Genomic DNA, 72,089 nt, shown 5'->3' on the forward strand with positions numbered 1-72,089 from the left:
GCAAAAAGTAGAAGCATGTTTTGTTTTTGTTTTTTTTTGTACCCCACTTTTCCAGATGTATGCCAAGCACCAAACATACTGCTTGGCACAAACAAGAACCAATGCATGAAAATCATAATAGACTATGTGGGCTTGGAAGGGGTCAGAGGAGCCACGGAAGGAAGAACGGTAATTTTAATTTTTTTTTTTTAATTTCTGGGTGATACACCAATTTTTGCATTTATAAACCATATTTAGTATATTCCTAAACCTCACCATAAGGAGCCATGGTGGTGCACGGGTTAATTAAGCACTTGGCTGCTAACCAAAGGGTTGGTGGTTCAAGCCCACCAGCCACTCCACAGGAGAAAGATATGACAACCTGCTTCCCTAAAGATTACAGCCTTGAGAACCCTATGGGGCAGTTCTACCCTGTGCTGTAGGGTTGCTATCATTTGAATTGGACTCAGTGGCAAAGGGTTTGGTTTTGGTTTTTTGACCCTCTCCATGACACTGTACTATAGAGATCAGTTTCCCCTCTTTAGAGATGAATGAATTAAGTCTTGGGATCTTAAGTAATTTGTCCAAGTGTCTTTTTGTTTTATATCTCAGTATTCTTAATCTAAATTACTTAAGAAAATATAATAGAATGCTGAGAAAATGACTATTCTGCCACATCTAAACCAGCAGTGTCAAGTAAGATAGACTAAGCTTAAAGCCAGGTTTCTAGAAAGTGCTTTAAAACTATGGAAGTTATTTTTCCAAATGATTTTTCATTTACCTGCATCCTGTTGTTTGTTCTTAAAGTATTTATTTTTTTAGAAAAAAAAAATACACTTTTAAAAAAAGTCAATGATGAAGAAAGCAAGACCTTCAATGGTCTTTGATCACATGGTTTGGCCTTGGTGGGGAATAACCAGTTGTAAATTGTAGGAACTTTCTTGTAAGTAGGATCAGCCTCATATCCCTGACTTTTATTAGCTTTGGGGCCTTGACAAAGTTACTTACAATACTGTCGAGTCCTAGTTTTTCACTTTGCAAAATGGGTATTACAAATACTGACAGTGAGAGGGTGTGTAGTTTAGCAGAAAATGTGTAAATATCATTATTCTCACCAAATGATCAATGCATGGTTTTTGCCCTTGTGATTGTGTTCTTGGGACCCTCTTTTCCACACAAAAAAGAAACATCTCTTTTTATCTCCATCCACACACTAACCACGTTGAACAAGAGAAGTTACAGTCTGTCAAATAATTGTTTCATACCCAGATTTCTAAGCAGTTCTACTTGTTCAACCACCTAAAAACAAGTGTGTAGGCTCTGTATGCCATCAATAATTTACATTTCATAGGGCAGCTAGTTGTTGAGCTAAGCTGACTGGCTGGCACATGACGTTTTGTAAAATAAATGAAATATGTATGAGGAGCTTGGAGTAAGGCTTTTCCTTCCTGGTCTTTCAACTGCAGTAGTATCCATTACAAAGGGATTGTGAGTCATATTTGACTCACTTTATTTTCTGTCAAGCAAAGTAACTTAAGCAAAGTGAATGATGGAGAATTCTTCCCATGAGGAGCTTATTAATGTAAAAAGTCAGAAATCAAACAGATCAAAACTTAATTTAAAGGGACTCCAAGAAATTTGGGCAGATTTTGGCAAATTCCTTAGGTAAGGGCAGATGGCAATTAGCCCTAGTAATGCAGTAGTTATATGGTTGACTGCTGACTGAAAGGTTGGAGATTTAAACCCACCAGCTGCTCCACTGGAGAAAGATGTGGCAGTCTGCTTCTGTAAGGATTTACTGCCTTGGAAACTCTATGGGGCAGTTCTACTCTGTCCTATAGGGTGGTTATGAGTCGGAATCAACTTGATGGCAAAGAGTTTTTTTTTTGGGGGGGGGGAGTCTATGATATTAGGATTTCAAACAGGAATATCTATTGGCCATACATTACATTCCCAACACTAATAGGCATTGTGCAAATGTGCTATTTTGTTTTGTGTCCATAACAATAGTATGAAACAAATATTCTTATGTCTGTATTAATCAAAACTCTTTGAGGTGACAGTGTCTGAAATAACCTAGAGTTGCTTGGGAAAAAGATAAATTAATTTTATGGCTTACATAACTTCAGGAAAGGCAGCATAAAGCTCAGTTTCAAGGCCTCAGGAAGGAGCCTGAGACTCAAACACCACTAGTGTTCCTGCTGGTATGCTATGACCACCAACTACGACTATATGAAAGACAAACAAGGAAATTTATTTGAAAAAATCAGACACTCCTGGAATAAACGTAGGTTAGAGGCCCAAGCTTGGAATATGACAAAAGCAGAGGAAACTTCAGAAGGACAAAGAGCAGTAAACATCACTGTTTTTATAGCAGGAATGTTTCTCTTGGAAGCCACTTGTTCACCCTGAGGATGCAGCCCCCATTGGGAGTCAATGGTCCCCATTAACATTGCCTCAGCACATACATGTTTACAATCATTCTTTGTTTTCCACACCTGGTCCAGACTGTGGGAGAGGGCATTCATATGGACCCTCCTAGAGTTTGGCCACTGGCCCCTAACCAGAGTGAATTCTGGCCTTATGCAGGAACAGCTACAAATAAAAAATAGGGACTCCTCATACGAGCAAAGGTTGCTGGAAGCTAGACATTCCCTTCAAACAAGAAACACCCACCACAGCCTTTGACCTGCAAATTTTCCTTTCTCTATTGTCAATACCATCTCCTAAATTTCTTTCACTTCTCAGAGTGGTATATTGCCTATGAATCCCAAGCTTATGAAATTCCCAACAAATAAGAAAGGTTTAATTCTCTTTTATACATCTTTATAAACTATGGGAACCCCTTTGCTTGTCAATTTTTTAGGATCTCATGCCCATCTCTGATCTCTGAGGTCATGAAAGTTCTCAGTGGACATTTCCCATTGAGAACATTGTTAAATTGTGGGGTGGAGGGTATAGCCATGTACGTCAAAGATATGAGCATTAGACAGCCACCCAGATTTTCATTATATCAAACACAATATTGAAATTAGTAGAAATTTAATATGTATAGTTACAAGAATGCCAGGTATTGGAATAGGGATTAATATTTAGGTGTGTGTGACTATTTTTCAGCTGAACCACTCTGACCCCCAGCTTCTTCATGAATGGGAAGTATTGTAACATTAGCTACATAACTCTCCATAACCCAAAGCATTTGATGAAACAATGGACAATTTACTTTTGAATGTGAAATGGCAGTGAAATTTTATTTGTATCTTCAGAAATCAACCACTCTGAGAAGTATGGAAAATATCTGATTGAAAATTCTAGTCAAATTATTTTGAATAGAATTAACCTGATTTAGTAAAATATCTCTGGAAAAAAAATTAAGAATCCTCTTGATTTTTAAAATAATGATATATGAAATAGTCTTGCCATGACCTTTAATTATTTGGAGGTTAATTATCAATGACAAAATGTCAGCCCAATGATTCAAGAATACTGTCTCATTAATGATGATTTAGGCAGGATTTTTTTTTTTGTATGAAATTGTACAATAGTGTATTTGCATTAAATCATGTTTCCAAAACCTGGCTAATCAGCCGAATATTCTTGGGGAAAATGTAACATATTTTTGTTAATATAAATGCATAGGTTTCACATAATAACTGTAGAATTGCAGTCTCTCGGGTTATTTGTAATGGAGAAATCTGTATTTTTTAAAGTTCCAGACTTGATTCTGATGATTAAATGAGATTGGATACTACAGAACTATATAACATCTTTAACAGAAAAGTGACCACCTTTAAAATTAAGAATTTGCTTAAATTTTAAATGGTTGAATTACAAGGTTTGAAGGTTATTTGTAAAGAGAATTTTCTATGGCTCCATGAATGTGCAAAATAAAGTGATATTTAAACATTTGTACTGTTATTCAATATCTCCAGACATTTACTTTTTTGGTGATGACCCTTTCAGACTATGAGTGAACTTTTACATGGAAAGTCAGAAAAGATGGTATATTCAGGAGATAGTATACAACTACTGTCTTATTCTTGATGGTGATACTACCATGGGTTAATTTGATTTATTTTTATTTATAGAGCAAATATACTGTTCTGCTCTATAAAAATGAGGGGACAAATACAACTTAAAATTTTTGACTTGGATGAGTTAATAAATCAGCATGTGAGATACAGTTTAAAAAAAAAAAAACTGAAGACAGAGGTAATGGCGAACATCATGCAGTAGATTTTCTGCCCGTCTGAAATAATAAGTCAGCCCTGCCTTTTAGGCAGAATTAAACACATCAGCAAATAAGTAAAATAGAAAACAAAAGACATGAAGACATAATGTTAAAAGGAACAGGTCAGAATTGCCACTATAGTGTGGCAAATGACTCTGGAAGCCAGATATAAGATGTTTCAGAGTTGAGGAAGTTGGTGTTTTAGTTCTTGCCTGAAAGAAGTAAGAATTAGGGTTTGACAAATGAAAGATGAGAAAGTGCAGTAGGATATCTAATTCCACCAGCTGCCTTTTATCTCTGTTGCTCCACCTCCAGACTTAGAAGAACCAAGTTCAAGTGCTTTCTCTTTATACAAAGACGAAGATGGGGATTAGCCTGCAAATCCTGCCTTTCCAGCAAAGTTCTGACCCTTGCCTGTAACTTAACAGGATTGTGCTGAGTCAGACTATGGAGCTTCTCCACACATATTGAATGTTCTACACTCCTCAGGACTTGGCTCAAGTTTATACCATTATTCATAATTAGGAGAATGACAGACTGTCATAAATTAACTGGCCACACAACTTAAAGGTCACTCTTTTTCACTATAGACAACAAGAAGGGTGCTCTGTCAAAGCTTGGTGCTTCACAATGCAGTCAAAATGGCTGCTGTTCGTTCCCTAAGGTTTAATTACCTCTTGGCTTGACCTGAACTGATCCTCACACTGGCTAATCAGCACTTCTCCACAGTTCATTTTCTATACTTATACTCTTCCCATCCCTCTCTCCTTTTCCACATAGCCTGATTTTCCTTCAGCCAGGCTTTCCGTAGTGGTTAAGTGCTACGGCTGCTAACCAAAGGGTTGGCAGTTCAAATCCTCCAGGCACTCCTTAGAAACTCTATGGGGCAGTTCTACTCTGTTCTATAGGGTCGCTATGAATCAGAATCGACTCAACGGCACTGGCTGGCTTTCCTTGCCATGGCTATTGGTGCGGTACATCTTTCTAATGGCAGTCTTTTAACTTTTCCTTTCTTTCTTCTTGTGGGTGGTGTTCTATTGACTATATATACCAACCTGTGCTTGAATTGCTGGAATCAGCTCCTTTCCTGGCAGAGGACTCTCCCCTCAGAACCTAATTCTCATCTAGGGTTCCTTCCCAAATTGTGTCCTCTACTGCTGGAGCTGGAACTGTCTGCTTGTCTATTAGACATTTCCCATTCTCCATTTTCCACCAGGGCATACACAAAACTACATTCTAAACTTTCCTTGCGATGACTTTTGACTTGCAGCTGAGTTCTGGCCAAAAGGATAGGGGCAAAAATTGCTAATAAACAACAGTAACAGCAATGACCCACTGTCTTATCCTACTCTGACGGCCTGATGCAGAGGACCTGTTGTTGTTGTTGTTGTTGTTGTTATTCGGTGCCATCAATTCACCTCTGACTCATAGTGACCCTATGTACAACAGGATGAAACACTGCCTGGTACTGTACCAACCTCACAATTGCTGCTATGTTTGATCCCATCCTTGCAGCCCCTGTGTCAATCCATCTTGTCAAAGGTCTTCTTATTTTTTGCTGATCTTCTACTTTACCAAGCATGACGCCCTTCTCCAAGGACTGGTCCCTCCTGATAATATGTTCAAAGTACTTGAGACTAAATCTGGCCATACTCACTTTCAAGGAGCACTCTGGCTATATTTCTTCCAAGACATACTTGTTCTTTCTTCTGGCAGTCCATGGTATATTCAATATTCTCCTCCAACAACATAATTCAAATGCATCATTTCTTCTTCGGTCTTCCTTATTCATTGTCCAGCTTTTGCTTGCATATGAAGTGATTGAAAATACCATGGCTTGGGTCAGGTCCACCTTAGTCTTCAAAGTGACACCTTTGCTTTTCAACACTTTAAAGAGGTCTTTTGCAACAGATTTGCCCAATGCAATACATCCTTCGATTTCTTGACTGCTGCTTCCATGATTATTGATTGTGGATGCAAGTAAAATGAAATCCTTGACAACTTCAATCTTTTCTCTGTTTTTCATGATGTTCCTTTTTGGTCCAGTTGTGAGGATTTTTGTTTTCTTTATGTTGAAGTGCAATTCATATTGAAGGCTGTGGTCCTTGATTTTCATCAGTAAGTGCATCAAGTCCTCTCCATTTTCAGCAAGCAAGGTTGTATAATCTGCATATCACAGGCTGTTAATGAACAGTGCTCCAATCTTGACACCGCATTCTTCTTCATGTAGTCCACCTTCTAGGATTATTTGCTTGGCATACAGATTGAATAAGAATGGTGAAAGGATACAACCCTGACATTCATCTTTCCTGATTTTAAACCATTTAGAAACCCCTTATTCTGTCAGAATGGCTGCTTTTTGGTCTATGTACAGATTCCTCATGAGCACAATTAACTATTCTGGAATTCTCATTCTTTTGCAATGTTATTCATAATTTGTTATGATCCACACAGTTGAATGCCTTTGCATAGGAGAGTACCTATTGGAAGGCCCTAAATCTGGTTTGAACCACCCAGTGGCTTTGCAGGAGAAAGACCTGATATCTGCTTCATAAAGATTACAGCCAAGAAAACCATAAGGAGCAATTCTACTCTGTCACATGGGGTCACTATGAGTCAGAATCAACTTGATGTCACACAACAATGATACTCTGAATAAGTGGACAATATTTCCAGAGAGCAGACACGGCACTTGCTTATTCATTTGTTACCTCATTAGATTTGCTTCTGTAAGAGAAGTATACACCATGACGTACACTATGACTGCTGTGGAACCTGGGTGTCCAAGCAATTTGAGATCAACTACTAATCTGAAGGTTGGTGGTTCAAGCCACCCAGTAGCTCTGCCAGAAGAAAGTCTTGACAATCTGCTTACATTAAGATTACAGCCAAGAACATTTAAAAAAAAAAAATACACTATGTTATGCCAATTGACCTAGATGCTGTCCAAAAGCAGGATATGAAGTCAGGAAGGGACAGAACCTGGTCAAATGGACACAGTGAACCTGAAGTGGAAAGGGGGAGTGTTCTGTCACATTGTGGGGATTGCAACCAATGTCACAAAACAATATGTGTATAAATTTTTGAATGAGAAATTAACTTGAGCACTAAACTTTCACCAACACACACACACACACAAGATTACAGCCAAGAAAACCATAAGGAACAATTCCACTCTGTAACACATGGGGTCAACCTGAGTCTGGAGCTGGCTAACCACAACAATGACGTGTCTGGGGGGAGGGAAATGTGTACCTTGAATACCACGAGGAAAGGGAGCACCATGACTGCTGTGAGAGAAATGTGTATCATACCATTGCAGTGTTTGTACCAAATACTGTCTTTCTACAGTGAAGAAAGTTGGGACCTTCCTGAAAGTTATACTATTTCTCAGTTTCAGATCTTTGTTCACACTTTTTGTATGTTTTAACCTAGTTCTTTTCCGTACATTTTTTGATTGCTTAGTATGCCAGACACTGTTCCAGGTACAGAGGGTACAGAGAAGAAGACAGGTACACATGTTGTTGGCATATCATTTATATTTCTGTGTGTATGTGTGTGTGAGTGTTAAAGTGGAAAGGTGCAATGATAAAAATATGTAATTATCTCCATGCAAACTACATAAAATAAAATATGTTAAGGAGAAAGTATAGCATGTAGGCCTATTACTGAGTGAGTATTGGGGAAAGAGGAGTCCTTCATACTGTGTAATCATAGAGAGTATTATTCTGAGGAGATGAAGTCTGAGCTGAGACATGACATGTTAGAAAGAGCCAAACATTTGAAGAAGTGAGGTAAAAATTTGCCAAGCAGAGGACAAGAAAGACAGAAAAAGACCAATGTGAGTGGCTAGATCACAGCAAATGCAGCATGGTATAAGGTGAGATTTTCAGCGTGTACAGGAACCAGATAAAGTAGGGACATGGAAGTAAAGTGGCTAAATTTGCACTATATGTAGAAAGAAAGTCACTGAGAAAGTATAAATATGTATGTGGGAAGGGTTAACAGGTCTTATCTGATTCACCTTATTGTCACCACTAATTACAGAGATTCGCCCTCACCTATGACCACTTCGTAGGTTAGGTGTTCTTGCATATGATGCTGCCCCCATAAAAATGTGCACTTGACTCTGGGATAAATGAATTCTTTCTCTTTGAATCTCCAGCACGGCTTAGTGCCTGAATACTAAGTGATGCTCACTAAAGAAGGGACTCACCTCCCTGTCTTTTCAGGAATGAGGAAAAGCTTCTCCAACCAGGGAAAGGGAGAGGGAAACCTGAAGCTAGATAGCAGTAAGCTTATAGAAACTTTTCTGGTGCAAAGATAATCATCAGACCGTTCTTCCATTTAAGTGAAGACATCTTGTTTATCGTTTTGACAGATTTCTCACTCTAGCAGGAGCGGAAAGAAACAGGGCAATGACTTTTACCTTCCTGTCCTAAGATGAGGGAGGATTTGCCAGTACACTTTGCACTCTTTGTTCAGTTCAAGCCCTGTGTAACAGCAGGCAAGTTGACTCCTTGCTCTGGAAAATATCTCCATGATTCTCTGCAAGGCTGCCACGAAGAGCCTAGTATGTTCAAGATTTCCAGGAAATGAAATTTTGAGAGAATAATTTATTCTCAGTAAAAACCCAAAAATTCCAGGAAATGAAATTTTGAGAGTATCATTTATTCTCAGTAGTGGATAAGAAAATAGGAGTTATCCAATCCAGTTCCTTATCCCAGTCTTGAATCTTTTTAATGACAGCCACAAATGAGTGAATTTACACTTCCATAGTCAGGAATTTCACTACCTCTGAGGCAAGTCAATGCTGTTTTTAATGGGTATTCTTGGCAACTGGTAGTAACCCTATATGGGCTTCCTAAGCTACAGAGTAAGGACATTTTATTAGCATTAAGTAATTTAAAATCTGACAATAACTTCTTTATAAAGACCCTGTTTTTTTTCCCTTCCCCTGAATTACATCCTTGAGTCTTATTTCTGCCTTCTCTGGACAAAAATTTGAAGTCCAATCTCCAGCTCTTCCACACATATCCTTTTTTACCTCTTTGCATAGAATCTTAGTGAATGACTCATAGACACATTTCAGCATGGGTCACCACAAGCAGGACATTGTTATCTAGATGTGCTTGTAAGTCTCAATATAACTTCACAAGTTCTGGAAATGATGGTACCATTAAAGGAAAGGAAATCTTGCTGGGCTTTTTGGAAGATGAATAAAATGCAGGATTAAGGTCATGGTTATGCAGTTATTGTGGTGATAATAATAGAAACAGCAAAAGCCTTGGAGCCCGATACACCTGGTTCAAGTTCTGGAAACACATCTCACCAACTATGAGGTTCAGATCAAGGAACTTATTCTTACAAAGCCTTGTGGACAAAATAAAATAAAGAATTGCTTACATGGTCATTGTCATGAACAGTAGATACTAACATTATTTCAAACTTATAACATTCACATACAAAGCATTATATCACACCATCATCATCATCATCATCATTATTGCTGTCATCACCATTACCATTATATTTTCTGGTAATATATTTCTTACCTAAGAGCTAACTAAGAGTACAAGACCTTTTGAAATAGAAGAGACTGACCAGGAAGTAATAGGAGGGGCACTGAAAGGAAGCTTATATATCATAGGGTATAAACAAAAGAATGGAAAGCACACATTACCTCCTTTGTGATTTGCCAAAACCCACAATAACCCCCACATGGACCTTTATATATAAAAGGCTATATATATATATATATATATATACATATATATATATATACACACACACACACATATATGCATGTATGTATGGAGCCCTGGGAGCATCAGCTGCTAACCAAAAGGCCAGCAGTTCGAATCCACCAGCTGCTCCCTGGAAACCCTATCAGGCAGTTTTTCTCTATCCTATACAGTCACTATGAGTTGGAATCAGCACCACAGCAATGGGTTTGGTTTTATATATATATGTAGTGAAAACTGTGAGAGCTGGAGCTCAACCTGACTGCCTTGTTTTTCTGGGGGGTCGCAAGTTTTCTGCCTTTAACAGGGTGCAACCTTACCACTTTTCTATCACTCTCCATGGGTAGAAAATATTCAAGTTTTCCTTCTCTGACAGATTTCCATTTTATGCAGCTTCCAGGCTTCACTAATTTTACTGTAATATACTTCATTTTTGTTGTTGAATATATACACAGTAGAACACACACCAGTTCAACAATTTCTGTATGTACAATTCACTGATATTAATTACACTTTTTGATTTGTGCAACTATTCTCACCCTCTTTTTCCAAGTTCTTCCTCCCCCATTAACATAAACTCACTGCTCCCTAAGTTTCCTACCCAATCTTTTGATTTGCTGTTGTCTATTTGATCCCATGTAGATAGATCTTAAAAGAACGCAATGCTAAAGGCAGACATTCTTTACTAATTAAGGTAAACTATTGTTTGGTTTTGTGAAGACCTTAGGAGTTATTTTTTAATTTAAGGCTTAAGATTTTCTCAGGGCAATAGTTTCTAGGGTTTATTCAGCCTCTATAAAAATAGCTTCAGAAATTCTGGATTCCATGAGAATTTGAAATTATGTTCTTCAATTTTCTCCCTTTTTATCAGGATTCTTCTATAAAATCTTTGTTCAAAATGTTCAATAACGGTAGCTGAACACCATTCAGTTCTTCTGGTCTCATGGCAAAGGAGGCAGTTGTTTATGCAGGCATTCAGCCACGTGTTTCATTTCCTCCTCCTATTCCTGACTCTCCTCCTTCCTCTGTTCCTCCACGCAAAGAGACACCAATTGTTGTACTTTTGATGGTCACTTGCAAAATTTTAGGACCCCAGGCACTATGCTACGAAGGAAAAGGTGGAACAGAGGCACTATACAGGTTATTAGGCCAATTAACAGGCATGTCCCAATAAATCATGACCCTAAACCTCCAAACCAAGGAACCAAATTCCATGAAGTGTGTGGCTGTACCTAAGCATCCTCAGCAGCTACTTTCTCTCTCTCTCTTTTTTTTGTCATTGTTGTAAACATATTCAACACACAACTTTTGCCAATTCAACTTTTACTGGTGTACAACTTACTGACAGCAATTATATCAATCAGTGTAGCCCTACACTTAATCAATGTAATTTTTCCATCACCATAAAGCAAAACTCCGTGCTCCAAAAGCAATAACACCCGTACCTCTCCAGCATGAATCTTTTATCGTTAAAAAGCACTATCCCAACTTTTAATCTGTTATCTTCACACCTAATATGTAATATGAGACAAAACTGAAATATTAGTTTTCCTTGATAACTCTGAGATAGTACAGGGATAGTATTTTCTTTCTTTTAAATATGAGTAAGCTGAGGCTTTAGAATCAGAAGATTAAAACTAAAGTCACTCATTTTATCTTGAAAAGTAGCTGGAATTCACTTTGAGTATCCAGAGAACTTATTCTCACACTTGGGCCAAAGCTCTTGCCTCTACATTGAAAAATTTGGGTTATTTGATACTCCATTAAATCTCAAGGGTCTTTGAATATGTCAGTTTCTCATACTCCAAAACAGACAGGAGCTCATAAGGGAGGCTGTCTATGTGCTACTGACACATTAAACATGTCCTAAGTTTCATTACACTTTTTTCTTTGTAACAGGGAAACAGCATGGGCTTCACAGTTAAGCAGCCCTAACCTGAGGGGGAAAAAAATGAATTACAGCTCTAATGTTTATACTGTACAATCTAAACTTTTTGAAGTATTTTAATTAGTTTGAGAATGTCGCATTATAACAATAGCCTGTCATTCTACTCTGGTTGCAAATGTATAGCAAGGAAAGTGAAAGGCTGAGCTACCTGCATCCCAGAGGTGCTTTTTTTTTTTTTTTTTTTTTTATGGTGGTGGTAACAATCTGTAAGACTCACCTAGGAGACAGAGGGCAGAGGTTGGCTTAATAGCATCATAAGAAATGGTTAAAGGGCCTAGTCCTCTAAAAGGAGAGATTGTCTCTATAGCTATGTGAACACAGAGGTTTATGTCTGTATGCAACTATTCCAAAATAGTCTATGGATTTCTTTTAAAGAGTAAGAAGAATTTGGTCTGACTCTCTGCCAACAAATGACCATTTCATGAACTGGAAGGCACTGAGAGGCAACTGCCTGGGAGGCAGAAAGGCTACACTTACTGGTAAGTCCCTTAAAGGACTTTCCAATAATCTGAAAGGAAACGCACATCACTTCTCTTCTTCCCAGAAATTTATAGCCTAGCAATGTGATTATGATTTTGTCATTTGAATGGTAATGTCGTGACATGCTTTGGGGCAATCAGTGTAGGCTAGTGCTGAGGTTATCAGAGAATCATAACAAAGCACATTGCATCTTATAGTTCTTGCGCATGGCTCAAAATCTTCTTGGCTACTTTCTTAGTTTGACTGATTCAAAGTGACCAACAGCAGCCCATTTCAGCACACTAATGCCTAGGATATCCATCTTTATGGGTTCCATTTCATTTTTGATGATTTCTAATTTTCCTAGATTCATAGTTCACACATTCCACATTCCAATTATTAACGGATGTTTGCAGCTATTTCTTCTCATTCTGAGTCATGCCACACCAGCAAATGAAGGTCTCGAAAGTTTGACTCCATCCATGTCATTAAGGTAAGCTCTACCGTGAGGAGGCAGCTCTTCCCCAGTCGTATATTGAATGCCTTCCAACCTGAGGAGCTCATCTTCTGGTACTATATCAGAAAATGTTCTGCAGCTATTCATAAGCTTTTCATTGGCTAATTCTTTTCAGAAGTAGACTGCCAGGTCCTGTTCCTAGTCTGTCTTAGTCTGGAAGCTCACCTGAAACCTGTACACCATGGGTGACCCTGCTGGTATTTGAATACCAGTGGCATAACTTCCAGCATCATAGCAACACACAAGCCTCCACAATGTGGCAAACTGACACATGCATGGGGATCATTTTGAATCAGACAATCATATGGTCTACTACACCGGAAACGACTTGAAGAGGGTTGGCGTTGCATTCATTGTCAAAAAGAAAATTTCAAGCTCTATCCTGAAGAACAATTGCTGTCTGTGATAGAATAATATCCATATGCTTATAAGGAAGATCGGTTAATACCACTACTATTCAAATTTACTCCCCAACCACTAAGGCTAAAGATGAAGAAGTTGAAGATTTTTACCAACTTCTGCTGTCTGAGATTGATTGAACATGCAATCAGGATGCAATGATAATTACAGGTGATTGGAATGTGAAAGTTGGAAACAAAGAAGAAGAATCGATAGTTGGAAAATATGGCCTTGGTGATAGAAATGATGCCAGAGAATGCGTGATTGAATTTTGCAAGACCAACAACTTCTTCATTGAAAATACCTTTTTTCACCAACATAAGTGGTGACTATACACATGGACCACACCAGAGGGAAGACAGAGGAATCAAACTGACTACATCTGAGGAAAGAGACAATGGAAAAGCTCATTATCATTAGTCAGAACAAGGTCAGATGTCGACTGTGGATCAAACCATCAATTATCCATATGGAAGTTCACGTTGAAACTGAAGAAAATTAGAACAAGTCAACAAGAGCCAAAGTACAACCTTGAGTATATCCCACCTGAATTTAGAGACCCTTTCAATAATAGATTTGATGCATCAAACACTAATGACTGAAAACCAGATGAGTTGTGGAAGGACATCATACAAGAAGAAAGCAAGAAGTCATTAAAAACACAGGAAAAAAAGACCAAAATGGATGTCAGAAGAAATTCTGAAACTTGCTATTAAACATCAAGTAGCTAAAGCAAAAGGAAAAAATGATGAAGTAAAAGCTGAACAGAAGATTTCAAAGGGCGGCTGGAGAAGAAAAAGTATGATGATGACACGTGCAAAGATGTGGAGATAGAAAACCAAAAGGGAAGAACACGCTCAGCATTTCCCAAGCTGAAAGAACTGAGGAAAAAATTCAAGCCTTGAGTTGCAATACTGAAGGATTCTATGGGGAGAATATTAAATGATGCAGGAAGAATCAAAAGAAGATGGAAGGAATACAGGTCTCTATACCAGAAAGAATTGGTCGACGTTCAACCATTTCGGGAGGCATCACGATCAGGAACCGATGGGACTGAAAGAAGAAGTCCAAGCTGCACTGAAGGCATTGGCCAAAAACAAGGCTTCAGGAATGGACGGAATACCAATTGAGCTGTTTCAACAAACGGATGTAGCGCTGGAAGTGCTTGCTTGTCTATGCCAAGAAATTTGGAAGACAACTACCTGACCAACCGAATGGAAGAGATCCATATTTATGCCTATTCTCAAGACAGGTGATCCAACCAAATGCAAAAATTATTGAACAATATCATTAATATCACATGCAAGCAAAATTTTGCTGAAGATCATTCAAAAACAGCTGCAGCAGTATATTGACAGGGAATTGCAAGAAATTCAAGCTGGATTTAGAAGAGAATGTGGAACCAGGGATAACATTGTTGATGTCAGATGGATCCTGGCTGAAAGCAGAGACTATCGGAAAGATGCTTACCTGTGTTTTATTGACTATGCTAAGGCATTCGACTGTATGGATCATAACCAATTATGAATAATATTGTCGAGAAAGAAAATTCTGGAACACTTAATTATGAACGTAAGGAATATGTACATGGATCAAAAGGCAGTCATTTGAACAGGACAAGGGAGTACTGCATGGTCTAAATTCAGGAAAGTTGTGTGTCAGGGCTGTATCCTTTCACCATACCTATTCAATCTGTATCTGAATAAATAATCCAAGAAGTTGGACTATATGAAGAAGAATGCAGCATCAGGATTGAAGGAAGGCTCATTAACAACCTGCAATACACAAATGACACAACCTTGCTTGCTGAAAATGAAGAGGACTTGAAGCACTTACTAATGAAGATCAAAGACCACAGCCTTCAGTCTGGATTACACCTCAACCTAAGAAAGCAAAAATCCTCACAACTGAACCAGTAAGCAACATCATGATAAATGGAGAAAAGATTGAAGTTGTCCAGGATTTCATCTTACTTGGATCCACAATCAGCATTTATGTAAGCAGCAGTCAAGAAATCAGAGGATAAATTACACTGGACAAATTGGCTGCAAGAGATCTCTTTAAAGTGTTAGAAAGCAAAAATATCACCTTGAGGACTAAGGTGTGCCTGACCCAAGCTACGGTTTTTCAATCCCATCATATACATGTGAACGCTGGACAATGAATAAGGAGACAGAAGAAGAATTGACACCTTTAAATTGTGGCATTGTCAAAGAATATTGAATATACCATGGACTGGCAAAAGAACGAACAAATCTGTCTTGGAAGAAATACAACCAGAATGCTCCTTGGAAGCAAGGATGGCAAGACTAGATCTCACATTCTTTGGACGTGTTAACAGGAGGGATCAGGCTCTAGAGAAGGACGTCATGCTTGGTAAAGTAGAGGGGCAACGAAAAAGAGGAAGACCCTCAACGAGATGTATTGACACAGTGGCTGCAACAATAGGCTCAAGCATAGCAACGATTGTGAGGATGGAACAAGACCGGCAGAGTTTTGTCCTGTTGTGCATACGGTCACTATGAGTTGCAACAGACTTAATGGCGCCTAAAAACAACAACGATTCTCTTAATTATCTAGTGCTGCTGTAACAGAAACACCACAAGCGGGATGGGTTTAACAAACAGAAGTTTACTCTCTCACAGCCTAGGAGGCTAGAAGTCTGAATTCAGGACACCAACTCCTGGGGAAGACTTTCTGTCTCTGTGGGCTTTGGGTGAAGGTCCTTGTGATCAATCTTCCCCTGGGTCTAGGAGTTTCTCAGCATAGGGACCCCAGGTCTAAAGGATGTGCACCATTCCTGGCTCTTCTTGCTTGGTAGTAATGAGGTCCCTCTCCTTTCTGCTCTCTTCTATATCTCAAAAGAGATTGACTCAAGATACAACCCAATCCTATAGATTGTGTCCTGCCTCGTTAAGATAAAAGCCATGGTGCTGTAGTGTTTAAAAGATCAGCTGCTAACAAATGGAGGACAACCACACAATACTGGGAATCTTGGCCTAGCCAAAAAAAAAAAAAAAAATAGCCAAGATGACATATATTTTGGGTGGACACAGTTCAATCCATAACAGCCACCCAGTCCCTTATGTACCAGCAGATTTCAAATAAGTAGGCTTCAACTAGCTTTCTGCTGAAGCAACATAAACAGCACTTTTTCTTGCCCATGTTGTAAACATTTTTCTTTAATGCCCTAGGGCTTCTCTGACGCATCAAGATAAGACTGCCATAGAAAATACTGGCAATCACTCATCTGCAACCAAGAAGTGTAATCCCATAGAACCACCCTTGACCGATGAGAGCAAGATCTGATGGATAAATATGTCCCTCTTATGTGTGAGGGAACAAATTTTGACACATATTTCATAAAGCTCTTCAGAGGTTACCAGTGCCATTTGTCACTAGTTGCTTTTACTGGATGCCAACTTGGAAATGTATCCTTGTACTGATTTTCACTCCTTCTCTGTGTCACCCCCTGCCTTGTACTCCTTACCAAAGAAAAGACCTTCATATAAGCCTTTTTATCAGTCCCAGATGAAGATAATCACCTTAAAGTCTTGCTACTCAACGTGGTTTGTGATACCATCACCATTAGCACCACTTGGGTCTGCTGAGCTTTGGAAACCATTGCAGAATCTCAATCTCCCTCTTAGCAAGATCTTAGGTGCCGATTGAAGCTTGAGAAAGAGTCCCTGTGTGGTACAAATGGTTAAGCGCTGAACTTGTACCTGATAGGTTGATGGTTTGAAGCCACCCAGAGGCTCCTTGGAAGACAGGTCTGACAATCTTCTCGTCAGTTCCTTGAAAACTCTATGGAGCAGTTCTACTCAGCACACATGGGGTCACCATGAGTTGAAATTGACTGGATGACAACTAATAACAAGAAAGTTTGAGAAGCATGGCCTTAAAATTCAAATTTCATAACAACTTGTATCACAAGACAACGAAAATGTATAAGAAGCCAGACAAATTTTTAAAATGAGATCAGTGGACTGATCATACAATAGAGAATGCTGGAGAACTTAAATTGGAAAGCATATGTGTTGTCTGACAGGTAAAACTACCACATGAGCATTGAAAATTGTTGCCATACAGTAACACTGTACCTACTTCTTGAAAATTTTTCTAGAGATAGAGGAAATAAAGGCAGTAAGAGAATTTTTATAATTTTTAAAACATATGTGGGACCAACAAATACTTCTACAGACTAGATGTGGGTTATAGGCCCCCATTTTGCCACCTCCTCTCCAAATCTGTTGTGCTTATGAGACTCCAATTAGTAAAATGGATGCCAGAAATAGGCAACCCAGTGCTTTTACACCAGGTATCCTGCTTGATCCCAAACTTCTGCTATTCTAAGCTTACCCACCCCTCTTACCTCCATATGCTATCAATTATCATTCCATTCCCATGTACTTCTCAAATTTCTTTGTAAGTCCTTAGAGATGCTAGTTGGTCTTTCAGTCTGATCTTATTCTGTCCTCTTTACTCCATAAAGGACCCAAATGTCTCTTTCCCTTTCAACTAGCTTGGAGGAACACATTGCAGAACTCACCGGAACTACCAATGGCAATGACTCCTTCAGATCTTCTAAGGTTCCTTGAAATTCAGGAATAATTTGGACCTCAGAGGGATTTTTGGGTGGTGGTTGTTGTTGCTAACGATCACAAACTATGCAAGTTTTCCATTTTTTTAATTGATCAAATTCAGTATATTCATTTTTTCTCAATATGTACTTTGTGATTATATTGAGAATCTTCTGAAACATGGTACCCACATGGAAAAACAACAATTAAAATGCTCCTCAGTGGGAGGAAAAAAAGAAGCCTTTATTTTGACTTCTTATGGCTTTCTCATCAACTACTATATTTTATTCTTATGAGAAATTTACAACATTCCCTTGGATAGAAAAATTACATGCACCATACTGAGATCACTTTCCTCTTCCCTTTTGATTATGAATTTTGTTACCAGAATGTAAGCAAAATCTACACTGATCCCTGTGATCTGAAGATGGATAATAGGAATCAGGAAATCAATAGTTAGTAAAACAATTTAGGAAAAAAAATAAATTTGTTTTCCTCTCTTGAATAAAATTAGTTTAGTTCAAGGCCTACTGTACAGAGAAGGCCTTAGAAGGCCTTAGGGAAATGAGGTTGTGCATTTTTCATTGTCTTCAAACCTATTTTCTGCTTGAATGGAGTCAGCATTAAATTTAAAGCAAGAAAATCGCTCTTTGATGGAAGTTTCAGTATAAAAAGCATTGTAGAAAGGTCCGCTCTCCTCTGGGTGTTGATTTTTAAGTCACTCAAGTGTACATATTCCTGACCACATAAACATCAGCAACTGGATTTAACACAGCTTGATCACATAACCTATACTACCTGGAGAGGAGAGGCTTCTAAAATAACAAATATTGCTGTTTATAGGTTATCTGGTAGAAAAGCCTCAGCTTTTAGATCTGTAAGACTTGATATTAAATCCTTGTTCTTACACTTATTAGCTATGTAAACATAGGCAGTATACCGGACCTTATTGAATATTACTTTCTCCATCTGACCAAATTTATCTGACTTCAAAACATATGCTTTTTCTATTACAACAGCATTTTCCTAATCTGTTTATTGCCATACAATTATTACTGCTAAAATTTTGAAAATGCACTATTTCCTTTAGTTTGCAGTGCTGTATGCTATGTACTTAGAGTCCACAGCATGTCTGTTCTCACCCTGTAATACTTTATTTGTCCATTACATACAAATATCTATCAAATTTCTCGTGTTACAAGTCTACTTAATCCAATTAACCTGTGACCTCCCTAAGAAGTATGTCTGCTTTTCATGCCTCCATATCTTCAAAGCAAAGAATCTATCCTAGTCACCAGAATTTAGTAGGCGTTTTCAGTAATTATTGAGGAAGACACTCAAAGGATAGATTGACACAGTGGCTGCAATAATGAGCTTATACATAACAATGATTGTGAGGATGAGGCAGGATGGGGACTGACTGGACAGCACCTAACAACAACTCCTTCTTAGTCGTTTAAATACCATATATGTTCAATAAATTTAATGAGTTTGAAAGGAGGGTTATCTCCAGATTAATTCCAATTTCACAGTTTTTTCTACTTGAAAGAAGGCTTTGGAGTTCTCTTCTTATAAGAAAGTTGCAGTGTGATGAATCACTTTTGTGTGGCCTTTCTAGCCATGGTGTTGTAACTCCCACCCGAGTGATTGTGCAGGACTGTGTGATAGGGTAATTGAGACCCACCAAGGGAATTGGTTAGTTTTTACCTTAAAATAAAGCCAGTTTCAGAGCAGAGAGAGGATCCCACCGCCACCAAGGAAGAACAGGCATGAGCAGAGAGCACATGTTTTGGACCCGGGATTCCTGAGCTGACAAACTCCTAGACCAGGAGACAGAGAAAGAGAAGCAACAGCAGCAAAACAATGGCAGGAGGTGGTGTGGCGGACTTTCTCGCCCACAGATTGAAAAAGATGAGTGCCTAGGGTGCCTCTGGGAACTTATTGGCAGGGGCTAAAAGAGCTTTGTAACCCTTGCCTGAGTGGTCCAGAGGCTGGGTGCCAGAGAGTCATGCCTGCAAGTACAGCCAGAAGGAGGCTGTCCTGATGGAAGAACTGTATTCTGAGTGGTCCTGAACCTGGACTGTAACTTGTTACTTCCCTAATAACCCCTATAATCGTGAGTATTGTCTGTGAGTTCTGCTTGGTATTGCAATTCATTATTGAACCCAGCAGAGAAGTAGAGAGTTCCATGGGAGGGACGGTTGGTGTCAGAACTGGTAAAGATGGTAGAGAGAGGAGGTATGTCTGACCTTCCTTCACCTCATGGGAATCAGCCTTGGGCTGTTGATCTTGATTCTATTTCCCCCTTGTGAAGTTAGAGGAAGTCAAATACCACCTTCACACCATATTTACAAAAGGCTAGAGAAATATTTCAAAAAGTCCAACAGTGCTTCATGTTAGCAAGAGAGCTGTAAACAAACTGGCTGTCACTAAACAGTGTCCCAAGTTGATGGATCAAGTTTTTTCCCTCCTTTTAACTATTCATTTTTTAGAATAGTATGGAGCCCTGGTGGCACAGTGGTTAAGTGCTTAGCTGCTAACGGAAAGGTCAGTGGTTCAAATCCACCAGCCACTCCACGGGAGAAAGATGTGGCATTCTGTTTTCATAAAGATTTACAGCCTTGGAAACCCTACTCTCCTCTGTCCTACAGGGTTGCGATGAGTAGGAGTTGAATCAATGGCAACAGGTTTAGGTTTTGTTTTGGTATGTGTTGCTGGAGGGAGAGAAAGGTCACATGTGGCTGGGGACATATGTCACTTTCCGTGTCATTAAGAGGAAAGTCTACCTTGTCTTGTTTACTTCTCCTACTTATTATCTACTTTCTGCTAAAGCAAACTTGTTTCAAGTATGCATTTCAGGGAGCAGTGTCTCAGAAAAGAAGGAGGAAGCATGGATGGTGCCCATGCCATAGGCACCTGAAATGTTTTTCATGGACAAGCATTGAGCATTTCATGCTGCTTTTTGAATGAAGATCAGCTGATTAGGTGACATGGTGCAACAAAGAAGTTCAAGTAAATGCGATTCTCCTCTTTGCTTAATGCAATATTCTGATTAACAAAGCTCCACAGCAGAAAATGCATGCATAGAATGCTAAATTTTAAATAAGAGAGGCAAACTTGAGCAGGAGAGAGAATAACATTATTGAGATTTATTCATTTATTCAACCAATATTTAATGAGCAATTATTATGTGCCATGCACACAATGCTGGGATTCTAGAAGTTCATGCTGTGATGAATGAAATTGTCTAGTGAAGAGTAGAAAATATGAACAAGTATGCAAATAATTAAAGAAGATGATTACAGGTGGTGAGAATTGCTATAAAGAAAGCATATAAGGGTTGTAATGTCTGGTGACATGAGGGTGAGGTAAGAGGAGGAAAGCCCAGACTAGATTCCTCCGGTGCAGTGAAATTTGAGTGTAAAGCTGAAGGGTGAGACTTCTGCATTTGACCAAGATGGAATAACAGGGACTGGATCTACCTTTGCAGTTGAAACAAAGTAAAGATAAAATACATGAAACAAAGTTTTTCTAAGACATTGGACAGCAGGCAACAAAGGTCTCAGGCCTAAAAGACAGTAATCACAGAAGGTAAGCCCTACTATTGGTCTAGCATATTGCCTTGAGAAAGTTTCCAGGCAGCAATGAAATTTATAAAACCCAGTAGCATACAGCAGACTACCTGAGTTGAAGAGACAGGTCTGAAAGTATGGGGATACATTGATGGATACAGCTTGCAGGACAAAGTAACAGAGGACAGAGCTACATAGAGAAATAATTACATGGATCTGCAAAGGGTCCCCACTGAGTAGCAGTGCATGCATGAAAGGAAACAACCCAAGGCCAGGGAAACACACAAACACACTAACATTAGTGGTGACAGTGCCTGGTGCTTACAGAGGGATGGGAATAGTGCTTGTTCCCAACAGCCAGCTGGAAAACCTCATGATTCATGGCATATAGGGCATATTACACAGGGGAATAATTAGTCCTAGAGTAATTACCAATCCAGTTTTCCTACAAAATCATAAAAGCAAGACCTGGAAGGAACAAACTGTTTCCAAGTTACATAACTGTGTCCTAGATAAGACTTAAAACTATTTATAAGAACACAGATATAGTCAACACCCAGCGTAGTAAAATTCACAATGTCTGGCATACAACAAAAGATTACTAGGCAGGCAAAGGGCAGGAAAACATGGATTGTAATGAGAAGATAAATAAATTAACTGACACTGACCCAGAATCAGCAGACAAGAACATTGATGTAGTTATTACAACTGTATTCTGCAGGTTATAAAAAAATAAATGGAGACATTGAAGATAAAAAAAAGTCCCAAATCTAATTTCTAGATTTGAAAATTATATTAAACCAAAAACAAAACTCATTGCTGTGGAGTAGATTCTGACTCATAGCAACCCTATAAGACAGAGTAGAACTGCTGCATAGGGTTTCCAAGGCTGTAAATCTTCATGGAAGTAGACTGCCATATCTTTCTCCCACAGAGAGGCTGATGAGTTTGAACTCCTGACCTTTTGGTTAGCACCCAAGCACTTTAACCACTGCATCACCAAGGCTCCTTGAAAATTATAGCAGCTGAGATGAAATATGCACGAATGGGAGTGATTAGACATTGCAGAAAAGATGACTAGTGAACTTGAAGACATAACAGTAAAAATGATTAAAAAGGAAATGCAGAGAAAAATAATTAAAAAAGAAACAAACATCAGCCAGTTGTTGTATAACTTCAAGTGCAGTTATAATTTCAGAGGTGAGGTCAAAATACAGCCAAAAAAAAAAAAAAAAAATTTAAAAAGTAATAGCTGAGTAATTTCAAAATTTGAATAAAAGAAAAAACCCACAAATTCAAGAAGCTCAATAAAACCAAAACATATGCAGAAAAGCATACCAAAGTACGCTGTAATCAAATCTCCCAAAACCACTGAAAAAGAGAAGATCTTAGAAATGGCCAGTAACAAACAAAAGACACATCATTTACAAAAGAAAAATGGATGAAAATGGCAGTATATATCACATTGGAAGTAATGCAATCAAGAAGACATTGGAACAACATCTTTAAAGTTGTTGACTTAAATAATTTTTAGTTAGCCAAAATATCTGTCCAAAATGGACGCAAAATAAAATCTTTTTACAACATAAAAAAAAGAAAGACTTTATTACCGACTGACCTTCATTACAAGAATGGTTAAAAGGATACTCTTAAGAACTAGATGGTGCCCAGCTACAACAGATGAATGTCCTGACAGGGAACACAACAGAGTATCCCTGAGGGAGCAGGACAGCAGTGGGATGCAGACCCCAAATTCTTGTAAAAAGACCAGACTTAATAGTCTGACTGAGACTAGAATGACTCCGGAGGTCATGGTCCCCAGACCTTCTGTTAGCCCAAGACAGGAACCATTCCCAAAGCAAACCCTTCAGACAGGGATTGGACAGGATTATGGGATAAACAATGATACTGGTGAATAATGAGCTTCTTGGCTCAAGTAGACACATGAGACTATGTTGGCATCTCCTGTCTGAAGGGGAGATGAGAGGGCAGAGGGGGTCAGAAGCTGGCAGAATGGACACGAAAAGAGAGAGTGGAGGGAAAGAGTGTGCTGTCTCATTAGGGGGAGAGCAATTAGGAGTATATAGCATGGTGTTTATAAATTTTTGTACAAGAATCCAAACTGATTTGTAAATTTTCACTGAAAGCACAATAAAAATAATAAAAAAAAAGACAGCTATTCTTCAGACAGAATAAAAATTAGAAAAATTATACCATCTGGAAATCTGCATCTAGACAAAGGAATGAAGAACAAGAGAAATGGTGATTTTATGGACAGATATATATGGGTTTTTCCTGTTCTTTAAATCTCTTGAAAAGACAATTGACTGTTAAAACAAAAATAATAACAATTTAATGTGCAGGAATTTTTTTTTTTTTACATGAAAGTAAATTTTTTTTTTTCATGACAAGAACACAAATTTCAGGAGAGGAGAAATGTAACTATACAACTCTAAGTTTCTTACATTTACATAAAGTGACAGTATATCCTTGAAGGTAGACTTTGAAAGTTGAAATGTATATACTATAAATTCTAAAACAACCACTAAAATAACAAAATAATAATAATTGTAAGAACTAAGCCAAGAAAGTAGAGGGCCAGTGAAAAAGAGGAAGACCCTCAATGAGATGGATTGACACAGTGGCTACAATAATGGGCCCAAACAGCAATGATTTTGAGGATGGTATAGGACAAATGTTTTGCTCAGTTGTATAAGGGGTTACTATGAGTCAGAACTGACTCAATAGCATCTAACAATAAGCCAAGAAAAGAGATAAAATGGGATCCTAAAAAAAAAAAAAAAAGAAGAATTATTCTTAAAGAAGACAGCAGAGCAAAAAAGGGAATCATATACAGAGATCAAATAGAAAACAAATAATAAGGTGATAAATTTAAAACTAGTCATATTAATATTCATGGTATGATTAAACAATGAGTAGTCCATTGGATTCAAAAACAAGGTCTAACTATATGCTGTCCAAAAGAAATATTCTATACAAAGACACAAATAGGCTAAAATTAAAATAATGGAAAAAGATATACCTTGTGAACACAAATCAAAAGAAAGCTGGATTAATATAAAATAATATTACATAATATCAATATCAGACAACAGATTTTGGAGCAAAGGTTTTATCAAGAACAAAGAAGGACATTTCAAAATTATAAAAGGGTCAGTTCTTCAAGAGAACAAAACAACCATAAGTATTTATGCACCTAATAACAAAGTTTCAAGATACATGAATCAAAAACCAATAATACAGTAGAGAGTTATTGACAAATCCACAATTATAGTCAGAGATTCCCATACTACTTTCTCAATAATTGATAGGACAAATAGAAACAAAATCAATTAGGATATAGAAGATTTGAACAGCTCTATCAACCACCTTGACCTATCTGATATTTATAGAACAATATTCCCAACAACATGAAGGGATTGTACCCATAAAACTGTAAAATACATAGTGCTTCAAGGGATATCTCCTAATCTCTAACATTAGTTCCTGAATTCTCCCTTGTCTCATACTGCCAAACGGATTCCTTTCATATACCAGATCCTGACAGTTCCACTTATCTATCCCAACCAAGACTTGGACTATATTTCCATAGCTTTCCAATTCCTCCCATTCCTAGTAGACTTCATTACATTCTGAATAAATTATGTTCATCCTGGACAGCAAGATGCTTCTCCCTCCTCCTCTCCACACTCCTCTACCACTTCCATGAGATTTTCCATTCTGGATTAGGGTCTGTGTATATTTGAGGCCGTTCGAAATGATATGTATTGGAGCAAAGACAATGTATAATCATAGTGTTTTCATTATAATCAAGAAGGAAGAAATCTAACTTAGTGAGAAATGTGTGTGAGCATATCCAAACTCAATGCCTACAAAGTTAAAAAAAAAAAAGCTTTCCCTTGCCTGGGAGGCTATGAAATGAGATCACTTATTCAAAATTAATATGCTGGGGACATACCCAATTTTCATCATACTCTCCTTGGTTGAGTCATTTAACTTCTCTGACCCTTGATTATTATACCTATAAAATGAGAATAATAATTCCTGCTATGCTGTCCTCAAGGGTTCTTATTAGGGTATCAGGGAAAAAGGACATGAAAATGCTTCGGAAATATGCTCAATTTTTATGTGTGTGAGAGATTTTCATTGATGTGTGTAGGCGAAATGGATGAGGGTAATAAATTGGTGAATTTCGATGTTTTTTATTTTATCATTATTTTATCACTGTTAGTTTTTTATTACTGTAGAGTCAGCTGAGGCTCAGGGAGACCTCATGTACAACAGAATGAAATGCTACCAGGTCCTGTGCCATCTTCATGATCATAGCACTAAATTAGACAACATTCTGTCAGGATCTATACAGTTTTCATTGCTAATTTTTGGAAGTAGATCAGCAGGCCTTTCTTTCTAGCCTGTCTTAGTCTGGAAGCTCTGCTGAAACCTGTCCATCTGCTAGTATTTGAAATACTGGTAGCATAGCTTCCAGTATCATAGCAACATGGAAGCCACCACAGTATGACAGACTGACAATTTTATCATCATTTTATCATTATTTTCTCATTAATCAAAATCTGGGTTTGCAAATGGTTTGTATGAGCTTTCTTAGCGTTTGGGCTTGTATTCTGCTATTACACCCTTATTTGTTTTTGGATTTTAAACAAGTAACCCTCACTGAACCTTAGTTTCAGACTAGGGTAAATGTAAGAAATAGTATCTACCCTAAGGATACCTATGGGGATTGCATGAGAGAATGTAAGAATCATTCCTGCAAGATGTACATATAAACAATCTCATGTGTTTCATGCATAGACATAGAGACAAAGGCACAGAGAATATGGAAACGTGAATTATCCTACTTCATATTAGGTTCTTAATTTGTTTGCTAATGCAGAGGCTCTTGCTGTTGCCCTCAGGGGACATTTGGCAATGCTGGGAGACATTTTTGATTAGGGTGCTACTGGCATCTAGTAGGTAGGGGTTAGAGATGCAGCTAAAAATGCTACATCCGCACTGGACAGCCCCCCACACAAAGAATTATCCAACCCAAGATGTCCATCGTATCGAATTTGAGTAACACTGTTGCAATGAATAAACAAAGACAGCAACATGTTCTTCACATGTGTACAACTTCTCACAAAAAAAAATGTGCTTGGAGGAGTGTGTGGTCACATAACTATGTGTGTATACATTTTTGTATGAGAAACTATCTTGAGCAGTAAACATTCACCCAAAGCTCAATTAAAAAATACAAAAAATATTCTTCTTTCTCCCTCTTCCCATAATAAGCTGCTGTTCATCCTTCAGATTGTAGCCTAGAATCTATATCTCCAGAGACCTTTTCTTTGATCCCTTCAGATGTACCTATGTTTCCTTTGCAGTACCTATTGTGATGACGATTTTACATTAATGAATGTTATTCTTTGGTAGATCTCATATAAGATAGTAAATTCCATGAAAGCAGAGCTCTACCAACCTTTGCTTACCTTTTTATTCTCAGTGTCTACATATCCACTGGGTACTCAGTAGACAAGGATCAAATAAAGAAATAAATACGTGAATAAATAAGTGATTCTACACTTCATGTGTGTTTTCTCAGGCCGTTTCAGGCACAAGGAAATAAGACAAAATCTACACATTATACTAAAGAGGAAGTATCTCACAACCTATAAGGGGATTTTGATATTTGAACATAGAAAGTATAATGAATATGAAAAATGATCTAATAATGTTACATAAAATAGTTATAAGAATACTCATGAAGAATATAGATACAGATATATATATATATATTTAACCCCCTCTTGGGGATCAAGGTGTGAATTATCTTCCACCAATTTCCATCTGCTCACCATAGTCAAGTCAAGCCATCCTTCTTGCTTCTATTCTAATTGTTTGTTTTTCAAAGAGGACATATGTGCTTACACTTAAGTCCTCTGTTTTTCTATTCTACTTGTTTGAAACCTCTATCTCCCCGTGTTACTCAGTTCTTCCATCAAAAACCATATCCTAAGACAGAGTTAGTTACCTAATTGCCAAGTTTTTGGTACAACCAGAATGCTCCTTAGAAGTGAGGATGATGAGACTTCATCTCACATACTTTGGACATGATACCAAGAGGAAACAGCCCCTGGAGAAGGACCTCATTCTTGGAAAAGCAGAGGGTCAGCAAAAAAGTAAGACCTTCAATGAGATGGACTGACACAATGGCTACAACAATGTGCTCAAGCATAACTGCTACCATGAGAATGATGCAGGACTGGGCAGTGTTTTGTTCTGTTGTGCATAGGGTGGTCATGTACATAACCATGGGTACATAACAATGACAACTCATCACTATTTTAAAACACATTGATTATTCATTTGTTCTCAATTTTTTTTTTCTCCCCTCTAGAATATAAGTTCCACTGCCATTCATAAGGTTTTCACTGGCTAATGCTTTTCAGAAGTAGACTGCGAAAGTTGGAAACAAAGAAGAAGGATCAGTGGTTGGAAAATATGGCCTTGGTGATAGAAACAATGCAGGAGATCGAATGATAGAATTTTGCAAGACCAACGACTTCTTCATTGCAAATGCCTTCTTTCACCAACATAAACGGTGGCTATTTTTTTTTTATACATGGATCTCACCAGATGGAACACACAGAAATCAAATTGACTACATCTGTGGAAAGAGACAGTGGAAAAGCTCAATATCATCAGTCAGAACAAGGTCAGGGGATGACTGTGGAACAGACCATCAATTGCTCATATGCAAGTTCAACCTGAAGCTGAAGAAAATCAGAGCAAGTTCACGAGAGCCAAAATATGACCTTGAGTATATCCCATCTGAATTTAGAGACCATCTGAAGAATAGATTTGACACATTGAACGCTAGTGACCGAAGACCAGACGAGTTGTGGAATGACATCAAGGACATCATACATGAAGAAAGCAAGAGGTCACTGAAAAGACAGGAAAGAAAGAAAAGACCAAGATGGATGTCAGAGGAGACTCTGAAACTTGCTCTTAAGTGTCGAGCAGCTAAAGCAAAAGGAAGAATTGATGAAGTAAAAGAACTGAACAGAAGATTTCAAAGGGTCTCTCGAGAAGACAAAGTAAAGTATTATAATGATATGTGCAAAGAGGTGGAGATGGAAAACCAAAAGGGAAGAACATACTCGGCGTTTCTCAAGCTGAAAGAACTGAAGAGAAAATTCAAGCCTAGAGGTGCAATAGTGAAGGATTCCATGGGGAAAATATTAAACGACGCAGGAAGCATCAAAATAAGATGGGAGGAATACACAGAGTCATTATACCAAAAAGAATTAGTTGATGTTCAACCATTTGAAGAGGTGGCATATGATCAGGAACCAATGATACTGAAGGAAGAACTCCAAGCTGCTCTGAAAAAAAAAAAAGGCATTGGCAAAAAACAAGGCTCCAGGAATTGATGGAATATCAATTGAGATGTTTCAACAAACAGATGCAGCGCTGGAGGTGCTCACTTGTCTATGCCAAGAAATATGGAAGACAGCTTCCTGGCCAACTCACTGGAAGAGATCCATATCTATGCCTATGCCCAAGAAAGGTGATCCAACCGAAGGTGGAAATTATAGAACAATATCATTAATATCACACGCAAGCAAAATTTTGCTTGAAGATCATTCAAATATGGCTGCAGCAGTACGTCGACAGGAAACTGCCAGAAATTCAGGCTGGTTTCAGAAGAGGGTGTGGAACCAGGGATATCATTGCTGATGTCAGATGGATCCTGGCTGAAAGCAGAGAATACCACAAGGATGTTTACCGGTGTTTTGTTGATTATGCAAAGGTATTCGACCGTGTGGATCATAACAAACTATGAATAACACTGCAAAGAATGCGAATTCCAGAACACTTAATTGTGCTCATGAGGAACCTTTACATAGATCAAGAGGCAGTTGTTCAGACAGAACCAGGGGATACTGATTGGTTTAAAGTCAGGAAAGGTATGCGTCAGGGTTGTATTCTTTCACCATACCTATTAAATTTTTTTTTTATTTAATCTGTATGCTGGACAATAAATCTGAGAAGCTGGACTATATAAAGAAGAACAGGGCATCAGGATTGGAGGAAGACTCCTTAAGAACCTGTGTTATGCAGACGACACAACCTTTCTTCCTGAAAGTGAAGAGGACCTGAACCACTTACTAATGAAGATCAAAGACCACAGCCTTCAGTATGGATTATGCCTCAACATAAAGAAAACAAAAATCCTCACAACTGGACCAATGAGCAACATCATGATAAATGGAGAAAAGTTTGAAGTTGTCAAAGATTTCATTTTACTTGGATCCACAATCAACAGCCATGGAAGTAGCAGTCAAGAAATCAAAAGACACATTGCATTGGGCAAATCTGCTGCAAAGGACCTCTTCAAAGTGTTGAAGAACAAAGATGTCACCCTGAAGACTAAGGTGCGCCTGACCCAAGCCATGGTATTTTCAATCACATCATGTGCATGTGAAAGCTGGACAACGAATAAGGAAGACCGAAGAAGCGTTGACACCTTTGAATTGTGGTGTTGGCGAAGAATGTAGAATATACCATGGACTGCCAAAAGAACGAAGAAATCCGTCTTGGAAGAAGTGCGTCCAGAATGCTCCTTAGAGGCAATAAAGGCGAGACTGCATCTTACATACTTTGGACATGTTGTCAGGAGGGATCAGTCCCTGGAGAAGAACATCGTGCTTGGCAGAGTACAGGGTCAGTGGAAAAGAGGAAGACCCTCAACGAGGTGGATTGACACAGTGGCTGCAACAATGAGCTCAAGCATAACAACCATTATGATGATGACACAGGACCAGGCAGTGTTTCATTCTGTTGTGCATAGGGTCGCTATGAGTCGGAACCGACTCGACTGCACCTAACGACAACAGAATATAAGTGCCCTCATTTTTAGCATGCTCTCCCCAATATCTCAAAGAGGCCTTAGGATTTGAACGAATATACGAGCAGAAAACAAACAAACAAAAAAAACCCACTGCCATTGAGTCAATTCCCATTCATAGTGACCCTATAGGACAGAGTAGGACTGCCTCATAGAGTTTCCAAGGAGCGCCTGGCAGAGGATAAATGCATACATGAGGAAGACTTTACAGAAATTCTAAAATCTGAAAACATGAATTTGATCTCACAGGATGAAGCAAGCTTCTTAGTCAGAAAAGAAGAAGACATATCTGAGTCAGAATGAAGAGTGTGTGCCAAGTTACTGAAGTATATGGGAAATGTTTTTTTGTTTTTTGGGTTTTTCGTTTGTTTTTTTTTCTGCAGTGTCCTGTGTGTCTTGGAGAGCAACCAGAGACAAGGCTGAAAATACAGAAAAGTTAGGTTAGGGTAGATTATGGAAGGACCTTAAAGTTAATGAATTTATTTTCTCTTCTCTGGGCAATAGGAAGTCACAGAAGGCATTTAGGCTGGTAAATGAAATGACGCATTTTGCATTTTAGGAAAATCAACTTCGCAGTTGAAAAGAAATGGAATGGTGGAGAAAATGGCTGCTGGCCAAGAGACCAGCTAGGAGGCTCTTGCCAAAACCCAGAGGATATTCCTAAAGCATCTCCCGTAAGACTCTCAGTTTTCTTTTCTTTAAAATATGGACTAGACAAAATTCTGTGTTATAATTAGCCTTAAAAAAAAAAACCATTCTACTATTTTGTTTCTTTTTTATTTTTTATGGACTTAATACTTTTTATTCTAAGTTTAAAATGTAGGAAAATGTACAGAGAAAGGAATAAGAAAGGGGAGAGACATTTTCTTAAACCTAATCTATTTAATATGCATGTTATCAAAGGTTAAGCTATATAAATACATTTATAAATAAAGGACAAAAGAGACCAAACTAATATTCATAGAAAAACTAAGGCCAGAGGGTAAAGAGGCCAAGACAAGGTTAGGATTAGCATGAGACTCAAATAGAGATTATAGGATGGCATATATGGAGGAAAACTGGTGATATTAAAATTAGAAGTACGGGTAGGTACCAGAACCGCAGAGGAGGTTACAAAGGCAAAGATGTTAATACAAATGCAATGTGCCAGGGACTCAGATCCACCCAGTCTCCAGTTCTGACTCTGACCCTCTCCACCAGTATGACACTGAGGGAGACCATGCCTTTCCCTTCTTGGAATTCACTGCCTTTATCTCTAAAAAAAAAAATAAAGGTTTGGTCTCAATCTGTTATAAAAATCAGGGGTTTCTTGTTCCCTAAAATACTCCTAAGTGGCAGTGCGGATCTGAAATCTATGTTCAATATTTTAGAACTCTGAGAGGAATTCACATTTTCTGAGTATAATGGTGCAGCAGTTACCCACAACATCAGAATTATTTTTTTTATGTCAGAAAATATGACTCATTGCAGTCACTTTGTGTGCTTGCTAGCACTGATTAGTGATTATATATTTTGGGTTCACACAAATGGAAACATTATCGCTGCATATACATGATTTAATTAGCAGACAAAAGTTGGCCAAACATGGACCAAAGGGGAGGCCTGCATAGCCAAAGAGATGCCTTGGAGACAAATTCCAATTTAAGGGGCAAATGCTAAATGAAGATCATTTCAACTCTTTCACTGGATTCCCTCTTAGAACTTCTTAGGCAAGTAATATAGTTCTCATTTGACAGCCTCAAAGTGGCACCCATCTGGAGATGTCCTAAGCAGAGCCGTGAATGGTTACAGTTATGAAGTATTAATTTGTCAGAGGTAAAAACACTATTTGGGAATCTTTAGACTATTTTGTTATCCTCCCCATCCAAGTTTCCTATGGGCAGCAGGCCTCTGTCTCTGGATTATAGGAGCTCTGCCTATATTTCTCTCATGCCTTTGGAACTAATTTGTTGACGTTGTGCATGAGATAAAATATTCTATTTCTGAACCGTCTCATTTTTTCCCCAGTAGTGAAGGGTACATGCCTTCTCATCCCAGTTATTTGGCAATAAAACCTACCTTTTGATAGAAAATAATTTAGAGAGCGTAGCGATGTTTTTTTGTGTTTTTTTCTTTTTCTTTTTTTGGGAAAACAAGCTTTGAGGGTTTGCCAAGGACATTGCAGGGCACTATTTTAGTGAGGATATAATCTGAGAAAATAGCAAAATGTGGAGACGGCATTAACTGGCATCAGAACATGCCCTGATGCCCTCAAATAGGTGGCCTAGGGTTTGCATTTGCAGGATGAACATATATTGGTGTTTTCTGAGAAAGATCTGGTTTTGTAACTGTTTTCTAGTTTAATTATTAATAGGAGCCCTGGTGGCACAGTAATCAAAATGCCAGTTGGTAATCCAAAGCTTGGTGGTTTAAAAACCCATCAGCCTCTCTGAGGGAAAAAGATGCAGCCGTCGGCTTCCATAAATATTGCAGCCTTGGAAACCATATGGGGCAGCTCTACTCTGTCCTATAGGATTTCTTCAAGTCAGAATCCATTCAACAGCAATGTGTTTTTTGTTTTTTGAGAATTATTAATAGGACCCTCTTTCAGTGCCAGTCTGGTTGATAAGTATTCACCCTACTTAAATGGGTTGAGGTTCAAGACCCAGGAGACTTCAAAAATTTCCTACAACTTCTTTGCCATGACTCAGGGGATATCTAACTGCAGCTGGCTTTCTATAGCTGCTAAATTTTGACATTGCACCTAACCCTACATCTCTATTTCACCTGACTCTGATTTCTCACACCTGGGACTTGAACTTGAGCTGCCTGATCTGGACTTGTAAGTGGGTTCCTTCTTATTTTTGAGAGTTGTGGAGATTGATTACTTTCCCTAACAAATACCTGTCTGACCTCTATTCTCTATCCTCCACTTCAATCCCCTCGGGTCGGTTTCTGATCACTTCATACAGCTCTGGGCTGGGGTCTGGATACCAATTCCTGCGTATTTTTGGCAGGTCAGTTTCTTGTTAACAATTTTCTAGTAGGGAGAGTTATATTTGGACAGGATCTTTCCTCAGATTTTTATTTATTCAATTAGGTGTTTACCTGCTGACCGGCCATGTGGTTCTAGAACATCAGCAGTCAGCTATTTTAAGTAAACTTCCATTTCTTGAATGCTAAAAAAGGAGATAGTGGGGAATGACATTGTTGGGAAAAAGAATAAAAATGTGAGGCAACTGCCCATTAAATACAGGACACACAGTATACGCTGATTCAGTGTCAGTTCTTACTTTTCCTCATTGAAAGACATTAAATAAGGAAGAAGAGAACAGGAAATTAACAGGTAACTGTTCACAGCTTTTGACTTAAAATATCCTTGTTGTTGTTAGGTACCATCAACTTGATTCTAACTCACAGTGACCATATAGGACAGAGTAGAACTGTTCCATTGGGCTTTCGAGGCTGTATACTTTCTGGGAGCAAGTTGTCAGATCTTTTCTCTTGTGGAACTGCTGGAGGGTTTGAACAGCCAACCTTTCAGTTAGCAGCTGACAGCTTTAACCATTGCCCCACCAGGGCTATATACTTAAGGTATCAAACAGATCTAGGAGTAATCTGATTTGTGTTTCTTATGGCTACCTGTCCAAAATGTATATTTGAAAGAGTTGGATTACTTACAAAGCGCGGTATGCAGATGACACAACCTTGCTTGCTGGTAGCAAAGAGAACTTGAAGCGCTTACTGATGAAGATCAAAGACTACAGTCTTCAGTATACACACTTCAATGTAAAGAAAACAAAAATCCTCACAACTGGATCAATAAGCAACATCATGATAAATGGAAAAAAGATTGAAGTTGTCAAGGATTTTGTTTTACTTGGATCTACAACCAACAGCCATGGAAGCAGCAGTTAAGAAATCAAATGATATATTGAATTGGGCAAATCTTCTGCAAAAGACTTCTTTAAAGTGTTGAAAAGCAAAGATGTCACCTTGAGGACTGAGGTGAGCCTCACCCAAGCCATGGTATTTTCAGTTGCTACATATGCATATGAAAGCTGTACAATGAATAAGGAAAACTGAAGAAAAATTGATGCCTTTTAATTATGGTGTTGGTGAAGAATATTGAATATATTATGGACTGCCAGAAGAACAAACAAATCTACCTTGGAAGAAGTACAGCAAAAAATACTCCTTAGAATGGAGGATGGTGAGACTTCATCTTATTCCATACTTTGGACATGTTATCAGGAGGGACGTGTTCCTGGAGAAGGACATCATGCTTGGTAAAGCAGAGTGTCAGAGGAAAACCCTCAATGGGTGGATTGACACAGCGGCTGTAACAATGGGCTCAAACACAGCAACGATTGCGAGGATGGCACAGGACCAGACAGTGGTTCATTCTGTGGTACATAGGGTCGATACGATTGGGAACTGGATCGACAGTATCTAACAGCAACAACATGGTTGCCTGGCCAAAATATTGTGAACGTATTTGATTTGTTAAGGAAAATTTACATGCAATATTAGGTACATAGCATTTGCATATCATTTGCATCCTGCTCCCCTTATTGCTTATAACTAGTCAGGGGAATTACATACAATTGGGAATAACAAGTATAATGCTTCACAAAGCAGAAACTCATGCCAGTGAATGGTCTCTACATTTGGTGCATTCTGATTAACTAAGGTGTCCTCAGGTCTCCAAGAACTTCTTCATTATCTTAAGAAATGTGCTTTGGCCATTGCAGTAGGGGATTGCTTATATGAGGTAGTTGCCATTTAATACCAACTGCAAAACCTTTTAATGAAAAAGCAGGGGAAATCAATGACGATGACTGAGGGAGAATATAAAGTCATGACTTCCAGCATTTGTAAACACAGAGGCCAAAAATAAATAAATGCAACAAAAATAAATAAAAATGAAATGGAAGACACCAAGAGAAAAATAATCTGTCCTTTATCTGAAAATGGAATCTCAGTGTTCCCCATCCAAAATGTTAGATGTTTTCCTGCTTAAGTCAAATAGAAATCAGGTGTGCCCACTCTTTCTGCTCCCAGATTTCAATTTGTCTGCAGCCACTTAATGATTCATGAAAGATTCAGAATCTTACAAGCCAGTTTTACCTCCATCTAAAACACTGGAAATCAATGACATAAATTTATTAGAGACACAAGGTAACAGGGTGACGGAAAATTCACAAACTTATAGACACGAGCAAGGAGATTTTTTATTGAAACTGGGCAATAGAAATAACTTTTTTCTAAAATATTTGCTGGTAGTTTTAAGTCTTACCTTGCTATCAGCTAGGTAATTTGTTAAAATACAGTTGGCTGGGATGTGTCCTATGCTTACTCACCCAATTATTAGGGAAGGGACGGGACTGAGCCATCTCATCTAATCCCAGGGCTTCAACAACCACTTATTCACTCTGCAGTATGTCTTTATTCTCTTTTCATTCCCCTTCTAAGATTGTCTTCCATGTGGAGTTGAAGTTAGTCAGAACAGGAGGGAGGGACGATATGGCTTCCTGAACATATGGTTCATGGCTATGTCAGATGGAACAATGATAAGCCAGTACTGTTTCCAAGACACACCACCACATAGGGTATAAATGCCTTCTCCACATGTAAGTAAGTAGTAAGGGAAACGGGAGATAGTCAAGTTTTGGCCCCTAAAGTGTCTCAGTGTTAATACTTGACCTTGACTGGCCCATTGTTTTGTTCTCTTTCCCCTTTGCGATTATTCAAACATGAGCTCTTTGGATCAGAATTGACTAATGCCCCGGGCACTGCTGAAGTGCCAATGCCAGTTTACCACTCTGGTTTTCAGCTCCCACTACAGGTTTGGCTACTGGAGATTTTCTTTAATTTCTGATACTTTCACCTAGACCGTGGAATGCATTTTTGCTATGGTTGCCCAGGATTTTAGGTGTTCTATAAAGGTGAGTTTTTTAAGACTCTAGTCTGCCATATTGCTGAAAATAGAAGTCAAATTATTCTATTTCTACTAACAAAAACAATTTTTAAAAAATCCTAATGAGACATAACCACGTGGAGAACTTCTTACAAATTAAATTTCCTGGAAAATCCATTACCCTTTTAAATCAATGAAATTCTCTCATGGTGAGTACTACCTATCCTTAGGCATGCATTTTCAATTTTTCATCATAAACCGCAAGGTCTTAACAGAGTATTGAAAGGCTTCCCAGTGCTGCCTGGGTTCTTGCTCCTGTCTCACTCTCTCCACAATTTGCCTCATCCCCTGGTAGTAGAGCATAATTAATATTTCCCACCTGTGGATGTTTCTACCCTATCATTCTCTTTATCTTGAAAACCTTTCCTGTATTTCATTATCTTGCTATTGCTGCTGCTTCTTCATATATGAAAACTTAACTTAGGTGACATAGCTTCTAGAAAGCCTTCTTAGATTCCTAAAACTTACCTAAATGTCCATCTTTCAAATACTGCATTTTAGCATCTGGTATAGATTATACGTAATAAAAAGTAAATCTCTCATCCCAAACTCCTTAATCCCTATTCCAGATACAACCTCTCAATAGCTTCCTGTGTATCATCAAAGAGATAATTTATGCAAATACATACAAATGATTATCCTTTAATTTTAGACAAAATGATACTGTATAAACTATTCTGTATATCACTTTTTAAATTTCTTAACTGTATATATTGGAGATGGCTCCTTATCACACAGTGTTTATAAATCAATTATCATAATTTTCACAATGCATTTAAGTTATCTGTTTGCACATTAGTTTTGTTGTTGGACAATTCCTTCTTTGAAGATGAGATAATTTGCTTATCTTTGTACCTGGAATGTTAACCAGGGTGGCAGGCATGAGGACACTCAGCAAATCGCTATTGAATTAATAAAAGTGGGCTTAGTTTCTACTCATTAATATATTTTTATTTCAATGGGTAATGCCCTTACTGTATCAAAACTGCTCAGGAAATTCCAGTAACTATTATGTTAATATCTCAGCTTTATAGGGACAGTGCTATTCATTTTAATTTGTAAAGCAAATTTTATTGCCCGCAATGTGGTTAAAAAGAGAGGGAGAGACAGATTGGGAATATGAAGTGCCTCGAACACTGGTTCGTTTAAGGAGAGGAACAATTCGGAGAGCCATCTTGAAAATTCCCCTGCACAGGCCCAGCATGCGTGGAATCAGCTTTGCCCTTTTGAAAATTTCTAGCTGACCTTTAGAAAAAGCTGAGCTTTTTAGGTTCAGTGGTAATACCACACAGTGTTGCTACTACTGTTACCAATTTTGAACAAGGGAGAACTCAAGAAAACATTTTTTAAAAAATGGCCTTGGTTACTTAATTATTATCTTTTAAGCTCATGTATAGAAATGAGCTTTTAAAAACAGGAAACATTTAAATGCAGATATCTCATTAATGTGTGTGTGTGTGTGTGTGTATTTTGAGAAAGTCTCAACTTGCCACTTACTTGTTACAAATTAATCAGTTTCTAAAACTCTTACCCCCGTTTCTTCACATGTGAGATGGTCATAGTCATGCTGAGGCACACTAGACAGTATCATGGCAGGGAGTGGATAATGCATGAAACACTCATAGTAGTTATCTAGATCACTAGCTGACAGATGGTATAGTACAAAGGGAAAGACTCACCAAACCAAATACACTGCCCTTGAGTCGATTCCAACTCATAGCAATCGTATAGGACAGAGTAGAACTGCCCCATAAGGTTTCCAAGGCTAAAATCTTTATGAAATAGACTGCCATGTCTTTCTCCCATGGAGCAGCTGGTGGGTTTGAACTGCCAACCTTTCAATTAGCAGCAAGCACTTTATCACTGTGAGCCAGGGTTGGTCAAAAGGAAAGACACTGGTTGGTTAATCAAGGGATGGAAGTTCTAGTTCTGGCTTTGCTCCTAATTCCCGTTTTATCCCTTCACCTTTGGGGTCTAATATGAAGTGTGAACTGGATGGTCACAGGGACCCCTTTCCATTCTCCACGTCCATGATGTTCTCAGCAATAAGCCACCAGCCTTTATGCTGCCCCTGTAACCTTCCAGTGGCATGGTTTCTCACTGAACTTCATTGTAACTGTCATCACACATTCCTATTACATGTCATGCATCAGTTCTGAAAAACTGATTGAAGGATGTATGGCACCAAAATTAGGGAGCATTCTGAGATTAAAACATAGAAAAGAAAAGAAAAAGAAACAAAGAACTGTATGACAAGAAAATCCACATTGAAGAGAGGTGAAGGAAATTTCAGGATGGGGGTTGTGCAGCAGATCTGGGAAGCAACCTGTGTAGGCCAGAGCAGGGGACTGCAGGCATATAGGTAGAGGTCTTAAGGAAAAAAGTAAAATAATAACAATATGTTATCTGACTGTTTTGATTGTATAACAAGTTATATTGAAAGGCATTAGTAAAAAGTCCTTGGAAACTATAGAAACACTTAGATTTAAAAAAAAAAAATTGAGCAAAAGCAAAATGAGATAATTATTACCTCTAAGAAAAACAAAAACAGTTGTTCAAGAGAGGGAATTAAGCCATAGTACATTTCTTGGCTCAGTAATAAACACTATTTATATGGATGTAGCAATAAAAATACAAAATATTTGTCTAAAAATTGAGGTATGATTTATTTGCTCAGTGGAAGAAAGAGAAGAAGTCTGAATGAACTCAATCTCCAGTTACCATTAAAGGAAATAAATACCTAATGCCTTACGTGTATTAGTCAGGAGATAACGGGATACACATTTTATTTAGGAAATAAATACTAGAATAAAAAAACTAAACTAAAAACAGCAGGGGACATTGTCTTTGGAAACAGGATAAGAGAGGAAGAGGAAAAACCATTGGACTGTGGTTCTATGTTATAAACATTTCACTACTACTTTTAAGCCAGATATAGATTTTTAATTATTTTAACTATCATTAAGTCTGGAGAACAAGATGCAAGTGAAATTAACAACTGGTAGAATATATAGCATAACATTTCTATCTCACTGCAGATCGATGGCACCAAATCTATTCTTTCACCTGTTTCTTACACACATACTATATGGTAAAATTAATATCATTCCATGTTATAGAGAAAGAAGCCCAGGTTTAAGGAAATAGTGCTATCAACAGATAGTAGTGAAAAGAATCATGCTTGAATCTTCTGACTTTAAATATTTTTTGTTTGTTTCATGCTTTGCAGAGCACCTCCCCTTTAGCCTTGACTAAATCCTTGTGTTCCTTCTTATCTGAGATGCAAGGATTTTGGAGTTGCTGTTGACCTCTTCTATCCCAACTTCCAGATAAACAGGCCCACTTCAAATACAGTGCCCTGCACTGTCCCTGGAGTGGGCTAAGATCAAGGATACAAGTCCTAAGAGCCTCTAAGTATCTTAAACATTAAGGCAATAGCTTTGCAGTTCAACAAGTTAAAAAAAAAAAAAAAAGCTGCTAGGAAAGCATAAGACTGTTACCATATTACAGTGATTTTCATTGTAGCAGAATTGTATTTGCTGTCTCTGGAGAAAAAAAAATACAAATAATTAAAAATAATGTGCACAAAACTGACCTGCCCAGTAATGAGGTAATAATTTTTCCACTTTGTATTTGCACATTGAGTTTGTAATTTTATCCTCCAACGTTTCTGTGTATTCTTTCACATCTATCGATTGCTCACGACAGCCACCGTTAACAAAAAGATATGCCAGAGGCCAAAACTTCAGTGCTTCTGGCAAAGGACGGAAATCAGTCATCGAGAAACACCTAAGCTTTTATGTTTTTAATAATCTACTTCTGTGTCAATATTTCAAGCTGGATGTAATGGGACACTTTCTGCCTTGACTAGAGATGGTCTAGCACCTGAAGTCTTTAGTTTCTAAGGATAACAATTATTACTGCTATTACTGATGATGCCAATATAGAAATTAATAGAAACTATTTTTTTTTTTTATTGTGGCTTTATGGTTTCTTCCCCAGGACAACCATTAATATGCAAGGACCAACACAATTTGACCCTGACTTATGCTTACTAATGCACAGTTTGTTATCTTTTATATGGCAGTGAAAAATAAAGTGGGTGGTTTCTCAATAACAGAGATTACATTTTATAATTACTTTCCGTCAAGTGGCAGAAGTCTAAGAGACAATGCCCTCTTGAAGTCAATACAACTGCAAGTGTCAAAAGGCTGAAGCTGGACAAAAGGTAAAGCCCAGTTTCATTCACACTGTTCCCTCCATGGCAAAGTATCACAAACAATTTCATTAAAACACACTATCTCCATGATACCCTAACAAGGATCAATTCCAACTCAGGGTGACCTTACGTGTTACAGAATAGAATAGAACTCTGCTCCATAGTGTTTTCAATGGCTGTGATTTTTACAGAAATGGACTGTTAGGCTTTTCTTTCATGGCACTGCTAGGTAGATTGAAACTGCCAAACTTTAGGTTAATTATTTTTGTTGCTGTATGTCATTGAATTGATTCTTATTCATCCTGACCCCAAGTAACAGAGTAGCACTGCCCCACAGAGTTTTTTGGTTGTAATCTTTATGGAAAAAAATTGCCAGGTCTTTCTTCCGTGGGGCTGCTGGGGGAGTTTGAACTAACAACCTTTAGGTTAGCAGCCGAGTGCTTACTAGTTTCATCACCAGGGCTCCTTATTCCAGCACAAAACATTTGCACCACCCAGGGACCTGTGCTCTGAAGCAAATCTTAAATAAATATCACCTGTCCTGAGATATAGATGGAGGTAGGGTGAAGAAGTGGAGAGTCCATTTTCCTCTTTGGCATTAAATAAGTTTAACTAAGAGAAGGAAATAACCTAAAACAGTGTCTTGCTCAGCATGTCACAAAAATTTAGAAGAATTTTTTCTTTAATTTTGTATATTACCTTTGTGCACCTTATGTTAATTTTTAACCTGGGAGGGGAAATAGTAATATATCATTTAAACAAAATATATTTAAGCCAAAGCAAACCCTGTGTTCTTTGTATCAACAGCTCTTAGGAGAAAAAGGGTTTAAATACGGAGAATTTAAAATAAATTGAAAAAGAAAATACTAAGTCAGAAGTTCCTTGTGTTTGTAGTTCAGACACATTTCATAGCACCTTCAAATACTAATGACATGAGGCTACTATTTTTATTCTCTCAGGACAAAGAGAAACTATGTTTATCTTATACAGATTTTTGCCTTAGTGAACAGTGTTTATTCTTGACAAAAATGTCCTTTCATTGGTTTAATAGCTGAACAAATGGCACTTTCAATCTCAGGTAATTTGGTAAGTATCTGTCATTTTCTAGGATTAATGCCAGATGGACCTTTGGAACACTTCTAAGAGTTTACTGCTAAAAAAAAAGAGAGGGGCCAAATACACACCTGGTCACAGGTGATGAGAATGTGGTGGATAATAGAGGGCATCTGTTCAGCAGAAGGGAATACATATGGCTTTGCAATAAAAAGCTGCAAGTTTGTGGCTGACCTCTAAGAAAAATGCGATCAGGAGGTGAGTTTATCTTTCTTCCTAAGTGGTGCACACTCATTGCTCTGAGCATTTACTAGGTTTCAGTCATGATTCAAAATGAGAAGAAACAGCTGCAAACATCCATTAATAATAGGAAATTAGAATGTATGAAGTATGAGTCTAGGAAAATTGGAAGGTGTCAAAAAAAGAAATGGAATGCATAAACATTGATAACCTAGGTATCAGTGAGCTGAAATGAATTGGTATTGGTAATTTTGAACTGGACAATCATACAGTCTAATACATCAGGCATGACAAATTGAAGAGGAATAGTGTTGCACTCATAGCCAAAAATAACATTTCAAGATGTATCCTGAAGTGCAGTGCTGCCAGTGATAGGATGATATCCATAACCTACAAGGAAGACCAGTTAATAGGACTATTATTTCAATTTATGCATCAACCACTAAGGCCAAATGTGAAGAAATTGAAAATTTTTACTAACTTCTGCAGTCTGAGATTGATTGAGCATGCATTCAGGATGCATTGATAATTACTGGTGATTGGAAGGTGGAAGTTGAAAACAAGGAAGAAAAATCCATAGTTGGAAAATATGGCCTGGTGAAAGGAACGATGCCAAAGAATACACAGTAGAATTTTGAAAGAACAATGACTTCTTCATTGCAAATACTTTTTTTCACCGACATAAATGGTGACCACACACATGGACCAGAAACCCTGGTGGTGTAGTGGTTAAATGCTACAGCTGCTAACCAAAGGGTCAGCAGTTCGAATCCGCCAGGTGCTTCTTGGAAACTGTATGGGGCAGTTCTACTCTGTCCTATTGGGTCACTATGAGTCAGAACAGACTCGATGGCATTAGGTTTGGTTTTTTTGGTTTTATACACATGGACCTTGCCAGATGGAATACACAGGAATCAAATCGAGTACATCTGTGAAAATAGATGATGAAAAACCTCAATATCATCAGTCAGAACAAGGCCAGGGGCAAACTGCAGAGCAGGCCATCAATTGCTCATAAGAAAGTTGAAGCTGAAGAAAATTAGAACAAGTCCACGACAGCCAAAGTACTACATTGAGTATACCCCACATGAGTTACAGACCATCTCAAGAACAGATGTGACACATCGAAAAATAATGACCGAAGGAAGACCAGACAAGTTGTGAAATGACATCAAGGACATCATACATGAAGAAAGCAAGAGGTCATTACAAAGACATGAAAGAAAGAAAAGAACAAAATGAATGTCAGAAGAGACTCTGAAAGTTGCTCTTGAATGTAGAGTGGCTAAAGTAAAAGGAAGAAATGATGAAGGAAAAGAGCTGAACAGAAGATTTCAAACAGTGGCTGGAGAACACAAAGTATAGTACTATAACGACATGTGCAAAGAACTGGAGATTGAAAGCCAAAAGGGAAGAACATAGTTGACATTTCTCAAGGTGAAAGAACTGAAGAAAAAATTCAAGCCTCTAGTTACAATATTGAAGGATTCTATCAAAGCCCTGGTAGTGTAGTGATTAAGAGCTCGGCTGCTAACCAAAAAGGCAGCAGTTTGAACCCACCAGTCCCTCCTTGGAAATTCTATGGGGCAGTTCCAATCTGTCCTATAAGGTTGCTATGAGTCGGAATTGACTCGACAGCAATGGGTTATGGGCAAAATACTGAACGACCTGGGAAACATCCAAAGAAGATGGAAGGAATATACAGAGTCACTATACGAAAAAAAGTTGGTTGATTTTCAATCATTTCAGGAGGTACCATATGATCAAGAAGTGATAGTGCTAAAGAAGTTCAAGCTGCACTGAAGACACCGGCAAAAGTAAGGCTCCAGGAATTGATAGAAGAATACCAATGGAGATGTTTCAATAAGCAAACACAGCACTGGAAGCACTCACTTCTATATGCCAAGAAATTTGGAAGACAGCTACCTGGCCAACTGACTGGAAGAGATCCATATTTATGCCTATTCCAAAGAAAGATGATCCAACAGAATGTGGAAATTATCGAACAATATCATTAATATCACAAGCAAGTAAAATTTTGCTGAAGATCACTCAAAAGTGGTTGTATAATTCATCAACAGGGTACTGCTGGAAGTTCAAGCCAGATTCAGAAGAGGACGTGGAATCATGGATTTCATTGCTGATGTCAGATGGATCCTGGCTGAAAGCAGAAAATACCAGAAAATAATGTTTACCTGTGTTTTATTGACGATGCATAGGCATTCAGCTGTGGGAATAATAATAAATTATAGATAATATTGTGAAGAATGGGAATTCCAAAACACTTATCTCTGCTCATGTGGAAACCGTACATAGACCAATAGGCAGTTGTTCAAACAGAGCAAGGGGATACTGCATGGTTTAAAGTCAGAAAAGGTGTGCCTCAGGGTTGTATCATTTCACCATAATTATTCAATCTGTAGATAAACAAATAATCTGAGAAGCTGGATTATATGAAGAAAAGAGCATCAGGATTGGAGGAAGACTCATTAACAACCTACGTTATGCCGATGACACAATCTTTCTTGCTGAAAGTAAAGAGGCCTTGAAATACTTATTAATGAAGATCAACACCTTCAATATGGATTATATCTCAACATAAAAAAAAAAAAAAAACCCTCATAACTGGACCAATAAGCAAAATCATGACAAACAAAGAAAAGATAGAAGTTGTCAAGGATATCACTTTACTTGATCCCGCAATCAATGTCCACAGAAGCAGCAATCCAGAAATCAATGGATGCATTGTTGTTAGGTGCTGTCGAGTTGTTTCTGACTCATAGCGACCCTATGTACAACGGAAGGAAACACTGTCCCTTCCTGCACCATCCTCACAATTGTTGTTAGGCTCGAGCCCATTGTTGTAGCCATTGTGTCAATCCATCTTGTTGATGGTCTTCCTCTTTTTCACTGGCCCTCTACTTACCAAGCATGAAGTCCTTCTCCAGGGACTGATCTCTCCTGATAATGTGTCCAAAGTACATGAGATATAGTCTCATCATCCTTGTTTCCAAGGATGTCATTTTAAGGACTACAACAGAAGGAAACACTGCCAGGTCCTGTGCCATTCTCATTATCATTGTTACGCTTGAGAAGTGTTTTGTCCTGTTGTATATAGGGCTGTTGTGAGTTGGAACCAACTTAACGGCACCTAACAACAACACCAGACACCAGGCTAAGCATAGTCCTTACAAGGAGGTTCAGTGCTTATCCCCACTTTACAGATGAGGAAACAGACTCTAAGAGGTGAATGAATTTACCTAATTCAATTTTTTTTCTCATGGAGGAGATAGGACTTCAGTTGTCCTTAGATACATGGGTTTAAACCTGGCCTCTCAACTCTATTCCATTGATCTATATGTCTGTTCCTGTGCCAATTCTACATGGTCTTGATTATCCACTGTGTTGTAGTAAATTCTGAAATCTCCATTATATTAATGAATTCTATTCCCACCCCCTCTCCACTACCCTCAGTGTTAAACCTCTGTGAAGTATGACTCCGTGAGGTATGACTCACTGGTACAACAGTGGTTCCTGTGGAGCTCTCTGATAGGACTCTTTTCTACTCTTTGCCAGACCACACAAGAGTTGACCAGTTTCTGGCCAACTGCTCTAGTGTTTACAACAATGCTCTAAGGCATAAATTCTTTTAAAATCTAATCTAATCAAATTTGGCTCCTCCCAAGCAATAGTTTCTGGGATCAGTCTTTGATATTTGTTCTGAAGCCAGCAGCGCCCCTCCCAGCTGCTGTTTTCCCCAGGTCCCTCCTGCAAACTATAGTCTAAGCTATATCTTCCTTAGAATCACAACTCTGCTCCCAATTTCCTTCACTGCCACCTCCACTTTTTTTGAGAGTTCTTTCAGAATTAAATTTCTCATGCCCTGTTGCAAATGAAGTCAGTTCATTTGTGAAGAGATTCAAGGTTACACGTTTTATGGCCTATATAGCCCCTCAGCAAATCTCGAAGCCAGATCTCCGTAGCTGAGGGTGGAAACAATGGTAAACTTTTCTTACGAGCCCTTGATGCTGAGCTCTCAGAGGAGTCAGTGCAGTACCCTGGAGTCCTTCTGCCTTGCCTCTGCCTGCATATACCTCAAAAGCCAGGCTAAAGGCTCTTGGGGCCTATATTCCCAACATTCCATGCTTAAGGTAGAACTTCTCTTCCAGGAGTGGGATTTAGGCAGAAAAAGGGAGGCCTCACCACTCAACCACACTCATCAGGGACTTAGCCTCAGAAACATGCAGCTAGGGGCAGAATGAAAAATGCTGAATTCATGCTACTGCCATGAAAAAAGTCCTCTAGCTGGGAGCTAGAGGATGGAGCCCTGTGTTATTGGCTGCCGCTTTATGGAGTGGAGTCTCCAACTACCTAAACTAGGATGGGGAGAGGAATCAGATCCATCTTGGTTCCAATACCACAGGTTCTCAACCTCCTTACAGAATTTTTTTGTTTAATTAATTTTTATTGCGCTTTAAGTGAAAGTTTACAAATAACTTCAGCCTCTCATACAAAAATTTACATACACCTTGCCATACACTCCTAATTGCTCTCCCTTTAATGAGATAGCACAGTACTTCCCTCTACTCTCTTTCCTCGTGTCCATTCTGGTAGCTTCTGGCCCCCTCTGCCCTTTCATCTCTCCTCCAGACAGGAGATGGCAGCATAGTCTCATGTGTCCACTTGATCCAAGAAGCTCATTCTTCACCAGTATCATTTTCCATTTTTTTATTCCAGTCTAATCCCTGTCTGAAGAGTTAGCTTTGGGAATGGTTCCTGTCTTGGGCTAACAGAAGGTCTGGGGACCATCCAATCCCTGTCTGAAGAGTTAGCTTTGGGAATGGTTCCTGTCTTGGGCTAACAGAAGGTCTGGGGACCATGGCCTCTGGGAGTCCCTCCAGTCCCAGGCTGACCATTAAGTATGGTCTTTTTTTTTTTTTTTTTAAATAACTTTTATTAAGCTTCAAGTGAACGTTTACAAATCCAATCAGTCTGTCACATATAAGTTTACATACATCTCACTCCCTACTCCCACTTACTCTCCCCCTCTTGAGTCAGCCCTTTCAGTCTCTCCTTTCTTGACAATTTTGCCTGCTTCCCTCTCTCTCTATCCTCCCATCCCCCCTCCAGAGAAGAGTTGCCAACACAATCTCAAGTGTCCACCTGATATAAATAGCTCACTTTTCATCAGCGTCTCTCCCCCACCTGCTGACCAGTCCCTTTCATTTCTGATGAGTTGTCTTTGGGGATGGTTCCTGTCCTGTGTCAACAGGAGGTCTGGGGAGCATGGCCGCCGGGATTCCTCCAGTCTCAGTCAGACCATTAAGTTTGGTCTTTTTATGAGAATTTGGGGTCTGCATCCCACTGATCTCCTGCTGCCTCAGGGGTCCTCTGCTGTGCTCCCTGTCAGGGCAGTCATCTATTGTGGCCGGGCACCAACTAGTTCTTCTGGTCTCAGGATGATGTAGGTCTCTGGTTCATGTGGCCCTTTCTGTCTCTTGGGCTCTTAGTTGTCGTGTGGCCTTGGTGTTCTTCATTTTCCTTTGCTCCAGGTGGGTTGAGACCAATTGCTGCATCTTAGATGGCTGCTTGTTAGCATTTAAGACCCCAGACACCACATTTCAAAGTGGGATGCAGAATGATTTCATAATAGAATTATTTTGCCAATTGACTTAGAAGTCCCCGCAAACCATGTTCCCCAGACCCCTGCGCTTGCTCCGCTGAGCTTTGAAGCATTCATTTTATCCCGGAAACTTCTTTGCTTTTGGTCCAGAACAATTGAGCTGACCTTCCATGTATTGAGTGTTGTCTTTCCCTTCACCTAAAGCAGTTCTTATCTACTGATTAATCAATAAAAAACCCTCTCCCACCCTCCCTCCCTCCCCGCCTCGTAACCACAAAAGTATGTGTTCTTCTCAGGTTTACTATTTCTCGAGATCTTATAATAGTGGTCTTATACAATATTTGTCCTTTTGCCTCTGACTAATTTCGCTCAGCATAATGCCTTCCAGGTTCCTCCATGTTATGAAATGTTTCACAGATTCGTCACTGTTCTTTATCAAGGCGTAGTGTTCCATTGTGTGAATATACCACAATTTATTTAACCATTCATCCGTTGATGGACACCTTGGTTGCTTCCAAGTTTTTGCTATTGTAAACAGAGCTGCAATAAACATGGGTGTGCATGTATCTGTTTGTATGAAGGCTCTTGTATCTCTAGGGTATATTCCTAGGAGTGGGATTTCTGGGTTGTATGGTAGTTCTATTTCTAACTGTTTAAGATAACGCCAGATAGATTTCCAAAGTGGTTGTACCATTTTACATTCCCACCAGCAGTGTATAAGAGTTCCAATCTCTCCGCAGCCTCTCCAACATTTATTATTTTGTGTTTTTTGGATTAATGCCTGCCTTGCTGGTGTGAGATGGAATCTCATCGTAGTTTTAATTTGCATTTCTCTAATGGCTAATGATCGAGAGCATTTTTTCATGTATCTGTTGGCTGCCTGAACATCTTCTTTAGTGAAATGTGTGTTCATATCCTTTGCCCACTTCTTGATTGGGTTGTTTGTCTTTTTGTGGTTGAGTTTTGACAGAATCATGTAGATTTTAGAGATCAGGCGCTGGTCGGAGATGTCATAGCTGAAAATTCTTTCCCAATCTGTAGGTGGTCTTTTTACTCTTTTGGTGAAGTCTTTAGATGAGCATAGGTGTTTGATTTTTAGGAGCTCCCAGTTATCGGGTTTCTCTTCATCATTTTTGGTAATGTTTTGTATTCTGTTTATACCTTGTATTAGGGCTCCTAGGGTTGTCCCAATTTTTTCTTCCATGATCTTTATCGTTTTAGTCTTTATGTTTAGGTCTTTGATCCACTTGGAGTTAGTTTTTGTGCATGGTGTGAGGTATGGGTCCTGTTTCATTCTTTTGCAAATGGATATCCAGGTATGCCAGCACCATTTGTTAAAAAGGCTATCTTTTCCCCAGTTAATTGACACTGGTCCTTTGTCAAATATCAGCCGCTCATACGTGGATGGATCTATGTCTGGGTTCTCAATTCTGTTCCATTGGTCTATGTGTCTGTTGTTGTACCAATACCAGGCTGTTTTGACTACTGCGGCTGTATAATAGGTTCTGAAGTCAGGTAAGGTGAGGCCTCCCACTTTCTTCTTCTTTTTCAGTAGTGCTTTGCTTATCCGGGGCTTCTTTCCCTTCCATATGAAATTGGTGATTTGTTTCTCTACCCCCTTAAAATATGACATTGGAATTTGGATCGGAAGCGTGTTAAATGTAGAGATGGCTTTTGGTAGAATAGACATTTTTATTATGTTAAGTCTTCCTATCCATGAGCAAGGTATGTTTTTCCACTTAAGTATGTCCTTTTGAATTTCTTGTAGTAGAGCTTTGTAGTTTTCTTTGTATAGGTCTTTTACATCCTTGGTAAGATTTTTTCCTAAGTATCTTATCTTCTTGGGGGCTACTGTGAATGGTATTGATTTGGTTATTTCCTCTTCGGTGTTCTTTTTGTTGATGTAGAGGAATCCAAGTGATTTTTGTATGTTTATTTTATAACCTGAGACTCTGCCAAACTCTTCTATTAGTTTCAGTAGTTTTCTGGAGGATTCCTTAGGGTTTTCTGTGTATATAATCATGTCATCTGCAAATAGTGATAACTTTACTTCTTCCTTGCCAATCCGGATACCTTTTATTTCTTTGTCTAGCCTAATTGCCCTGGCTAAGACTTCCAACACGATGTTGAATAAGAGCGGTGATAAAGGGCATCCTTGTCTGGTTCCCGTTCTCAAGGGAAATGCTTTCAGGTTCTCTCCATTTAGAGTGATATTGGCTGTTGACTTTGCATACATGCCCTTTATTATGTTGAGGAATTTTCCTTCAATTCCTATTTTGGTAAGAGTTTTTATCATGAATGGGTGTTGGACTTTGTCAAATGCCTTTTCTGCATCAATTGATAAGATCATGTGGTTTTTGTCTTTTGTTTTATTTATGTGATGGATTACATTAATGGTTTTTCTGATATTAAACCAGCCTTGCATACCTGGTATAAATCCCACTTGATCAGGGTGAATTATTTTTTTGATGTGTTGTTGGATTCTATTGGCTAGAATTTTGTTGAGGATTTTTGCATCAATGTTCATGAGGGATATAGGTCTATAATTTTCTTTTTTTGTAATGTCTTTACCTGGTTTTGGTATCAGGGAGATGGTGGCTTCATAGAATGAGTTGGGTAGTATTCCGTCATTTTCTATGCTTTGGAATACCTTTAGTAGTAGTGATGTTAACTCTTCTCTGAAAGTTTGGTAGAACTCTGCAGTGAAGCCGTCCGGACCAGGGCTTTTTTTTGTTGGGAGTTTTTTGATTACCGTTTCAATCTCTTTTTTTGTTATGGGTCTATTTAGTTGTTCTACTTCTGAATGTGTTAGTTTAGGTAGATAGTGTTTATCCAGGAATTCATCCATTTCTTCTAGGTTTTCAAATTTGTTAGAGTACAATTTTTCATAATAATCTGAAATGATTCTTTTAATTTCATTTGGTTCTGTTGTGATGTAGTCCTTCTCATTTCTTATTCGGGTTATTTGTTTCCTTTCCTGTATTTCTTTAGTCAGTCTAGCCAATGTTTTATCAATTTTGTTAATTTTTTCAAAGAACCAGCTTTTGGCTTTGTTAATTCTTTCGATTGTTTTCTGTTCTCTAATTCATTTAGTTCAGCTCTAATTTTTATTATTTGTTTTCTTCTGGTGCCTGATGGATTCTTTTGTTGCTCACTTTCTATTTGTTCAAGTTGTAGGGATAGTTCTCTGATTTTGGCTCTTTCTTCTTTTTGTATGTGTGCATTTATCGATATAAATTGGCCTCTGAGCACTGCTTTTGCTGTGTCCTAGAGGTTTTGATAGGAAGTATTTTCATTCTCGTTGCTTTCTATGAATTTCCTTATTCCCTCCTTGATGTCTTCTATAACCCAGTCTTTTTTCAGGAGGGTATTGTTCATTTTCCAAGTATTTGATTTCTTTTCCCTAGTTTTTCTGTTATTGATCTCTAGTTTTATTGCCTTGTGGTCTGAGAAGATGCTTTGTAATATTTCGATGTTTTGGACTCTGCAAAGGTTTGTTTTATGACCTAATATGTGGTCTATTCTAGAGAATGTTCCATGTGCACTAGAAAAAAAAGTATATTTTGCAGCAGTTGGGTGGAGAGTTCTGTATAAGTCAACGAGGTCAAGTTGGTTGATTGTTGTAATTAGATCTTCCGTGTCTCTGTTGAGCTTCTTACTGGATGTCCTGTCCTTCTCCGAAAGTGGTGTGTTGAAGTCTCCTACTATAATTGTGGAAGTATGTATCTCGCTTTTCAATTCTGTTAAAATTTGATTTATGTATCTTGCAGCCCTGTCATTAGGTGCGTAAATATTTAATATGGTTATGTCTTCCTGATCAATTGTCCCTTTTATCATTATATAGTGTCCTTCTTTATCCTTTGTGGTGGATTTAAGTCTAAAGTCTATTTTGTCAGAAATTAATATTGCTACTCCTCTTCTTTTTTGCTTATTGTTTGCTTGATATACTTTTTTCCATCCTTTGAGTTTTAGTTTGTTTGTGTCTCTAAGTCTAAGGTGTGTCTCTTGTAGGCAGCATATAGATGGATCGTGTTTCTTTATCCAGTCTGTGACTCTCTGTCTCTTTATTGGTGCATTTAGTCCATTTACATTCAGGGTAATTATAGATAAATAACTTTTTAGTGCTGTCATTTTGATGCCTTTTTATGGGTGTTGTTGACAATTTCATTTTTCCACATACTTTTTTGTGCTGAGGCATTTTTCTTAGTAAATTGTGAGATCCTCATTTTCATAGTGCTTGACTTTATGTTAGTTGAGTCGTTACGTTTTTCTTGGTTTTCATCTTGAGTTATAGAGTTGTTATACCTTTTTGTGGTTACCTTATTATTTACCCCTATTTTTCTAAGTAAAAACCTAACTTGTATTGTTCTATATCACCTTGTATCACTCTCCATATGGCAGTTCAATGCCTCCTGTATTTAGTCCCTCTTATTGATTATTGTGATCTTTTACCTATTGACTTCCATGATTCCCTGTTATGTGTATTTTTTTTTTAATTAATCTTAATTTGTTTGTTTTTGTGATTTCCCTATTTGAGTTGATATCAGGACGATCTGTTTTGTGACCTTGTGTTGTGCTGATATCTGATATTATTGGTTCTCTGACCAAACAATATCCTTTAGTATTTCTTGTAGCTTTGGTTTGGTTTTTGCAAATTCTCTAAACTTGTGTTTGTCTGTAAATATCTTAATTTCGCCTTCATATTTCAGAGAGAGTTTTGCTGGATATATGATCCTTGGCTGGCAGTTTTTCTCCTTCAGTGTTCTGTATATGTCGTTCCATTCCCTTCTTGCCTGCATGGTTTCTGCTGAGTAGTCAGAACATATTCTTATTGATTCTCCCTTGAAGGAAACCTTTCTTTTCTCCCTGGCTGCTTTTAAAATTTTCTGTTTATCTTTGGTTTTGGTGAGTTTGATGATAATATGTCTTGGTGTTTTTCTTTTTGGATCAATCTTAAATGGGGTTCGATGAGCATCTTGGATAGCTATCCTTTCGTCTTTCATGATGTCAGGGAAGTTTTCTGTCAGGAGTTCTTCAACTATTTTCTCTGTGTTTTCTGTCCCCCCTCCCTGTTCTGGGACTCCAATCACCTGCAGGTTATCCTTCTTGATAGAGTCCCACATAATTCTTAGGGTTTCTTCATTTTTTTTAATTCTTTTATCTGATTTTTTTTCAGCTATGTTGGTGTTGATTCCCTCGTCCTCCAGATGTCCCAGTCTGCATTCTAATTGCTCGAGTCTGCTCCTCTGACTTCCTAGTGCATTGTCTAATTCTGTTATTTTATTGTTAATCTTTTGGATTTCTACATGCTATCTCTCTATGGATTCTTGCAACTTATTAATTTTTCCAGTATGTTCTTGGATAATCTTTTTGAGTTCTTCAACAGTTTTATCAGTGTGTTCCTTGGCTTTTTCTGCAGTTATCCTAATTTCATTTGTGATATCATTAAGCATTCTGTAAATTAGTTTTTTATATTCTGTATCTGATAATTCCAAGATTGTATCTTCATTTGGGAAAGATTTTGATTCTTTTGTTTGGGGGGTTGGAGAAGCTGTCATGGTCTGCTTCTTTAAGTGGTTTGATATGGATTGTTGTCTCCGAGCCATCACTGGGAAACTAGTTTTTCCAGAAAATCCGCTAAAAAAAAAATGCAGTCAGATCCCTATCAGAGTTCTTCCTCTGGCTCAGGCTATCCAGATGTTAATGAAGCCGCCTGGGGAGGGTGGGGGAGGGAACAGAGAGATAGGAGAGTAGCACCTCAGAATATAGCCAGAGTTGCTTATCTTGCTTGGAATGACTATTATATCTGAGAATCCCGCGGGCGCGTCGCCTATGTGTGCTGGCTGTGTGGAGTTTGCCCCCGGGGGGTCTGGCCCGCTGGAGTCACGGTCAGATCCTCCGCTTCCAGCCCCACGCCCAGCGTCAAGGCTCCCCTACTGGGATGGTGCACTCTCGTCTCCAAAATCAGTCGCTGCCTCCCGGGGACTTCTCGTCCCTCCAGCCGCGTGGCCGTGCCGCCCCCGAGAACCAGTTTGGCCTCCTCCCGGGGTTAGTTCAGATGGGTGGAGCAGCTCTCCGTGCTTGTGCCGTAACCGAGTGTCCCGGCTGGGATGCTGTTCTCCCCGCTCCAATACCAGTCGTTGCCTCCCGGGGACTTCTCCTACCGGCTGCGTCCCACGCCGCCCGAGCGACCCGGCTGGTCCCCTTCCCGGGGTTAGTTCAGGGGGGTGGAGCAACTCTCCGTGTTTATGGCGTACCTGTGTCCAGTCCAAATCCCTGCGGGACGGTTCCCCGGCTCCGATGCTGCTCTTTCTGCTCCAAGATCAGTCACTGCCTCCCGGGGACTTCTCCTACCAGCTGCGTCCCACGCTGCCTGTGGAACCGGCTGGTCCCCCTCCCGGGGTTAGTTCAGGGGGGTGGAGCAGGTCTCTGTGCTTGTGCCGTACCTGAGTGGTACGCTGGCTCCAGGCTCTGGAAACAATCGCTGCTTCCCCGTATTAGTTCGTTCTCCGTCTCTAAATCTGTGTTTGTTGTTCAGGGTTCGTAGATTGTTATGTATGTGATCGATTCACTTGTTTTTCCGTGTCTTTGTTGTAAGAGGGATCCGAGGTAGCGTCTGCCTAGTCCGCCATCTTGGCTCCACCCTCAAGTATGGTCTTTTTATAGGAATTTAGCATCTGCATCCCACTGCTCTCCTGCTCCCTCAGGGTCTCTCCTTACAGAATTTTTGTAGATTTTTTAAAATAGTTGTCTGTTTTGTTGGGTTTTTTTTGTCGTTTTTTTTTTTTTTTTGCTTTTTCCCATTTACCATTTGCTATTATGACCATTTGCAGGTACTTTAAATGGCTGTTGTTGTCATGGATGTTTTTGTTTTAATAATCCTCACCAGCTTTACTGGGGGCGAATCAGTGGGCTCCTCACCTGTCATACTAGAAATCAATCTCATCTTGTTTTTCCTTTAGAAAGATAATTACAAATAGACAATAATTGACTTTATTGTTCGATTTGCTCTGTTGTAATTTTTTTTTTCTTCTTGAACTCAGGTAACCATATAGCAAAATGTAATTGAGACCATAGACCTGATAAGCCTAGGCTCTCCTATGAGATACCTGCTAATGAATTTGAAAGTTAAATGAAAATAGGTTCATCTCTATTGTAGACAGCATCAAAAACATTGTGCTTAGTTTTTAAAGAAGTTTCACAGGATATGCATCTAGTTTATGGATCCAAAGACACAATCATAAATCTACAAAATCTATAAGAAAAAATTTTAAAAAATCATTATAACCAACCAACCAACCAATAACCCAACAAACAAATGGTGATATGTATAGTAAAAAAGGTTAACTTGAGAGGGAATTCTACAGATGTCAAATTCAAACTTCTGTTGTGTAAAGAGATGCGATTTTTTGGTATGTGACTCTAGACTTTAATAAAACATGCAGTTTATCAACTGAATTTGGGTTATTGCAGTTTAAGCAAACACTGGTGGGGGTTGTTTCAGTCCTGGTTTTAGAATATTGTTTATGATTTTTAAAAGCATAGTAGTAACATTTTTTAAAAGAATAAAACCCCTCTATCTTTATGATGCACTGTCTGTGGCCATCAGAAATCAACCTACTTTCAGATAATCTGCTTAAGGATTAGAGGGATTAGTTTATACTTGTTAGTCAACCTCCAGCTTTAATTTTATCTAAAACCAGCTTCATTGGAATAGAGACTGGTTATTTTTCAACTCTTTAAAAAAACGAATCAGAAGAACATTTGTGAATATGGAGTTGGATTTGGATTTATGTTCAAAATCATTATTATTTATGATGGCACTTTTTAAATTGAAATTGCTATGTGGCACAAAAATGTTAATATAAACTTGATCTAATTTTTGAGGATTGATATTTTAACATGCTTCCTATCTTGTTTCGTTTGTTACTTATATTACTTCAATAAATTATCTACAAAGGAAAGTAATGGCATTTTTGAACTTCCACAATTTTCCTGCAATAATAATGTAATTTTATGATTATGTTCCCAAAGAACTAGCAAAGAAGAGGTTTTCCCTTACCACGGATGAATCAGAGTTGATGTTTATTACTGAGTCAATGGCGAATGGCCTGGTCCTCTCAATGCTTTTGAAACAGCAGCCAGACTTCTTTTCCAGTGCTTTTCTGTTGAAGTGAGCCCTGGTTGGCGCAGTGGTTCAAGCACTTGGCTGCTAACCAAAAGATCAGCTGTGGAAAAAAGATGTGGCGGACTGCTTCCATAAAGAAATCCTATAGAGCAGTTCTACACTGCCCTGTAGGGTTCACCATGAGTCGGAATCAACTCGACAGCCTGGTTTTTTTGGTTTTCCTGATGGGTTGAGTTCCTTCTTTTTATTCTTCTCCTTCTCCTTTTTCTTCTCCCCCTCCTCCTTCTTCTTTTAAATCACATGTTAAATCATTCATACCATGGACCAAATGTCTAATGAATTCCCTCCACACTGATCAAACAGCAAATTAAGAGCATTCGTGTCAGACTCAAACAGTACCTTTGCCAACCAGACTTCTTTGGCCACGGGTAGATGTTTTTTGTTATATTAGCAGTCAATCCTGAGATATGGCTGTAGGACAAATTAGGAACCTGAAATGCCTATAAGAAGCAATATAATTATTTCCCTTCAAAAAGCAGATTTCTTTTCACAACAGACAGATTAGTGCTGCCTCTGATAGTGTCAGTCATTCAATAAAACACAAAATAATTGATCGAATAACAGTCTTCTTACTGGCAATTTGGATGGTTGACCTAACAGTTTGATTAAGGTATTGACTTTGATTTATGGATTCTGAGAAAACTGTGCAATTAAATGAAAGCAACAGGCAGGCCATAATGAGTGAATTTTTTATTGCATTCTCCTGCCTGTGGAAGAGTACGAGTAAGGTGTGCAGGGTGGCTGAGGTTACAGATACCTTAGAGCTGTGATGGCAATGCTATGGAGCTACATGGCTTGCTCTCCCCAGTTCCATAGAAGGCACAGACCAGCAAGCCAGTGAAAATATGTGTATGTCCTTCTGATTCAGAAACTTGGTATCCCAGTGTCTTATGGGTAAAAACATCAGAGTGAAGAAGTTATTTCCATAGCCATTATTGCATTTCATCTTTCCTACAACCTATTGATAATCATATTAAATAATAATGTGTTCAGGTTCATGGAGGTGAAGGAATTTGTCCTATACCACACAGCAATTATCTTGGAGTCAGGATATGAACATAAATTTTGCAGCTTTTAGCCCAGAATTTGTTTCTCTTGTCCCTGACCATTCCCAGTTCTTAGTGTCAAATCCAATAAATGTGCTTCAGACCTAAATGGACTCTTTTACTAGTCTTTTCAGCTGTATTTGATGTTATTGATGTTGCCATTCTCAAAATCCTCTACTCCCTTGACTTCAGTGACACCACTGTTCTATATTTACTCTTTTTCTGTGCTTTCTTCATGGACTTACTTTCTTTGCCCTATGCTTAAATATTCATGTTTTTATTCACTCTTGACTAATTTCTTTCTTTTCATTATGATCTTCAACTGGTGATCTCATCTACTTTGATAGTTGTAATTCTCATTTTTGGGCTAATAATTCTGTAATTTCTAGGCAGATGAGGACTCACTCTGAACTTCGAAGCTCCATATTCAATGTCACTGAGGCATCTCCTTTCATCTCAAACTCAAGTATCAAAAATAACACTACCTGTCCTTTAAACTTGCATACTGCACTGTGCTCAAAAAAATGTCATTATCACTTAGCCGTTCACTCAGTCCCTTATCCCTCCTGATAACATGTCCAAAGTATGTGAGACAAGAGTCTCGCCCTTCTTGCTTCTAAGGAGCATTCTGGCTGTGCTTCTTCCAAGACAGATTTGTTTGTTCTTTTCCTCAAAAACCCTATGGAGCAGTTCTACCCTGTCCTGTAGGATTGCTCTAAGTTGAATCGACTCATCAGCGATGAGTAATGTCCTCAGAGAATTCCTTACTCAATGATGGACAGTAACTGGTAGATAAATATCTCAGATACCAGATGTTTTAAATGGTAGTAATCTTGGTTTGCCCATAAAAACGACTTGTTCTTTAACATACTCTGTATTGGCTTTCTTCTCTCTCCCATATATCTATCTCTTTTTCCAATTATGCCTTCTAGGATTGTTTCTTAAATAAAATATTTACACACGAATTCTTGTCACAGGGTGAGCTTCCAGGGGAAACACTCTTAACAGTGAAGTTCAGTGACTGAAGATCAATAACTGCCTTAAATTAACACAGCTAATAATTGATGAAGGTTGGAATAGGCACATGTATCACAAATTTTTACCCCCAAGAATTCAAATGTTATAAAGGAATGCCTAAAGAGTTTACCTTTTTTGCTATCCTCTTACCAAAGTGAACTTCACTCTCCAAAGTAAAACATAGGATTTTAGCCTGCATCACTTGCCTTCCAATTCTGCTCTATGTGTTAGATAATACTTTTTTTTTAAAGACAGTGTAATATAATGGAAAAGGAAGGGCTTTAAAGTCATAAAGACCTGAGTTTAAATCTCCTTCCTACCTCCTACTTCCTGTGAAGTCTTGTGAATATTAATTAACTACTCCAAGTGTCTTAGGCTAGATCCTCCAGAGAAGCAAAACCAGGGAAATGTATGTGTGTGTGTGTGTATCGAGAGAAAGAGAGAGAGAGATTTCTCTCAAGAAAGTGTCTCACACAGTTATAGAGGCTGGCAAGTCCCAAGTCCATGGGTCACGCATCAGGTTGGAGGATTCTCATGACTCACAGAACTGCAGGGGCTGATGAACATAAGATTGGCAGGTAAGATGGCATGCTCCTTGTTCACAGGCAGCAGAGGCCAATGAATCCCAAGATTGGCAGGCAATATAGCAGGCTGCTGCCTGAAATTACAAGAACCAGAGGTCAGATGATGATAAGCCAGATGTAGGATCCATAGCAAGAGAGCAAGTTTTTCCAGAACATATATATATATATATGTACACATACTGGATGCAGGCTACACCCCTGAGGAAATTCCCGTTACGACTGATTGGCTGATCACATCAGATCACATTGTGGAAAATGACTACATCTTTACATAACTACCAAATTACATCATTACATAACTGCCAACCACTGAAAATCACAGCCCACGCAAGTTGACATACAGATTAACCACCACATCACATTTTAGTAACCTCTTATGTAAAATGATACTATTAATGATAATAGTACCTAAGAGATAGGCTCTCTCTATGGATTAAACAAAAGAATACACCTAAACCACTTAATGTAACTTTGTTGGCACTAAATACATACTAAATACATAGTAACTTCTGTTATGATAATTATTTTCTCTTTGAGTATAGCTCATTTTCATTTGACTTTGTGAACATTGGTAAATGAATAATAATAAAATCAGGAGTGGAGGTTCATTGATATCTTTGAATAAATGAACAAACTTTTTGTATGAAGGAAGTTACTCTGGATATTTTGATGCACAGGTAAAAAGCTCCAAAAGAGCAGTAATCTTCTCACTGACTTTGGGAAATCCAGCTGCAGAATCATCCTTTCACAAGCCCAAAGACAGCTAGAGAACAAATAGCCCTATCTAGTTCTACCCTTTGGTTTTCTACTGATATGCTCCACAGCCCCAGGTGACAAAATGTGAAAGTTGAGCTTATCTGAAAGCACTAAATTACTTTGCTTTTTGTTTTTAAAAACAGAACAATAACGTGATCCTGTCTAGGCAAGATTGTTCACTCCTAAGAATCCACAATGTACATCTTTGAGAATAACTGCCTTTGCTACGCAGAGTCGAGTTTTATAACCTTTGGTAGCACCTAGAAGCTTGAAGACACCTAGCTACTAGGTATCTACCTACTAGGCATCTTCAAGGTGCCGGGTTTGTTATATATTTTATTTGAATTCTCACATTAATGAAATGAAACTGATTCAAAAAGAGAGAGAGAGAGAGAAAGAGACCCTAGTTTGTTAAGTTATTCTTCAAAATCCAGCAAGTACTTGACTCCAGAGTTTTAGTCTCTGTGTGATTTAATCTCCCACAATTTTGTCCACTACAACTTTCTGTGTTTATTTTGAATATTCCAAGTATTATTAGAATTGTTGCTTAACCAGCCTCAAATATGTTGACAGTTGTATTGATTAATTCACTTATTAATTTAGATTCTTTTTGTGAGTGCCTAATCTATGCCACACACTTTGTAAGCCATTCAGAATATAGCAACAATGAAGTCAGTTTCCACTCCAAGGGTTCATACTATAGCCGGGGGACAGGCATGAAAACAAATAATTATAAAATAGTGATATTGTACTATGACAGATGTTTGAAACAATGTTATGGCAAAAGTAATGTTGTGGAAATAAAGCTTGCTTGAGGATTCTGAGAAGTCTTCAAAGAAGCATTGAATTTGAGTCTGATAATATCGAACACATTTTGGGTTCATACTATATGCCTGGTACTCTTCTAACTGCTTTAAGTGCATCAATTCTTTATTCGTTATATTAAACATGCCTCATAAATGATAAATGTAAATTTTAGCACTTTCAGATAAGGAAATGGAGGACAAAAGGGATTAAGTGACTTTGCCAGGGTCTTAAAGCCATTAAGTGACAGAAACACAATTTAGACCAAGGCAATCCAACTCATGATACAGGACTCTATACTAAACTAACTCACAAAAACAAGATGAATTTATAATAAGGAAGGAAAGGCAAAGAGAATGAGAGAATTCTAAGGAAAGGGAGCAGCATTAAGCATAGGGGGTGGTGTTTCTAAGCCATACTTTATAAAGACCTGTGAATTAATTTAGCATGAGGAAATTTTGATGGACACCTTCAGGAAACAACTAAATACACTGAAGTTGACATTTACTTTAAAGCACCCTTGTAGTTTTCGACAGACATCACAATTCCCGTAAGGCTTGAATTACATTCTATGTGTCTTGAAGGCTTCAAAAGTAAAGCATCATGTCTGCTAGAGGACTGATTCCAGAAACTGGCCCTTTAAACCAGTGGAAGGTGACTACTTATATCCTGGTTTATTTGGTCTACTTACTAATTTGCTTCTAAACCTAGACCTCTTTCTAGCTTTCTCTTCTTCCTTTCCCTTCCTTCCTTCCTTCCTTCCTTCCTTCCTTCCTTCCTTCCTTCCTTCCTTCCTTCCTTCCTTCCTTCCTTCCTTCCTTCCTTCCTTCCTTCCTCCCTCCCTCCCTCCCTCCCTCCCTCCCTCCCTCCCTCCCTCCCTCCCTCCCTCCCTCCCTCCCTCCCTTCTACCTGGAAAAGCTTATACTCCACAAAACTAACACGGCACACATCTATTTTTAACATCTGCCATGGTTAAAAGCTCAAGCTGCTAACCAAAATGTCAGTAGTTTGAATCCACCAGCTGCTCCTTAGAAACCTATGGGGCAGTTCTACTCTGTCTTGTAGGGTCGCTATGAATAGAAACAGATTTGATGGCAAAGGGTTTGGTTTTTGGTTATGTTCCAGCTATGCTGAAGTCTCAAAGGTCAGTTTTCTTTAAAACTCATATTAATGCTTTAGTTTCAATTGTTTCTATTTTGAGAATGAATAATTCTTTTACTTTCAACCTCCATCTGCCTGTAATAATAGCCTGAACTATTATCTTTCACCCCATCACCTACTATAGATCTTTTAGGAGTTCCAGACCATGCTTGACTTCAACCTTACGTAATTTTTTTTTTTAATCAGTGGCTGTAAAATAAGTTTTGCCAAAACTTAACGGTTTAAAACCACAAACATCCATTTTACTATATCTCATGGTTTGGAGAAGTTGGGAGGAACAAAAGCTATCACAAATACTCAAGGACAAGGGTAAAAAAGTGTGAGTATAAAAACTCATATATATAGTTCATGAAGAGATAAAGAAATCAAACACAGGCATATATTAATAAACTGTGATGTGCATATATGTGTGTTCTTTTATAGGACATTATGTTGCCCAATAAGTATTATATTAAATACACAAATACACAGTCTGTAAATACTTACCTGTAGATTTTACGTGAAAGTATTCTTCACATATATACATGCTCACACACAATATTTGGTACAAAATACTGTAATAAATAAGAAAAATTGCTGCTCTCTGAAGATGTCACTATCCAGTAGTGAAATGGACATAAAACATATGATTAAAATACAAGGAGATCATATGAATAATAGGGATAAAATCATCAATATCTTGCACAGATTGCCCTTAATTCATGGACTTGCAACCTTTGTAAACATGGATGCTTATACCTAACTAAACAGAAATGTTTTCTCACACTTCTTTGTGAGAGAATGTCTACTTTAGATTGGTGCCATCATCCAGGAACATGGTGGAACTTAGCCTTCAACATGCACCAGTATTTCTATATTCTTATATCCTAACTTACAGATTAAAGAGCTAGAAGGGAATAGGAAAATCAGAAAATAAGATTATAGTATTTTTAATTTATACAATAATAAATACATTATTGAAAGTACTTTTTGGGCAATGCTCTGGTATTTGTGCACACATGTGAGCACTTACTCTAACTCTCCAATACACACACACACACTTCATATAATGTATTTAGGCTACATATTATAGAGTATATTCAATATTTCATGTAGTTTATATTTCTAATATCGACTCTGGGTATTTAATAGTTATTCTCTGAAATGATATTTTAAAAAGGATGCAGAAGGCTCATCTAACTTCCTTGGGAAAGTACATGCTTCATAAGGGATGACATGGTCACAGTAAGGAAATACTACGAACGGCTTATTCACTGTAATACTTGTTAACTCTAAACTATACTATCTATGTTGTTGTTGTTGTGTGCCATCTAGTTGGTCCTGACCTAAAGCAATCTTATATGACAGAGTAGAACTTCCCCAAGGGGTTTCCTAGGCTATAAGCTTTATGGCAGCAGATTGCCAGGACTTTTCTCCCCCAGAGAGACTGAGTGGATTCAAACCATCGGTCTTTTGGTTAGCAGCCAAGTGCTTATCCACTGCACCACCAGGACTCCTTGTAGTATCCGTATGATGAAACACAGACACATATACTGTTCTATAGTCAGTAGTTTGAGTGGTTATATAAATTCAGGTAGTTTATTTCAGGAAGTGATCCTAGGGGTTAGGAATGAGGAACTGCAAAGTGTAAAAGCAAGAAGAAGGAAAAGTCAATCTAAGAATGCGCTATCAAACTGGTCATCATTATGGGTACCTGGGCTTCTACCCTTCAGAGGATTATTAAGGATCCTTATCAAATCCACCAGCTGCTCCTTGGAAACTCTATGGGGAATTCTTCTCTGTCCTGTGTAGTTGGTATGAGTTGGAATCAACTTGACTGCAATGGTTTTTGGTTTTTTGTAGAATACATTTCAGAGATGTCCATCAAGGGACAGAAAAGGGGAACATTTATCCACTTAGTACCTCTACCTCATTAGTAAAGGATTGCCCGTAGGTATTAATTCCCTTGTTACTCTAGATTTGTACATGCATAAGATTAAGTTTTTTTCAGGCATAAGATTAAGTTCCTTCAGGCACCCCATGCCACAGTATCAAAGAACTCTAGGACCATAAAAAAGATAAAAATAAATGTGGTTTAGCTTAGACAAGGTGCTCTAAAAATACGCTTGGATAAAGCTTGTTGTCGTAGCAGTAAATGGAGCAAAAAGTGGGGAGTGAGAGATGGCTGAAACATGTACGTGCATATCACACATTCATATGCGAACATTTGTTTCCATCTGGGCTTTTTTATCCAAAAGGATTTGCTGATAGTTTAAAGTCCATGTATATTCATCCCTTTATCTGTGCATGCACACACACACATGCACACACACACACGAACACACAAACACATAAATACACACGTAGCTTCTGTGAATGATTTTCCATGGATTAAACCAGGGGTCAGTAAACGTTTTGAGACATAAGCTGATTTAAAGTATGTAATTAAATTTTGGCACAGTCCATCAAAAATGTCACGTAGGTGAGTTAACACAAATACATGAGCTAGCCATGATCAGAACCAGGACTGGAATTCTCAGTTCTCGATGACAGGGTTCTGTAGAGCATCAAATAGAAAATATTTCAGGCTTTGAAGGCTATAGTGTCCCTGCTATAACTACTCAGCTCTGCAGGGCAAAAGCAGCCACAGACAATATATGGAAAAGTAGTTCTGGCTGTTCCAGAAAGAGCTTCATTTACAAAAACAGGTGGTAATTTGCTTTTTTTTTTTTTTTAGTTGAAACAGTGCAGCCCTGGTGGCACAGTGGTTAAGAGTTTGGCTGCCAACCAAAATGTTGGGAGCTGAATCCACCAGCCGCTTCTTGGAAACCCTGTGGGACAGTTCTACTCTGTCTAACAGGGTCACTATGAGTCAGAATTGACTTGATGGCAATAGGTTTACAATTGAAACAGTAGCAGAAAATGAGTTTTGTAATATGAGATTTTAAAAATATATACATATTTAAGATGTTTATAAAATTAGATCAAAAGAAGTTTAGGAAAGAGAGAAAATAAATAGAAATGACTAGATATCAAATTAGCCAGATATATTAAATCCTGCGAAGTTAACATAGAGTGACTGGAAGGTCACATACTGAGAACATAGGAGATAACATTGGGATTGAAATCGAGGAACTCTGGCTTCTAATCCTTTCTTTACGTAAAACCAGTTTCTGTCAAGTCAGCTCCAACTCATGATGACCCCATGTATGTCAGAGTAGAACTGAACTCCACTGGATTTTCAATAGCTGATTTTTTAGAAGTAAACCACCAGGCCTTTCTTTCAAGGCTTCACTGGATAGACTCCAGTCTTCAGCATTTTGGTTAGCAGCCAAGGGCATTAACTACTACTTCATCTTTTTGCATTTAGGCAAAACATTTAAATTGTGCTTAAATTTTATTATTTGCAACGTTGGGGACAACATTAGAAACTTTATAAAATTGTTATGAAAGTTAAATGCAGCCATGTGGAAATGCATTAACTCCATGTCTTCCATATGATTGGCATTCAATAGCTATCCATTAAATATCAAGAGATCAAATGATGCATTGCATTGAGCAAATCTGCTGCAAAAGATCTCTTTAAAGTATTAAAAAACAAAGATGTCACTTTAAGGACTAAGGTGTGCCTAACCAAAGCTCTGGTGTTTTCAATCGCTTCATATGCATGTGAAAGCTGGACAATGAATAGGGAAGAAGGATTGATGCGTTTGAATTATGGTGTCCTCCAACACTGAATAAAACACGCACTGCCAGAAGAACGAACAAATCTGTCATGAAGAAATACAGCCAGAATGCTCCTTAGAAGCAAGGATGGCGAGAATTTGTCTCACATACTTTGGGCATGTTATCAGGAAGGACCAGTCCCTAGAGAAGGACATCATGCTTGATAAAGCAGAGGGTCAGCGAAAAAGCGGAATACCCTCGATGAGGTGGATTGACACAGCGGCTGCAACAATGAGCTCAAGCATAACAACAATTGTGAGGATGCTGCAGGACCAGGCAGCGAGCGTTTCGTTCTGTTGTACATAGGGTCACTATGAGCCGGAACTGACTCGACGGTGCCTAACAACAAAAAAAACAAATGTCACCTGTATAGATGGCACCGGAGGTGTGATCATTTCAGGCAACCTTATCAAGGAAATGACCACTGGCACTTATGTAACCTATGAGGATTCCATCGATGAGGACATTTTGCTTAAAATCTCACATATGCCATGTGAGAGTCAGCAATAGTGCCTCCTGTCAGTGGTGGGCCCTAATGGAGGTCTCACAGAGGAATGTCTGGACAGGCATTCGAGTAACACAACTAAACCCATTGCCATAGAGTCGATTCGAACTCACAGCAACCCTATAGGACAACGTAGAACTGCCCTATAGGGTTTTTTAGGCTGTAATCTTTACTGAAGCAGACTGCCACATCTTTCCCCCTCAAAGTGGTGGGTGGGTTTGAACCACCAACCTTTCGATTAGCAGCCAACCACTTAAACACTGCACCACTAGGCTCCTTAGTAATACAACATCATTGGTAATTTCTGAGGCTTCTCTAAAACATAAAATTCTATGCTTTAGATTACACTGCTGGCTGCGTGGGGAGAACTGAATTAATAATAATAAACTTTGTAACATTTAATAACAGCTGACTTTTAGGAAGCAGGAGGTACTTTAAGAGCTTTCAAAGCAGAAATCCTAGCAAGCAATTCACTTTGGCAAGTGAGACCTCGGCTTTTCCCCTCCTCACAGATTACTGCCTAATGGATCTGCTGTCCTAAGAGATAGGTAACTACGTGACTCACTCGAAATGGGCTCACATCCTGGAAAACAGCCTTTCCAGGAATACATCACTAAAAGGTGGGGAGGCTTCAATAATTTGTTCAAGAGAGCCAGCTTCGTGGGCTAGGAGTGACTTCTTTTAGAAAGGGTTTTACTTCAATATCATGGAGTGTGAATTCACAATTGTAGCATTCACTTACTAAGGATCAATAAACTTCATTCTAAAAACTCTTCCATTAGCTGCTGGGAGGGGGGATTTCCCTGCAGAGGCTGTCTTTCTTGGCTGCTGTTTTGGAGTGCCCACTGTTTCAGGGAATGGTCTATGCCCCTGTCAGAAGTGAGTGGAATTCAGCATGAAGTCATTCTTCTTAACACATCAGTTCTGTGGCAACGTATCTCCAAGGTCATTAAAGGTTTACTGAGTGCCTCTTAGGACATTGCTGACGTAAGTGTTGGCAACGAGATGGAGAGAGATGTTTTGGGGTAGGGAGAAGCTAGCATCTTCGTAACTTATCTAGGTCAGTAAAATATTTCAACAGAACCTCCTGGAAAGTTATCTTGTAAATATATCACTATTCAGTTATTTAGGCAGATTTTGCTTGTTGCTGCCCTATGGTGGTTATTCACCCATTAATTCAATCAAGATTCACAGCCATTTATTCTGGCCCAGGCCTTAGCTAAGTAGTATAATTAATGCAGTAAATAAAATACAATATTATATATATTTAGTAATGAACTCTAGTCTGGAATAATACATGAATTAGGAATACAAAACACATAATAGAAGTGGTTAGGTATTGGAATTATTTTCTTGCCATGTCCCTGACCCTGTATGTGGATATTGCTCATCAGGTGTCACAGGTCAGGAGGGTGATAATATTCACAATAGCGTTTAAAATACATAAATACACCATAAAAATAAATGCACTCTAAAACACATAATAAAGATGGTTATGTAATGATGTTATTTTCTTGCCATGTCCCTGACCCTCTATGTTGATATTGTTCCCTAAATATCACAGACAAGTAGGGTGATAATATTCAAAATAGACTTTGACATTTCAAATTTAGAACTTATCCACACCTCCTGGGTCTTGCCCAGTCCTGCTAATTTCTTCAATTATTGTGCCTGATTTTTTTCCATCAGCCGATTTTTTGGCATTGTAATGGAACAACGGTGATCGTTTCAACCCCATTGTTTGAAATTTGAGTTTGAATTTATTTTTCTGGTTTTAATAGTGGAATTGTTTCAGGCATATTTTCAAGTGTGAACATCTGGCCTTAGATGACAGAATCTCTAGGGAAAAGCAGAACCCCCCCCCCACCCCCCACCCAGGGCATTCATTCTAGGAACTTCCTAAATTTATTCACCTCCACTCAAATCCATCAACATATAACAGAGCATGTGGCACCACGCACATGATATGCAGGAGATTTACCCTCACCATCTTCCCTGGAGTGCTGATGAAGTCTTCCCTGCGGAGGCAATGTTTAAAACGATACTTGATAGATAAGCAGCATTTTGTCAGAAGCTTACAGAAGGCATTCTCAGTGGTTAGATGTTCATATTTAATTGTACAAAAAAATACAAACATACGTCAGGCAACTATGAAATCATTGAGACTTACCTGCCTACCAAGTCAAAGAGGAGGGTGGTTAGAGAAGCAGGGCTAGATCATGAAGAGGCTTGTAGTCCTTGATAAATGTTTAGATTCTATTGTCTGCATTGGTAAAAGTTAACGAAGAATACTAGCAGGACAGTGAAACAAACTGTATTACAATGATCAGTTTAAACCAGATGGATTAAAGAAAGGGAAGAGAACTAGAGCCAAGATTCCAAATGATGAGGGTCTAAATATGGTATGCTATTAGGAATGAAGAGCATAAAAAAGGGAGGTTTTGGAAATTATTCAGCCTATGAAGACTTTTTTTTTTTTTTTTTTATGAAGACTGTGAGTCACCTTGGTAGATCACAAGTTAGCAGTGCTCCATACAAATATGGAGGTGAAAAGAGAATCGTATTTGAGGCTATGATTTGAGAGTCATCTGCCTAGGCAGAACAGCTGAAAGGAGTGGCATGACTGAGATTGACTAGTGAGAATATGCTGGGTGAGAAAGGGATATAGTCTGAAGTTCATGAACCAACTTGCATTCATTTACTCAACATTTATAGATGGCCATATTTTAGACCTAAGATTGATTAGACCCAGCTCTTCAATGAGCAAGAGAAAGAGAGAGAGAATATAAAATTTAATCCATTTTGAAAATAGGGACAAAATACAAGGCACTAACAATTGACTTCATTCATTCATCAATTTCCAAAACAGAAAATATTTAGTGATTACCTGTTTTTTGACAGGCACTATGCCAGGCAACTTAGATTCAGCAGTGAAGAAATAGAATCAAACGTAAAGTTATCATACAAATCTTAAGTTCAATATGTGTTGTCTATTGATCAATTGCACAATGCATCACTTCCTCTTGGTGTCCCTCCTTCATTCTCTGTGCCATCACATGACTTCCTCAGAGTGTGATCTCTGGCACATGCTATTTATACAGCATTTCACTTGTACACTAAAGGGTGCCATAACGAATAACTAGAAAAATAAAAGCTGACTACAAAGTGAGAATTCTGAGAGGAACACAAAAGTCTGCATTACAATCTCCAGTAATAAGGTTGCATGGATAAATTACTGCATTCAAATAAAAGGTCCTGTTATACTGCCAGGTAACTCACTCCTTGAGAGATAAATCTAATCAAATAGGAATAAAGGGAACTTGATTCCAATTGTGTGGTCCTTCACACTTTATTAGGAAAGGTAGATGACTTCATGAGGGGTTACGATACATTCTGGATGTGCACCCCACTGTATTCTCTAGCTAAACATCTCATCCTGCAAGAAACAACATTACTAGCATTAAATAAAATTCTATGAAAAAACTGTTTCTACAGATACATAGACCCATGGAACAGAATTGAGAATCCACACATAAATTCATCTACTTATGAGCAGCTGATATTTGACCAAGACCCAAAGTCCATTAAATGGGGAAAAGACAGTCTCTTTAACAAATGGTGCTGGCCTAACCAGATATCCATCTGCAAAAAAATGAAACAAGATCCGTAACTTAACACCATGTACAAAAACTAACTTAAAATGGATCAAAGACCTAAATATAAAATCTAAAGTGATAAAGATCATGGAAGAAAAAATAGGGACAACACTAGAAGCCCTAATACATGGCATAAACAGTATACAAAGCACTACTAACAATGCACAAACACCAGAAGAGAAGCTAGATAACTGGAGCTCCTAAAAATCAAACACTTATGCTCATCCAAAGACTTCACCAAAATAGTAAATGACAACCCATAGACCGGGAAAAAAAAATTTGGCTACAACAAATCTGATCAGTATCTAATCTCTAAAATCTACAAGACACTGCAAAACTTCAACAACAAAAACATAAATAACCCAATTAAAAAATGGACAAAGTATATGAACAGGCACTTCATCAAAGACATTCAGGCAGCTAACAGATACATGAGGAAATACTCAAGATAGCTAGCCATCAGACAAATGCAAATCAAAACTACAGTGAGAAACCATAACACCCCAACAAGGCTAGCATTAATCCCAAAACCACAAAATAGTAAATGTTGAAGAGGTTGTGGAGAGACTGGAACACTTACACACTTCCGGTGGGAATGTAAAATGGTACAACCACTTTGGAAATCAATTTGGCTTTTCTTTAAAAAGCTAGAAATAAAACTACCATATAATCTGGCAATCCCACTCCTTGGAACGTATCCTAGAGAAATAAGAGCGCTCACACAAATAGATATATGCACACAGTGTTCATTGTGACACTGTTCACAACAGCAAAAAGATGGAAACAACTAAGGTGCTCATCGACAGATGAATGGAGAAACAAATTTTGGTATATTCACACAATGGTAAAAAACAATGATGAATCCATGAAATATCTCATAACATGAATGAATCTGGAAGGCTTTGTGCTAAGTCAAATTAGTCAGTCACTAAAGGACAAATATTGTATGGGACCACTATTATAAGAACTCAAGAAAAAGTTTAAACAGAAGAAAACATTCTTTGATGGTTACAAGGGTGGGGAGGGAGGAAGAAGGGTATCCACTAGATATTAGACAAGAATTATTTTAGGTGAAGGGAAGGACAACACACAATACAGGGGAAGTCAGCACAACTGGACTAAACCAAAAGCTAAAAAGTTTCCTGAATAAAGCCAAACACTCAGAGGGACAGGTTAGCAGGGGCGGAGATCTGGGGACCATGGTTTCAGAGGACATCTGGGTCAGTTGGCATAACAAAGTGTATTAAGAAAACGTACTGCATCCCAATTTGGTGAGTGGTGTCAGGGTCTTAAACAGGGAGCTGGTTGAATGGACCTGGGGAATACAGGATGGAGACGAGGAGTATGCTGTCACATTATATGGAGAGCAACTAGGGTCACATAACATGCATACATAAGTTATTGTATAGGAAACTGACTTGAATTGTAAACTTTCACTTAAAGCACAAAAAAAAAAAAAGGAAAAAAGAAAAACTGTTCCCACTATTCTATAAAAGAAGTGTGAATACCATCCTCTAAATGATGACTCGATTCCTAGTCAAAGCCATGAAATTATTGCTTTTTATTAAGGGAAGAATAAAGAGGAGGAGAAGTAAAAGCAGAAAAGTTGCTGAAAAAATGCTGGCTAACTATTTTTTTCACAATTGGTTATATACAACAACTTATTATCCAGGCTCAGTATGACACATGATAGGAAAAATACTTCATTAGGACTTGGAGGAACGTACCTAAGGCAGATGAACAAGTCCAGATTGCTAAGTCTCAAGAGAGTTATCTGATATCAAAGGCAAGTCCAAGCACACAGTTTGTCTGAGGTCTTAGTTGTCATTCAAAAATGAGGCAGTCATAGCTGAGGAAAGGAACTGAAAGAGGAGGACATACAAGTGGGTGGAAGGTTTAATAGTGGCAGAACTCAGAGGTGGATAAGAAGCACTCCAACGTCAGAAAAAGACCAGTTATGTTCAGACTAGATATCCATTGTGGAATTACTTGATGGTTTGCTTCTGTTCCTAAGTGTGTGTTTGTGTGTGGATGCTTTTTGGGGTAGAGGAACAGGTAGCAGGGACCATGACTAAATACAAAATTCACTTTTGGAAAGGACAATCATAGTACAAGGAAAAACATCTCACTTCTACAAATTGAAGCACTTCCAGTTATTCTTGAGGGATCTTATTTTGTCATTGAAAACTTGAACCTCAGATTTGGTCTTTACTCCCCAGTTTTTGCTTGGCAAAATCAGTTTCCATACAAATGCATGTTATGACTTTGAATATTGGCTCAGGCAAATTCGAAATGTGTTCTCTGAATTTTCTGACCATTGGTATTCTCATCTCTAAAATGGGGGCTTGACATTTTCCTTATTGCATTTTTATAAAGAATAAATGAGCTAATAAATATAAAAGACTTTAATAAAGTTCCTGGAACATAGCACACAACAACAACAATTACAAGGGAGTATTTTATACAATATATTATAATTTTCAAACTTTAGCATGATACAAATAACTGGCTTCGGATTAAAAAGCCCGATTTTGATTCAGTAAGTCTGGGGTATGTTTCGTAATTCTACATCTCTAACAAGCCCCCAAATGTGGTCAGTGCTGCTGCTTCTTAGCCCACAAAGTCAATAGCAAGGTTCTGTATTGTCCTTGAGGTCCCTGGGTGGTGAAAACATTTTGTATTCGACTATTAACCCAAAGGTTGTGGTTTGAACCCAACTAGTGGTACTTCGAGAAAAAGGCCTGGCAATCTGCTTCCTTAAAGTCAGATTACAGCCAAGAAAACCCTATATAGCAGTTATACTCTGTAACATACGGGATCATCATGAGTCAAAATCAGCTGAATATCAATGAGTTTGGTTTGTTTGTTTTGGTAATATTCTAAATGCATGTCTATGTGTTTTAGGCAAGAAATGAGTAATGCATGAATTCAGCACTTTTTAACTCCTTGATTATTGTTACAATATTCTCATTTCTATTACACTCTACACTCTACTACCACACTTATTTCCCCATTAGGCTGTCACTTAGTCCTACTGTGAGGACTTGTGTGTTGCTGTGATTCTGGAAGCTATGTCATTGGTATTCAAATACCAACAGTGTCACCCATGGAAGACTAAGACAGATTAGGAAGAAGGACCCGGAAGAGCAGCAGAACATTGATATAATGCCAGAAGATGATCTCCTCGGGTTTCAAGACACTCAAAATATGAC

The sequence above is a fragment of the Loxodonta africana genome, chromosome 21 (assembly GCF_030014295.1).
Source record: "Loxodonta africana isolate mLoxAfr1 chromosome 21, mLoxAfr1.hap2, whole genome shotgun sequence".
Lineage (NCBI taxonomy): Eukaryota > Metazoa > Chordata > Mammalia > Proboscidea > Elephantidae > Loxodonta > Loxodonta africana.